Consider the following 72,089-nt stretch of genomic DNA (forward strand, 5'->3'; position numbering starts at 1 on the left):
GCAACATCACAGGGCGTGTGTTCAGGTCATTGGACCTGACTTAACCATGTCCTGAAGCACAAGAGTAGCCATGCTGGTAGTTTTCTCACCGTGTGTTTTACTGAAGGACCCCCCTGTCTCCCCATTAGCAGCTGGCCTCTGTGGCATGCTGCCCACCCATGGCCAAGAGTGCCCATGCCTGTGGCAGACAGCCATGTCAAGAATTGGTAAAGACTCCCCTCTTTTTTTTTTTTTTTTTTTTTTTTTTTTGGTTTTTTCGAGACAGGGTTTCTCTATGTAGCTTTGCGCCTTTTCCTGGAACTCACTCTGTAGCCCAGGCTGGCCTCGAACTCACAGAGATCCGCCTGCCTCTGCCTCCCAAGTGCTGGGATTAAAGGCGTGCGCCACCACCGCCCGGCCAAGACTCCCCTCTTAACATAGACATGTTTGAACAGTCCTAACATTGGGATTTCTGATCCTGTAACTGGGAGAAGAAAGATACAGAACAAAGATAACCAATGTTAGAAGATAGGTTTGTGATTTTTTTTTTTGATAATCCTTAAAAAAATACTTAACTCTCCCCCTGACAAGGATAAACTGCTCCGTTGCTCAAGATGGGAGCAATATAACCTGTGAAAAGGCTGTCCTAAGGTGAGTGTTCTACTTCCTTAGGTTACTGGAGGCTTGACCCCCGCCAGCGTATGAGCTAGCTTGTCATTGTATCTCTCCTTAATACTTGCCAGAGGAGTCAGAGTTAGTCAGGGGGAGGTAGCCCTTTTGGGCCCCATTTTCAATTATCAGAAGATTTAGCAGCCAGGGGTAGGGGCCTCTGCTCATCCTAGCTGCCCTACAACCCCCCGAGTTCATCCCTTTTATCTCTTTCTAGACATCCCCCCATCTCAGTATGCCACACTGCACGGGCTAAATAAACCCGTAAATCTAGCTTTTGTGTCTAGCTAATCCTTTTATTTCCTAAATCTTACTTAATCCAAACGGCTTCCTTTCATCTCTCCAACTGTCCACTGGGTCACTCTCATAAGCCATCACCCGTGCTTGCAAGCCCAGAGAGATCTGAAAAGATTCCCAGAGTCTCCTGGACTCTTACTAGACCCCAGGGTCCGGTAACACCTGCCAAGTAGCATATCTTGCAATGGCCAGTGCTGGGATCCTTGTCGTCAAGTCATGTACAGGGTCATGTGGGGAAGTCACCTCCTGTAGGAGGCGGCAGGATGGAGATGCCAACTAAATAGCCCATCCTTTCTGGCACACTCTGTGATTCAGGGAAGGAAAAAGGCTATAGCGCTGGTCTCCCAAACACAGCACTGCTATCCAAGGGCAAAGCCAAATTAGGTTCGAGGAAACATAAAAGAGACAATTTATATTACGTGAATTTGATTTTTGTCTGATGTAAGTGAATATGTGTTGTAGGTTTGGGGGTGCATGGAGAGTAACCAGGGATGCATTTTCCTATTTAATAGGTGCCAATAGGCAAGCCTTTGATACCCAGGATGACCATTTACATTTCTGCTTCTAGATGTTCACTTGTAAAAACAGATACGAGGTGATTAAGCTCCTGGTAACGCCATTTATAATTCTTAGCAAAATCCTTCTTCCACTGAGGCCTCATCCCTGTGCCTGCCTCTAGCCTCGGCTGCTCTCAGAGCTCCTGTTCCTTCCTGCTTAGAGACTGACATTCTGCCTGCTCACATTTTGTCTGGATTTATTAGTTCTGTTTCCACGAGAGTAGCTGAAATGTCCCCGAACATGGACTTGCGAGTGTTGCACCCACTTTTAACTCCTTCCCTAGCTAGTCTGATGTCAGCTGGTTTTTTTTTGTTGTTGTTGTTTGTTTTTGTTTTTATCAAATGCAAACTGAGAAAATAGTATCAACATTGATGAATGGGACAAAAATAGATGAGACAACAGAGTAAGTGACTAAGAGAGTAACACAGGATATGTCACAAAGCAAATGCAAACCCGGATGCTAGTGCCTGGTGCCTACAAAGCTTTCGTGAAAGCTTCGTGAATTCAAGATGTTCACAGTCTATAGTGTGAAAGGAGGGGCCGTGATTCCATGGGCATCATTCCTCCACTGGGATGCAATTATGAAGACGTTGTGAGTGTCCTTCCTGATCCTGTCTTCTAAGAACCTGGAAATCATCCTGTCAAAATACAAGGAAGGAAAAGAGTTATCTCCCAGTACAATGGGATTATCAGACAAATTCTGCTTTAATAAACGGATATGTGGACCAATCTGTGTTTCTCTTGCATAAGACAAGTCAGTGGGGTGGAGCATCAGAGTCAGGTAGCTCAGGTCATCCAACTCTCCAGGATGGAGATGCAGTGCAGGGCGGGGGGGTAGGGGGTGGGGGGGTGAGCTTTTGGACTGACAATACCCCTGTGTCAACCAGCTTTGCTGCCACTTGGCTCTCCAGCATTTGTCACTTAGAGGGTGTGACCTGTGTGGCGATCACAGAGAGTGTTCTTCCTTGTGGTGTGCTAATACTCAGCCAAGGGAATAATGTCACTCCTAGCATACAACTTGGAAGATTATGCACTTCCCACAAAGGATGTGGTCCAAGCTGCCCCTAGGGCTAACTTGCAAGAGAGGACAAGCAGAAAGGTAGGACAGTGGATCCTTGGAGTCTGTGGTGGATTTGCTTCAAGACCCTCCCACCGCCATCCTGAAGACCCCCTCAGGTTTCTTAGATAAGACGACAGAGCTTATAAGCTTTTTATAAGCTCTAAAATTACCCACATTTTATAAGCTACACACATCCTAGCACAATCTTCTAATCGTCTCTAAATGACTTTAAAAATTCCGTACAACCTAAGCACTAGGTAAATAGCTGTTATGGTGTATCATTTGGAGAACAACAAGATTAAAAAGGCTGTGTGTGTTCAATGTAGATTGATAGCTCTTTTAATAGGTATTTTTGATCCACAGTTGGTTGAAACCCTGGATGTGGAACCCACAGAGACAGAAGTCTGACTATACTAGCAAGTTATGGAGGCCTTGTCCCTACCCCAGTCCTAGAAAAACCGGAAGGGCAGATGGGTAACCCAGTCACCTGACTGTTTCTTGGGGACAGACGGCACACTCCACCTCTTGAACCATTCTTTTGATTGTCCAAATTTCCAGAGACTTTCATGTGTGTGTCTCTAAGACGGAAGCTTTCAGTGAATGTCTCCCTCTAAGAAATAGGTTGTTTGTATTTGTCTAATATGACATTAAGCCAGCACCTAACTCATGAAACACTTTGTTGAAGTCAAAAGGCAGGGGCCAGTCTTAAAAGAACTCAGAACTTGAAAAGAGAGAGAGAGGGGGAGAAGACAAACAAAATGTCTAAAAACACAAAGACAGAACCATGCACACCCACACAAACACCAGCTGGGCAGTGGGACCCGCAGCGGTGTGCTTTCCACAGGGATTTGAACAACTGAAAACCTTTCTCCAATCCTAGACAGAGCACAGTAGTCGAAGCAAAACAACCTTTTCACTCCGGCCAGACAGAAGCAGCTGTGGTGTAACAACCAATTCGGAGGGGCTCTTTGTCCTTCAGTGTCTCCTTCCTGGCTTCTAAGGAAAGGTCCTGTCCTCCCGGCCTGGGTGTTTGCACAGGGTTCTGTGCTTGTGGCTCACGTCTCCAGCTAAGCCTTTCTGGCCAGGCCCATAGGACACCAGATATGCAGCGCATGTGTGTACCTCGCTTGGTTGGAATGTGGGTGTGGGGGCTCTAGAGGTTCACACCCCAAGCTCCAGCAGCAATTTGTTAAGTGTCCTCAAAATATTTAACAAAAATAGCCCAGACTCTAAGAGTCAGGCTCTTACAGTTCCTGTTACCAATGCCATCCCCAGGACAGAGGTAGCCCGGGGCTTCTCAAATTTGAATAAGGCGGGGTGAACGGAAGGATACTGATTTGCATCCCTAGGACTGACTTAAACCTGCTGTCAATGCATCATAACTTAAATATATGCAAACACTAAATTATGTATAGAAACCTCATACACTTAGTTGCTAACACTTGGGGGTAACCACATTACGTTTTCTAGTATTAGGTAGAAAGGGCTCATGGCAAAGTCAAATCATAAAGACAGAGGGTTGTGTTTTTATATGTAAGTTACTACAATTTTGAAAAAGGTACCTGCCCTAGTGCATTAAATATGTAAACATCTTGGAAGATTTTGTGGGCTATGGGAATCTGGTCTTTCCATCAAAGATGTTTTTCTCCTTTGTAGATTAAAACAGTTTAATTTCCATCAAAACAGCATTCCCCAGCCAGTAGTCTAGATGTCACTATGGCTGGGCCAAGAAGTGGCAAGAGTCTCAACAGAATATTCCAATTCCACGAGCAGTTTTTATAGGCCAGTCTTCATTTCAAAGCTAATACTAAATTTACTTATATTAGAGAATTTTGCTGCAAATAATAAAGGAGAAAAAAACTGAAACCAGTCTTGAAAGAATTCACTGCTTTAAGTAGGGCGCAGGTAAACGGAATGTTTAAAAATGTAAGGACAGAATCATACACACCCACAGTAAACAACAGCCGGGCAGTGGGACACGCAGCAAAGCCCACTGGGCAGAGAGGATGACAGGGAGCCGCCAACACCTCACAGCAAATCTGGCTTGGAGAGTCTTGAGAGGAGACTCTGGGCTGGATGGCTCCCTCCCTGAGCCAGGGTTGGTTGCTGTCTAGTGAATCACATCAACCCCAACCCCACTCCTCATCCCCACCATTTTCATCACCCCTCCCCCAAGGTCTCTAGTCTTGGAAAGGAATCTCAGGAAAGACATAGTTGTCACCAAGCTCCCAGTCTCCACCCTTCTAGAGGAGAAATGTGGTGTTCTGTGTCATATTACATAGACTGACCTAAATGACACTCTTCTAGGGCTTAAAAAATACAACCTGATTCCTTTCAAACTCATTCATGCCCTCAGAGGTTTCATTTCCTTTTGCTTATTTGTTTGCTTGCTTGCTTGTTTTTTAACCACCTTAATTAAGCATTGCTCCATATCTATTTAGCTGGGTGTAGCTCAGTTGCAGAGTACATGCTTGGCCTATGTTAGGCCCTGGGAATAGAAGAAAGAAAGAAAAAGAAAGAAAGAAAGAAAGAAAGAAAGAAAGAAAGAAAGAAAGAAAGAAAGAAAGAAAGAAAGAAAGAAAGAAAGAAAGAAAGACAGAAAGACGGAGGGAGGGAGGGAGGGAGGGAGGGAGGGAGGGAGGGAGGGAAGGAAGGAAGGAAGGAAGGAAGGAAGGAAGGAAGGAAGCAAGCAAGGAAGCAAGGAAGGAAGGAAGGCAAGCAAAGAAGCTTCCTGGTGCTATTGAAGCAGGCCTACCATCTGAAAGAAAGCATTCCGTGCCCACAGTACCAGCTCCAGAGCACAGGAAGTGAGCTAGCTGCTCAGGCGGTAGATGTGCCAACCAATAAAGCGATAAATACCTCACATAAGCTAAATGGTGAGGATGCTGTGATGTGAGCCGGTGACTCTCAAGACAGACATCGTGATTAAAAGCTCCTGCAGACCAAGTGGAGGGTGAAGACCTCCCTCTCTAAGGAAGGAGTTCGGCGGCATGTATTGGAGGCTATATGGTCATCCCGAGTCAGATCTGAGGGGTTCCAAAAAGCATTTCCTCACTCTACAATATTTCCTGTACATTCAATGCCCCAAATCAGGTATGTTAGTCTTGTATAATATTAGAGGGACCAGCCTTAATATTATACATCCCAGGGGCTCAGGAGAGAGAACTACTAACGGCGAGGACTATTTTCTGTAAATTGAATCTCAGCACACCAAGTTCTATAGTCCACTTGCTTTAATTCCTCTGGCATAATATCCTTTATACACAGCTTCAGTTCTGTTCTTATGTCTAGCTCCTTTCTTGTCTGATTTCTCTCTATATTTATCTACTGTCCCCTCTAGGTTCTATCTTAATTCCTTCATCTAGTTCTGCCCCTTCTAGGTTCTCATCCATCTTGTTCCTTCCCATATCATCTCCTCTCCCGTCTCCTTCTCCCTCATCTGGCTCTTCCTCATCTTCCATCTCGTTCCTGTCGTACTATCCTGTAGCCCTTCAATCTACTTCTTCCCCATCTCAGTTCGTTCCTCTCCAGTTCTTACCCATCTCGTTCTTCCATTTTCTTCTCCCTTCCTCTCCTCCTGTCCTCTGCTTTACAGTTATATATCTCCCCAAAATCACAATCCTCCCCTCCACCCAGGACACTCAGCCTGAACTTCCTCAGGCAGTGATTGTCCGCTATCAGGATCAAATGGAGGGTTGATAAGAATTACAAAGAGGGGCACTAGTTGTTAATTACCATTTGTGACCCAAAGGGGAAGTGACTAATGAATTAACTAAAGGCTAAATATGGGTAACATCTAAGAAGAGGGATCTTACGTGCACAGCTATAACCTTAAATGTGTTTGGTAAAGGATGTTAAAAATCTATAAGTTGCTAGGTCAATGGGAGAAAATAAAACTGTCTTCTTTTTTCCTGTGGCTCCTATCTGTCCAAGCTGTCTGCCGTTTTTCTGCAGGGTGGGGGAAAGTGTGCTCAGTCTCTAGGCAACCTGTGTACAGCTAGATGCCCCTGGTGATAGTTAAAGGGAGATCTGGAACTGGAGGTAAGGTTTGGGAAAGGAGGAAGTTAAGCTTAATTAGCACATCCACCAGGCCTTCTCAAACAGGTAGCCTGGATGCTTAAGTCTGTTCTTAGAGAGTACAAAGGTATCTCTGATAAGGTACTTTCCTCCATCCAGTGATGGACCTGGCCGGATGCTACCAATAATGATAATTACAGGGAGGCTTGAACTGGGAGTTCTGACTGAGCATAGCTGTTAGCACAGAAGTTTATCTAAATATTCCTAGAAGTGGTTAGGTAAGTAGTTAGAGGTCTATAAAGTTAGTAAGGCTGTAAGAAAGGAGGGCCTAAGCTAAATTGTGTAAAACTATTACTTAGTGTCCACCTGGCCTAGGCGGCGTCCTCTTGTGAATTTACTGTAAGTCAGGAGACTTGTACGTGGGCTGCTATCACTTGTTAGTCCTTGGAAGTTGGGCGCCCCCCTGGGTGGTGTCTCCTTGTGGAATTTAAGTCAGGAGACTTTCAGGTGGGCTGTTATCATTGTTAGTCTTTGGCAGTTGGGCGTCCACCTGGGTGGTGTTTCCTGTAGTCCTTGAAAGTGGCTAAGGGAGATAACTGGTTCCAGAGAAAGCCTTTCCTGAGGCTGTTCTCCAAATACCTGGAATGTGTATGTCCAGAGAGTGATCAGTCTACACTGTTAGTCCTTCTTAGGGGAAAGTCAATTGGGAAAACTATGAAGGCACACATGATTTTCATAACAGAATACAGCTGATATATAACAAGCCAAGTAACACCAAAAACTCCTTGGGATTTGGCTTCCTCTGGAGGAATTCCCTGATCCCTCCAGGTAGTGACTTTGCCATAACCAGCTGAGTTCTTATGATATATTTCTGCGGCCCGCAAGAGTTAGTTTGACTCTTCACATGAGAGTTGAAAGGGCAACAAGGAACCCAAGGTCAAGATCTGAAGAGAGGTTCAGCTCTCAGCCTGGCCCTGTGGACCAGCCAGATAGAACCAACCCCCACACGGAGTCATATGTAGCAGTTGGGGAGATCAGGTGGAGACCCCAAGCCAGGTGGGTAGGGGAGGGCTTTGCAGAAGCCAGGTCAGCTCCTACGGGGGCGGACCAGAGAGGCAACAGTGTGAAAGCAGAGGGACAGGAGGCAGGGGCCCAACCAGCATGTCGATGACCCCTGTGACTCCTCTGTCATGTGTGCGGTCCTTGGAGGCTCAGGTTTTCCTGACATCTTCAGTGGAGAATCCTCTGGCTGTTGCCCACTGTTGAGAACTGGTCTCCAGCTTGCACAAAAATGGTGACAGAAAATTACAGATCTCCAGTCTACTGCTGTCATGGCGAAGGGCTGAGAGCTTTCTCCCATTCTTCCACAAGGTGATTTCACAACTAGAGGTGGGCATGAGGTGGGGCAAGAAAGCCTAGAACTCCAGACTGGCAAGCAGCTGGTCATAGGCTGCTTTCTATTTATTTATGGTTATTGCCCGAACAAGCACAGCGGCAACCTAGGAAATCACACACTTTCCCCCATCTGCGTTTACTTCTAGACTTCTTCTCCTTCCTGCTTTCAGCTTCCACATCTCTGGAGGGGATCAAATGTAGGAGGAAAATGGCCAACAGGCCCAACTAGGTCGTAGCTGTTCAAACTCGATTGAGTATGTGCTGTAGTAACTACCCCCCCACCTTGGTCCAACCTGGAGACTGCTGACATGGAGATGGCATGGTTGACAGAACCAATGGAGAAAGGACAACATATCTGTAGAGGCCTACAAGGCCAATGGGGCCTGGTCCCTCCTTTGTTTCCCCTCTCATGTGTTCAGGACCTTTACCAGGTAAAGGGTAGCCCACATAGAAGCTCTAGCCTACTGCAAGAGTCTTTCGGGAGGGCACCACCACATCCTGGGTATGCGAGATGGCCCCAGGGTTCATCTGGCTACGTAGGATGGCATATAATTTAAAACTTAAGAAGTATTTATTTCTGGAACTTTCCATTTAATCTTTTTGGACACAGTGGAGCTTGAGTGAGCTGAAACCGTAGAGAGTAAAATCAGGATTAGGTAGGGCTACTGTAATGGAATCATGGATCTGGCCATGTGATGAGTGGCCGAAAGGTAGACAGACCTCTTCTCCACTGCTTTCTCGGGTTGTGCAGGAGGCAGCGATGTTGCAGTGACTTGGCACAGAGGACACGATCCAGCCCATGTTTTAAATGAAGCCCAGCCCCATTCCCAGCCTTCTGGTGGGAACGTGATGCAGAAATAATAAAGAAAATGCCAAGAAAATCAGTTCTGTGTGTGCCAGGAGGCCCAGGGCCTTTACTCAGCCCACAGGCCACACTCGAGCAAAGCCAGGTGTTTAAGAAGACTCATCAGTGAGTCAGGCTGTAGTTCCCACAAGGTCCCAGAAGGCTAGCATGGCGGCCAGGGGCATCTCTCGACATGTCTTCTTCGCGCTGTGGCTTTCATGCCACCTCTGTCTGTATGGCTGCTGCACCAAAGCAGGACAACAGCTTTATATAACAGCAACTTACTGGGTGACAGTGACGTCAACCCAGGAAATCCTCAGGCTGCATGATACTGATGAGACCAAGGGCCCATCTATACATAGTTGGTGGCCCTGGAACTTTTCAACGTTTCTACACCCGACACCATGCTGATAAAGAGCTCTTACTCACAGTAAGCCACACCTCTGTTCATGATAAGGGAGCAGGGGAAAAGCCTGGCGGGTATCTGGCACAGCTATTCAAGGGCTTCCCCTGGATCTGAGGGACCTAGAACATCAGAGATCGATTGGGGGTCCTTAGAGAGTGCAGCCATCACCCAGTCCTCATTGGTCCAGCCTGTTGTTGCAGAATCCTCTCACTTCCTTTCCAAGGCTACATCCTTAGCAGCCTCCTCATGCACAATGTCACTTTCGCAGATCCCTGCCTACTCTATCCAGTGGATGCTCTTGTCTTCCTTTGTAAAAGCTCCCCTTCCTCACATGTGCCAGATTCATCTGCTGCCCCCTTGCTCCCTCTTCCTCTTAGCTACAGTCTGGCCCCAGGGCATTTGTAGGGCTCAACCATGCTCCATCAACTGCCCGTCTTCTTTTCTCCCCCTTGCCCTTTGACAGTGGATCTGCTGACTGTCTACACTCTGGTGGAAGCACATTGATTAGTGTCTCCTGTGGAAGTAGACATGGACAGGAAGCAGCTGACACTGAAGCATTGCGTTTGCACCGTGCACCGTGACAGGGTTACTTATTCTGGCAGGTCCTAGTCCAACTGCCGCTGTGGGTGACAGGGCCCATGCGCAAGGAGGGATGGGGGCATGTGTTTAGGTGGGCAACATTTTGCCTATGTAATAGAGGCACTGCACCATGTTTATTTCATTCCCACTAAAGCTTGTGGGCACTCTTGCTGTGGGATGTTCTGTATGGCAAATGTGTTGCTCTGATTGGTCAATAAATAAAACACTGATTGGCCAGTGGCTAGGCAGGAAGTATAGGCGGGACTAACAGAGAGGAGAAAAGAAAGAACAGGAAGGCAGATGGAGTCACTGCCAGCCACCACCATGACAAGCCTCATATGAAGATGCTGGTAAGCCATGAGCCGCGTGGCAGGGTATAGATTTGTGGAAATAGATTCATTTAAGCTATAAGAACAGTTAGCAAGAAGCCTGCCATGGCCATACAGTTTGTAAGCAATATAAGTCTCTGTGTTTACTTGGTTGGGTCTGAGCGGCTGTGGGACTGGCAGGTGACAAAGATTTGTCCTGATTGTGGGCAAGGCAGGAAAACTCTAGCAACACACCCTGCCTGCAGCTCACTCACCCTAAGATAACCACCTCCCACCACACCTCCCTACCAAGGACTGCAAAGCACCAAGGAGTCCAGACTCTCAAGGCTAAACATCTAGAAACAGTTTGGTGCTTCATTCTCTCTGATATGTAGCTGATGTTCAGGGTTTCCTGACATTCAAACATAGAGGAATGGAGCCATGCGTGGTGGTACATGCTACCTTAAACCCAGGATCGGCGGGGGGGGGGGGGGGGGGGGGGGGGGGGGGGGGGTAAGGGGGGGGATGGGAGGGGGCAAGAGAATCTTGAGTTCAAAGCCAGTCTGTGCTGTTATATAGGGAAGATTCTGTCTCACAACACCTTCCACCCCTCTTTAAAAAAAAAACAAAACTCAAAGATCAGATGAATGGAGAATGGAAGCAACTATTAAAGAAGATCAGAATGAATATTAGGGCAAACCTAGTAACCTAGACTAAATATTGATATTTAACTGGACTAGTGTAGCCAGTCCCCAGGTGACAGTGTGAAAATGGAGCCGTGGCAAGATGACAGGGCTCAGATGTAGAGTTCTCATTAGTGGGTTTAGTATCTCATAAATGAAACCACAGCAATCTCCCTGGCCCTCTTGTTGTGTGGAGATCTGTGAACTAAGAAGCAACCCATCTCTGGATGTCTAGGCTCTGCGCATCTTGACCTGGGCTTACCCAGCTGCCAGAATCCTGACAAACAGATCTCACGTGGTTGAAGGCCACCCAGTCTATGGTGGTCTGTTACAGTAGTCTGGATGGACTGAGACATCAGGGTTAATTGGATAATTATTTTTTACAGTTAGACATTTTGTGGAAGGATCAGGTGTATTTCAGGCTCTTGGCCTCTTATCCAAGGACCTGAAATAAAAGCTTACACAGAATGCAAATCTGTGAGGAAGCTCCGTTCACAACAAAGCTTCAGGGCAGGGCAGAAAGCACACTGCAGATGGCAGCGGACCATGGGTGGGAGAAAGAATGCACGGGTCCCAATTGTTGTTTGGTACCTCGTTTCATGGTGTTAGGAAAAGGAGGAGCTTGGTTCCTAAGAGGTGTGGTGAAGCTGGTTTTGTTTTGACTGATAGATTATGACGTATAATCTGTTTCTACTGCACATGTCCCCTCCTATAATGACTCTCATTTTAATCATATGCTTGCTCAGTTACACATGGACATATAAGATGGTAAATAGGAGATTCTCCCCCAAAAGTTTACTTGAGAGCACAGATTTGCTTTATTACACTTGTGCAGCAAACTGGTTCAGGCTGGATCAGCCTTTCCCTTCTTCATACCGGATACTCTGGATACATCTGGAATGTATTGAAATTGAAACTGCTTAGGGTCGATTGTTGTTAGGGGAGGAAAAACGTATTCCATCCATTTCAGGTGGGGGTCTTGAGAATGCTGACTACGTTATTAAAAGAGGGAGGTATGCATAGCATATGCAGGAAACAGAGCTGGGATGCTAAATGCATCATTAATAGAGGGAGGTATGCATAACCCAAACCAGGTAGAGTTCCAGTGACTGAACCATTCCCTACGCTTGCCTGCCTCAGTTTTGCATCTTTTTCACCCTGTAATTTTTTTTCACTTTTTTTTTTTTTTACATCTTTTTCACTACTGTATTTCTGAATGCTTCATTTCTGCCAGTCAAGCTTCTTGGCACAATCAGCAGGTGAGTGGAACCGTGAAACTCCCGCCCTTTTGGAACTTACCTGTGAGTAGGAAAAGACATAGGTATAAAATGCCGTGTCACGATAAATGCCACAGAGAGACATGAAACGTGGGGAGTTGAGAGATGAGGTAGCCTGACAGGTGACTTCTGTGTGGAGGGAGGGAGGTTCCTGGAAGGAAGGAGCCAACTCCATTCAGACACATGGCAGGTAGGAAAGCGGGATATACAAGGCCCTAGGTATTGCCAGGGCCTCCCCAGAAAGCAGTTTGGAAAAAGCATGTTGGCTGCACGTGCAAGCATTACATGCAGGAATGAGCCCATGGCTCTGGGGAAAGAATCTCTCTAGGACCAGGACTGTGGGGGGGGGGGGAGAAAACAGCTGATGTGTGTTCTGCATCCCTCTTTGCCCCTCCTTACATCTTACCTTGGGGTTTCCAGCTTCCTCCTGGCCACTCTGCATCTACAAGGCTGGGCCACCACATCGTTAGGGATCTTCTGGGCCTGGCCTCCCTGCCAAGGACTTGGGGCTGCAGCTTCCTTGGAAGTGCTGGCAGGAGCCCAGTGGGTAGGTCTCATGCTCAATCAGGCACTGTCCGCATGGCCAAGTTGCTTGCTCCCTCCAGGAGCGGCAAGGCCTTGGACAAGGGGCCTCAGAGAAGAAGTTGGCCACTAGCCTCACCATGGCAGAAAGCGTTTGAAAGAGGGCGATTCTTTCCCGTAAGAGAAAAAAAGTAGCCCACATGGTGGGTTCACTAAGGGAAACTGTGGTATTTTGAGGTGAAGGGCCTCATCCTTCAGAAGCCTTACCTTCTGCCCTTTGAACACATCCCCTTCAGGGTGACGACCATGTGGTCCACACATCTCAATGCCTTCAGATCAGTACTCAGGTCTGTCCTGAACTGAGGTCAAGGCAATGTGCGTGGTTAAAAATGACAGTGGTCACATGGGCCCACAGCAGAGGAACCCATGAGCAACAAGTCCTGTGAGCACTTTCCATTTCATCTAATAATATTCTTTTCCCAGACCTCACTCACCTTTCCAAGTCAGAGACACCAGGGCTTCAGGCCATAGCAGAACCCTTATGGAATGGGATGGATGACTGCCCAGGGCTGCTCTAGGCTACGTAAGGTTCCCTTAGCCAGCTGTGAGAGCCTGTGGTCAACAAGTCATACCTGATGTGAATGGTCTCAGCTGGGTTCTGGTGGTACTCTCTGGGCCCACATCCCACTCCATGTTCTTAGAACGTTAGTGACTGACAGGACGGTCACTACGCCCTCACAGATTAAGTGGAAGCACAGGAGGTCACTCTCACAGTGCTGATTCAGGAATCAGGTGTAAGTACAGTCATGCACCTCCCCCCACAACACCTCTATGCACATACAACCACAGGTACATGCCACATATGCCCCACAACCCACTCATGCTTGAGATCCATGACTACCTTCTGTCTCTCGATAAAGAATTGATGTTTTATTTTGTTTTCTAGAGATATACGCCTACAAAGCAGGATGGTGGCTACAAAATTATCAACCTGAGTCCAAGATATTTTCCTCATGAAGCACCATCTTATAAGAACTCTCGCATAGAAATATAAACGATGGTTCATGGAATGCCCATGCTCCCCTTTAAAAAAAATGTTAGCAAACAACTTATGTTTACCTCTTTTCCAACTTTCACCTGGGAATAAAATGTTCCTCTCAAAGATCAGATTTAAGACAAGTGCAGCCTTGATGCCCTGTGCCTGGCAAGCAAGCCCTCATGCGGGTGCAGAGGGGCCCAGAATGGTCTGTGTTAGACTCAAGCTGGCATACAGGAAGGCCAGGCTGGAAAAGTCAACCTTCTTAGGAAATGCTGCTGGTTTTGCACAGCCAGGCTTAGGAGACTACCAGAGCCAGTCTGTGACCCCTAGACATGGTCATCCTCACGTGACACTATTTGTCTGTCCTTGTAAACCCCCAGGCCTGGGCCCTCGAAAGCTATTGGGTTTGAGCTGCTGGTGGATTCGAGAGAAAGGTGAAACAGCGGGGATTCGATTCTGGCTGAGGGACAGGCAGGCTTTGTGGAAGGCCCAGGTCCCCATGCACCGCACTTGGTCAGCTCATGCTGCTCACAAGAGCGGCCTATGGAGCAGGGGAGGTCATCAAAGGTGGGACCCTCCCATAATCTCCCAGCTCCAACTTCACTGTCAATCAGAACTTTTGTGTACACAGAAGCACCTCCAGAGTAGGAACTTCTGATTCAGTAAGTCTCACACTTTGAATAAACACCCTATGCAGAGGCTGGAAAGATGGCTTCACAGTTAAGAGCACTTGCTCCTGTTTCAGAGGATCCAGGTTCAGTTCCGAGTGCCCACATGATGGTTCACAACCATATGTAACTTCAGTGTCAGGGGCTCTGTTCCCCTCTTCTGACCTCCACCAAACACACGCGTGCACATATGTACATGCCAGCAAAACATAGACACACAAAATAAAATAAATACATCTTTAATAAATACTATATCTGGTTCTAAGAGTATGTTTAGTTGTCTGATTCAAGGCATTTTGCTACATATACAGAACCCCAGGGAACAAGGAATGTAGGCATAAGAACCAACCATCTTTCTCCACTGAGGGAGCCAGAAGAAGCCATTGGGTTTAGTTGGCACTCTGTGGGTATCTGAGTGAGTCCCCTCCCCCTGCCTTGTCTCCTGTTAAGGACTCTGTATTAAACTGGTGAGTATCTTAGAACATTTGCCAATATATTTATATTGGGAGAGATTCCAGGAAGAATTTTAAAAACCTCTTATAAACTCCATCCTATCCAAGTAGAAATAAAATTTATAAGGGATTGGGAAACATATGGGCTGGAAGATAAGACTGGTAAACTTCAAAACAGATGCCTATCCTGAGCTAGAAAAATTTGTCAACACAGTCCCAGTTCAACACCCTTAAATGTGAGGATGGCATAAACTGTACAATCATTTCACACCATTGTCAATGTGACCTAAAAATACCATCCCCTTTTACAACTCAAAAACAGCTTTTGGTAGAGAACTAACACGTTCTCAGTGCAGAAAGAAAAAAAAACAAAGGCAAGTATAAATAGTTGATGATTACCCACTTTAACATTTACATGTGCTTACACACACACACACACACACACACACACACACACACACACACACACACACGGATATACACACATACACCCTGCAGAGACAGAATGGGAGGACTGCCATTGTTATGGTGCTATGATAGTTTTTCTCTTTTTACTTCCCTTTCTGCTTTATATGCAATATCCAGAGTGGGTAGGCATAGAAGACAGGTCCCAGGACTGGAGGATACAGAGGGGAAGCAAAGTCAGGTGAATAGAGACTGCTAGGAGGCAAGACATTTCTTTTAGGTGGATGAAGTGGTCTAAAGTGAGATTATTGTGATCATTAAACAACTCCTTAAATCGATACCCCACCCCCATTAGATTTTATACTTTACTGGTTGGACTATGTGATGTGGGACTTACTGATCAATAAAGCTCATGAAAAATAATTCAGATAGTTATGTAGCAAGACATCACAAAGTGCATTTTATATTTTCTTAGCAATTTTCTTTCATCAGCTTATGTTGAAATGAGAACCAGTCTGTGTTCATTCATGACATCAGTTGTGAATTTGTGATAGTAGTTGCTTTGCTCCCATTTAGGAACTGTACAAAGAATTCTAATAAAATGATACATTTGGAGGAGTAATAGACAAAGCCATTTTCTAAACCAATAGATAGACAAACTCATTCATTCATTCATTCATCCATCCATCCATTCACTCACTTGCTGGCAGTGGAATGCCTACCACCTACCAAATCCCATGCAGCCATCCTGATCCTTCAAATGAGAAGGAAAAAAAAAAAAAAGGCTTCTGCCTTCGTGGAGCCCAGTGGGGGTAGTGGGCTAGAGTCACAGAGTCAAAATGGGGACTTGTTTTGTTTTGTTTTCCTTCTACTTGGCTTCTACCAAACAATGAAGAAACTGTGTGTTAAGACATGACACACACATTTAAAAGGAAAAAATTTAGGCAGGCATAGAGTAATAGAATTTCAAAAATTGTAAGTGCATATTAAAGTGAGGATATGAACCATCCAAAGTATGGTCAAGGACAAGGATTTTATTGTAGATATGAGGGGGAGAACAGGCAGAGGCATCTGGAAGAGTCCAGAGCAGGGAGAGAAAGTAGTAGATTGAACCAGGCCATGAGAGCAGAAAGAGGGGAGGAGAGGAGAGGAGGGGAGGGGAGGGAAGGACATGGGAGGGGAGGAGAGAGGGAAAGAGAGAAGGGGAAGGAGGGAGGGAGGGGGAGAAGAGAAGAGAAAAGAGAGGAGAAGAGAAGAGAAGGAGGAGGAGGAAGAAGAGGAGGAGGAGGAAGAGGAGGAGAAGGAGGAGCAAAGCAAACCAAGAGAATACCAGGAGCCAAGAGAACCAAGAGGATGCTTAGCTGAAATGGCAGGGTTATATCAGAATGAGTAGCTAGGGGAAGGGAAGCCCATGAACTGGAGATGTTTAGGGGAGGGAAATGGTAAGAAGAGCTGAGAGGAGCCAGGATGCCAGCATGGAACTTGTAACGGTACTTGCTATGATGCTCAGGGAGACTGGAGGCCAGCATGCACCTTGGTATGCTAATAGGAACCACAATTAACCATTTGTCCCAGGTTTCTTTTGGACCTGACAGTAAGATCCATAGTAATTTGTTACAGACAAAGATATTGAACGGGGGTGGGTGGGGGTGGGTGGCATGCTCTGTCGGGGTGTATGCCACAAACTAGAACCCGCAATTACGTGCACCATGAGCAAGCAACTATCTTTCTCTCTTGAGACATATTTATGAGGCAGATTTCCTGTGAGACTCCCAATTATCAGTTCTTTGATTCTTTTCCAAAGGGCCAGTTAAAGTGCGCAAATCTATAGATCTATTTTTATTCCTTTGCTAAGGTTTATAAAACATAAATTCCTAAGTCAGAAATGATGTTTTCTTTCCAGCATTTTTGGTTCTTTCTGTCAGGCTGTATTTTTGGTTTCTGAAATACAGTCACTGTGGTCGCACACTTCTCAGAAGAGTGGAAGGTTGTGGCTTTTGAGACCCTGTCCCTTGCTGCTGCCAAAATCACGGAGATATAAACCTGGACTTCTACTTTTCCCCCAATCTTTAATTACCCCGCTCTTCTCAACCCTTCATTATTATGAGCAATTAAATCACAGCAGTCACGTCATCTTTTGACATCTGGAAGATATTACACAAGCCTTCCCCCCCCACACACACACACTTCCAACCAAACCCCATTCTAAGCCTGAAAAAAAGACCCCCAGGATTGAAGTCTGTGAGAGGAGGATGCCTGGACATGAGGGTCAATGTCAGCAAAGGGAGTGACCTTGCCCGGCTGAGCCCAGGCCACTGTGTGACTGGAGTCATTGTCTGGCCTCGGGGCATTTCAGTCCACCACTGGGAACGTGAGTTCTGCTCTGTAGTTCTCCCTCTATGATGCTTAAACTCAAGGACTCATAAGGACAGGAAGAAATATATCTCAAAGCCTTTCTATGACTAACAGTCTTCTCTGCTCTCCTCTGAAGACTTCGAAGAGAGGACAAAAAGCAAACAAACACCCATGGGGTCTCACTGTACCACAGAACAACTGTCAGAGGCCTCATAGGCCAGAGCAGCCTTTTTACAAACTGACGTCTTGGATCCCAAGGGGAACCTTCCCCACAGGCAAGTGCAATGTCCAGCCCCCCAACTCCCCAGGCTCACTCCTTGAAGCCCCCACGCATCTGGAAAAGTCCCAAAGGAGCCTTGGACACCTCCCGTGCTGTGTCTCCTGCTGCTGTGTGGGTGGGCTCTCCGCAAGGAGCCACCAGGAGTCCACGACTCGGGGGTAGGCCTGGAAGGTCTCAGAGGGTGTCTCCAGGGTAGGTGGACCTCTTCTCTCACCCCCCCTGCACCCTCACCTCTGCAACTCAAGCTTCATGGTGCAGACACAGCTGGAGGATGGATGCAGATGTATTTATCAGAACGGAGAGTAAACCCAACAACAGCGGCCATCAGCATCCTCAAAGACAAGCTACTGCCCATGTGAGGACCGGGGGGGGGGGGGGGGGGGCGGGGGGGTCCCTGAAGAGAGGGACAGGATCCCAAAGCAGAGAACTGAGGAAAGGTGGTGAGTGCAGTCCCAGCCTCCAGACTCATGACAGACTTTGGGGGAAGGGGGGAAAAAGCATCCCCTCAAGTGTAAGCAGCATCCCACAGCCCTGCCAGAGGAGACATCCAGGTAGGCTCTGTCTCGGCACCTGTGTGGGGCTGCAGACCCTGGGAATGTCTGAAGGTCAAGTTCCAGTCTCCCATTCTTTAGATGTTTATTTTGTTCTTTCATTTCATTTCATGCTCGGGCTTGTCTCACTTACCACTGAGCCTCAAGATGGTGATCGTATAACCATTCCACTGTCAGCGAATTTTTCAGAGAGCCTTTTCCCACATCGATGGAAAATGCTTTGTGAATATCTATTTTTAGGAACTGCGTCATATCCCATTAAATGCTTTTATTGTTTTGTTGTTGTTTGGTTGTTTTTTTTGTTTGTTTGGTTGGTTTTTTTGTTTGTTTGTTTGTTTTGAGACAGGGTTTCTCTGTGTAGCCCTAGCTGTCCTGGAGCTCACTCTGTAGACCAAGCTGGCCTCGAACTCACAGAGATCTGCCTGCTTCTTCCTCCTGAGTGCTGGGATTAAAGTCTTGCACCACCATGCCCAGTGGCCGTTTACTGGTAAAGATATTCACAGTCCCTTCTGCGGCCCTCTGCGATGAGACTCGGGCACTCTGCAATCAAGAGGGCATGCCTAACCTTGGATCTGTGCTGCCTCGTCACTGGTACTACACAGCAGAACATGGAGTAATGTATGCAGCTCTCAGGGCCAGTTCTCAAGAAGCCACCCTGCCTCACATGTAGAGGTCCCCAAAGGAGGAGAGGCCACGGGGAAGAGAGCCAAGTGCTTTAGCCTACAGTGAGCATGGTGGCGCATGTGTGAATGAGACCTCCTGAGACCTCTTTGCTTGTCCCCACCCTCCAGTTACACCCAGGAGTGGCCCTGGGTGGCATCAAGCTGTGAAGTCACCAAGCCAGGCCACAGAATTGGGAGAAACAGTAAATCTCTATCACTGTGAGTCACCACGTTAGGTGGCTCATTGAGCAGTCAGAGTGGAAACTGATGGGAAATTATGAATTTATTTGAACAGTTTTTATATCCCTGAGTTCCTGGAAGGGTTGAGCAGTGTCCTGGGCTGAGAAACTCTTCTCATGTTGATAGCAGAGGAAGAGACTTTTAAGAGGAGTATTAATACAGTAACAATACTACTGTCGTGTTCCAAAACGAGAAGACACAGGTCCTAGGAGAACGGGGGTTGGCACCAGATGGACATGAAATTGACTCTTATCTCTGCTGCCCTGGTTAGCTGTGTGACATCTTCATCTCTCAATTTGCCTCTCTGTGCAACAGCAACAATAATATCAAGCTATAGTGTTGCTATGAGGACGAAGGGAGGGGTAGCTCCTAGTGTATGGCACCCCACTCCCTGAATATCTTGACCAGTGATGGCTGCCATTGTCCCTTTTCCTGTCTGACTCCCAAGTTCATGCTCTGGCCATACATCCCCTTGAATTTCTACTGCTCAACTGGAAAGCAACAAGGAACAGACTTATTCCATGTGTCTGCTCATTCTCATTCACGCAATGTATTTCAGTGGCATGTCTATTAAGATCCAGGTACTCATCTCTAACCCAGAAATGTACTGAGGTGACATGCAATGTCCTTTTGGGGAAGGCGGATGCTAATAAAACAGACATATCTGTCGTTATAGGGCATTAGTTAGTGCTGGGAAACCAGGGCTAGGTTGGTTCTCAAGAGGCCAGAGGAAGGAAGCAGATTCAGAGTAGATGTGGCACTGGGGGCAGGTAAGCTGAGAGATGCTTCTCCAGTAGAGGACACGGGACCATAGATCTCCAAGATGAACAGAGTTAGCTAGGTGAAGATGGATAGAGGGACATACCAGAACTGTCATAGGTTTAAGGTAACAAAGTTGGAGCCCTAAACCCAGAAAGAATATCGGCCTTTGAAAGGATGTGATGATGCGGTTGGTGATGGACAGGAAGTAGAGACGGGTGGGTCAGATCCATCAGGGTATTTGAGGCCCCACTGAGATACTGGGTCTTCTCTTTAGGAGAAAACTGAGCCATTGAGCAGTTTTAAGGCAGGGGAATGGAGAGGTACCATAAGCAAATCCTGGACTGATAATCTGCATCTTGATTCTTCAGCAAACGGCAGGATGGTCCATGAATGATGTTGGCCATGGCCTAGGGTGACCTGAAAGTCCTAACAACTCATGCTGGGTCATCCTGCTATATCGAAGAGCAGATACCAAGCAAAGATGCATTGAGCAAATGAACAGATAAATCTGTGGCTCTTTGGTGGAAACTCTCAAGCTCAAGCACTGTGCTGGATTAGCAAGGGAAGAAGCTGTGTGGATGCTGATACTGCATCCACAAAGGGCAATTTACAGAGCACTTAGTTAGAAGAGAACCTGGTGTGCTGCAGGCAGAAGATGCAATGGGGCTCACTTATGGCTCAACTACTCAAATCTCTGCAGAGAAGCACACAGACTTTTCACTGACTTCTGCCTTCCTTTGATTTCTTTCTTTGTAAATTGGCAGTTAAGTCTCCTCTGAACATCTGGTTATTAGTGATTCTAAATGAAAGTCAGAATGATTCTCCTTATGGTGGTATTGTGCTCCCCAAAATACTGTGCACCCTAATAAACTTATCTGGGGTCAGAGAACAGAACAGCTGCTAGATACAGAGGCTAGAAAATGGTGGCACTTACACCTTTAATCCTAGCCTTCTGGAGGCATGGATCTCTGTGAGTTCAAGGCCACACTGGAAATAGCCAGGCATGGTGATTCATGCCTTTAATCCCAAGAAGTGAGCCTTTAATCCCAGAAAGTGAGAGCAGAAATGTATTTAAGGTGTGAAAACCAGAAACTAGAAGCTTTTAGCTGGTTAAGCTTTTAGGCTTTTGAGTAGCACAGTTCAGCTGAGATTCATTCTGGATGAGGACTCAGAAGCTTCCACCCTGAGGAAACAGGATCAGCTAAAAAATTGGCAAAGTGAGGTGGCTGTGGCTTGTTCTGTTTCTCTGATCTTCCAGTGTTCACCCCAATACCCAGCCTGGATTTGTTTTTATCAATATAAGACCTGTTAAGATTCTTGCTACATCTCCTCTTTGTCTAAATGTCCTGCCTTGATTTGGCTTCCAACTCTGACCCAATCTTCTCGAATGGGGACCACTGCCATTTGAAAAGAGCCATTTACTACGTTAAAAGGAAGAAACATTGAGCTACCATCATTTGGGTGCCAGCTTTCCTCCTCAATTCACTGCTGGAAAATGAAGGAAGGGAACATTTGGGAGCATCCTTGCAAGTTCTTCTTATAGAAAGCCCACTCTTCCTTGCATCCCACCTATGTTCAAATACGTAGGCGGAGAAACATTTGGGTAGACATTACAGGGAGAGAAGTGGGAGGAAACCCTCGCCAACATAAATGCAGCTCTTCTTCTATGTACTTCTGAAGATTCATCTGTGTCATGTAAGATCGGTCATTTAGAAGCAGTCTTGCTCGGTACCACATGACCTTAAAGCCCAGCTTTTGTGATGAATCACCCTCTGAGAGTATGTTGAACTGAATACTGTCAGAAGACATATTCCTCTCTGAAATACATTGTTTTTGAAATTAAAAGGGTGAAGAGAGGTTCTGGAATATTCTCTTAAAAGCAAAGAAGAGACTTAGAAAATGCATCAAGGAGTTCAAAGACCAGAGGACGATGAGATTAAGGATAAGAGGTCTATGAGATTGCCTCTTCTGGGATAACAGGGAGCTGAGCAATGCTCTCCTTTACTTGGTGACTTACATTAACAAGAAAAAGAAACAAGAACAGAGAAGGGGAAGGCTTCATTTCAGCATTAGGCATATGGTTGGCAGTCACCAAATGTTTATTAATAATAATGACTTTTGTATGCCAAACCCCCTTTAGAGAAAACTGTCCCCAATCCAAACCCCACAACAATCCAAAGCATTTCATTACCCTGGTAGGAAGCTGAGAGAACCTGGAACAATTCACAAATTCACAATTTAGCTCCTGCTTACACTATATTGCATGTTACCCCACCCACTGGGTCCACCCCTATCCATTCCATATTGAGTGGGTGACCCAATGGAGGTCCTCCACCAAATTTCTTTAATTAATAGAAGGTATCACCTTTTCTTACATAAGCTAGCCAATTGCATTTCCTTCTTCCCCCAAGAACATGAATAAAGTCTTAACGTGGAAATGTAGCACACCGGCTCCATGATAATGGGATGAGGACCACATTTCTGTGTCTTTCTCCTGCTAAGGTACTTTTTATTAATTATAACCTGTTCCTCACCTCAGGCATTAACAAGATGGACATGTTCTCCCAGCCCTGATTATCTTAGTCACATATAGCTCTTTGGGCTCTAGAGTCACTCAACATATTTTCCTAGATTTGGGGATGATCAAATCTAGGCTATAACCTTCTCTTTTTGAAGGCCTTTCCTTCAAAAATACTGTCATTTGAATAAGTGTCTCACAAAGGCCGATTGCTAAAGGCTTTATTAATCTCCTTTCCCATGACACTGTGGGGAGGTGGATTCTTTATATGAGATGGAGCCAAGTAGAGAACTATTAGGTCATTTGAGGGGCTCTCGTCCCTAGCTGCTATGAGGTAAGAAGCTTCCTTCACATGTATTCCCTTTTGTAACAGATCCAAGCAACAGAGACAACTGGTCATGGACTGAAACATCCAAAGCTGGGAGCCAAAATAAAAAGTTCCTCTTTTTTGTGTGATTTATCTCAATTATATGTTCATTAACAAAAAGCTGACAAACACAAGATAAGCATACCAGCACCCTGTTTTGGTTAGCCTGAGACATATTGACCATGTCCAAAATGTGGATTCAATCAGCAGACTGTAAATTTGAGCTAATCTTTGCTCCCTCCTTGATCTGTAATGACCATTTTCTCATCCAAAAGGAACAAAATAAGCTTTTCATTGTCACTTGGATTGCCAGACAGTAGTGGATTTTGCCAACTTCAATGCAATTTCTCCCCCCACCCCCAAAGTTGGCTTTACCCTCTCAAACACAGCGGTCCACACTTTCATTATCATAAACCACACCAATTACCAGCATTTGCCATAATAAGTGAGCCATAGGCACAACAGCAAAAGGCAGTTTGCTGTATTTTTGTAAGTGTTATTTGAATATACTTTCAATAATGGCGCTTGTACTGAGGTCTGTTGTTTGTTAATATACATGAAAGAAATGTGCAACACCCAAGGAGAGAGGAATTTTAGTTTTTACAAATAGGATTCAATATTTATAAAGTGAGTATGGCTGCATACATCCCTCAAAAATCATCAAGAAATTCACTCAAAAATCTTATGCCCCTAACATAAATCTAGTACTTACTTTGCTGTCATCTTAGAAACTTGGCAGAGAGCAGGAAAGATGCAGTTCATATTTGCATGGAGCTTATTATCTAGCAGAAATGATACAGAAAAACAGAAATAAAACATGATTTTGGCATTCAAATTCTTGATCTGGGTATAGGCTACACAGGTATGTTCTATTTGTGAAAATTGAAGAACCCTACAGTTAATTAAATACACAGAACTCCTGAACTTCAAATGGTATTACACCTCAGTAAACTCATTACACTGAAAATGCTATAAATATAAATGTGCTTACTATGTCCAAACTTCCAAACATCACAGCTTCACAACCTAGCACACTGTGGAATAGTGTTTCCCCATGGTGTGACTGACTGGGATCATCACCAGTGAGGGTAGTCCTGCAGATTGCCAGCCCAGGAAAAAAAAAATTTACCATGCCAAGAATGGCTTCCACTGAAGGTATCTGCTCTTGAACCAGCATAGGGCCAAAAACATAAGTCAAATCATTATAGAGTGGATCCACCTCAAGTGAAATTATTGAAGTCAGGAATTACTTATACTTGTGTGTTGATACATAAATGGCGTTTCTTGTGATTTAGATCAGAAGATAAGATATTGCTTGGTATCATAATGTATTACCTAGGTCTTATGGAGACTACCATATGGAAACTATTTTGTTCTTTCATCTAGAATGTCTTGGTATAAAATGGAATCCAACAATTTCTGCCACCTTCAATCAGTGGGAAGACATCATTGATAGGATGGTTGGAAATCCATCCTACTGTCTGTTCAATGTGACAGCTGCTACCTGTGACCAGCAATCACTCAGGCATAGTCCTCAGGCTCCACTTTCAATGATCATCGTTCAGTCAGACATCACTCTAAGGCTTCATCTTCCCAGGGTCATAGTGGACAAAACCCTGTTTCCACCTTCCCAGGGTCATCTTCAGAGGACAGAGCTCTTGGGTTCCCTGTTTCTCAGACCACCATTCAGCAGAGCAGAGCACTCAGATCCGTCTTCATTTTCCAACCTGCTGCTTTTATTCTAATGGCCAGGTGAGCATTGCAGTTATTGTCTTCATGTTGACTGTTTTTTGCTAATCTCAAAACCAGGAATTAAATTCTTACTATAAACTTTATAAAACTGAACTGCATTCCTGTGATATTATTGGTTATGGATTCCATGAAGATCATTTTGCTGTCTATTTATGAAGTTTTATTTGTTCAATTTTTTAAAGTTAACTATATTTTTATATTAGCTTACAAACTAGTGGATTTCCATAAGGCTTCTTCATTTAACCATAGTTTCAACTAGCCCACCCCCATCCTTTCTTCTCCCCAGTCCCCCATCTCTACTTAAACTTTTAACTCCTAGATTTCCCCCATCTTTTTTTCATGATCCCTGTGCTATAATATCCTCTCTAGTTAATTTTTCCTGAATTGGAATATCAGACTTCCCCATAGCATGTACATTTTCATTTTCCCATCTCTAACTTTGTTTCATGCTTGATTTATCCCGTGTGTTTTGAGTGCCTAACCTTCTGTGGAGCCTGCAGTATTTCTTTCCAGTTCCTAGGTAGAGCTGGCCTGGGAGTCATTAATTCCTTTAATCTGTTTACATTTCTCTTTCAATTGCCATGGATAGTTTTGCTAGGTATGATAGTCTGTGTGGGTAGTTATAATTTTTCAAACTGAGTACTTTCTAGGCATTTTGGCTTTGAAGATTTCTATATAGTAATAATCTATTATGCTAATGAATCTGCCCTTATGAGTGACTTGACCTTTCTTTCAGTACCCTTTCTTTATTCTCTGCTTTTAGTGCTTTACTATAACATATTGTGAGGAGTTACCTTTCTTTCTTTCTTTCTTTCTTTCTTTCTTTCTTTCTTTCTTTCTTTCTTTCTTTATTTATTTATTTATTTATTTATTTATTTATTTATTTTCTTCTTCCTCCTCCTCCTCTTCCTCCTCTTTCTCCTCCTCCTCCTCTTCTTCTTCTTTCTGAGACAGGATTTCTCAGAAGTTACTTTTCTAATCTTGTCTGTTTGGTGTCCTGTAGGCTTCTTGTACTTGGATTAGCATCTCTTTCTCTAGGGTTGGAAAGTTTTCTTCTGCTACTTTATTGAAAATATTCTCTATGCCTTAGGTATGATACTATTCTCCTCCTATGCTGTAATTACAAGGTTAGCTCTTTTCATGGTGTCTCAAAGTGCTCCCATATTCCATTCATAAGTTTTCAGTTCATCTCTGACCTTTACTGAGTGATCCCATTCTCTACTTTGTCTTCTAGCCTTGACACTCTGTTTTCCACATGATCTATTTTATTGGCAAGGCTTCCCACTGAAGTTTTTATTTGGATTATTTCATTTTTAATTTACAACACCACTTAAATTTGAGTTTTCTACAGCAATTATTTTTACTGAGTTTATTTTCAAACCTCAGGTTGACTTCTTCATTTCATCCAGTTGCTTTTGTTCTCTTGGAGTATATTTATATCCTCTTCCAGTTGTTTGAACACAGTCATAATCATTTTTAAATTCTTTATCTGGGAGTTCTAGGTCATTTTCATTGGGGATTAATACTATTTAGTTTTTAGTAATTGGGGGCATCTTGTGGCTTTTCATGTTATTTTGTTTCTGCACTGGTATTTACTCATCTGAAGAACTTTATGGTGGAATATTTCTCTCATTTTAAAGTTAAAACCACCTTTCTTCTTTCAGTGGAGGTATGTACAATATTGAGGAGAGAAGTACGTTTTAAAAGAGCTAAGATGCTTCCCTCTATGGAACTGATATTGAGAGCTGCAGGTTCTAGCCCTGGTCTTCTTTGAGAGTCCTCTCCTGTCTGTGCTGACAGCAATGACCCAAGTGTCACCAACCCCATGCTGTCCTCTCCTCTGCTATCTCTGTCAAGGCTCTCCAAGCCTGAGTCATCTCTGGTCAACACGAAGTTGGGATCCTGGGATAGCGTGGTGTGCAATCAGGATGTCCATGGGGTAAAGAAGAGAGAGTTCTTGGTGTCAGCACACAAGGCACAAGATCCCAGAGGAGCCATTTTTTCCCATTTTTAAACATTCACACATACCATCTTTTTGAAGTGTTCATCATTCTTTTCTTTTTTGCATTTGAAGTCTATTTTGCATTTCTGTTTTCATTACAATCTTGACTTAAACTCATTTTAAATTATATAAATGTTTACAAATATAGCTGGTTTAAAAAATATCTATATAACAGAAAATAAATAACATATTGAAATATTGGAAATTATTCTGAATGTGTTCAAGACATTATTTTCTAAAATATTCAAAATGACAAAATCCAAGATTTTCTAATTTATGAATGATATAGTTAATATAGTAACTATAATAGTAATATTATAATTATATATTATATTAAGTATAATAGTTTATGTCACATATAGTTGGATATTAAAGTAAATATTATAGTTAATAAATTAGCAATGTTGTAAATAAAAACACATCTGTATTTTTGAAATATAAATAAATTGTATTTTTATATTTCTAACATTTAATCCTAAGTAGTTGCTCATAGTTAGAGGTTGTTAATTCCTTGCATATCTGACAGACTTTGTAACACTAAGGTTGAATTTTATTTTTCTCTTTAAGGCTGGCTTTTTAGGCTTTTGCTTATCATTTGAACTAATTTAATTGTGTCTATGTCATCCTTTCTATTTTTCCCCAAGATAACTAATTTCTTCCACATTTTCAGATTTTCAAATACAATCTTTAAAAGTGTTTTATATCAAAGATGATTTCAGAGCTTGCCTGCCTTCCTCCCTCTCTTTCTCTCTTTCTTTCTTTCTTTCTTTCTTTCTTTCTTTCTTTCTTTCTTTCTTTCTTTCTTTCTTTCTTTCTCTCTTTCTCTCTTTCTCTCTTTCTCTCTTTCTTTCTTCCTTTCTTCTTTTTTGATAGGGTCTCACTCCTTGTGGGATGACTCATCCCTAACAGGCTTGAGGGCCAGCCTGCCCAAACAAGTAAAAAAGATACTTTCTGAGAGCCAACCTGGATCTGCCTAATGACCTTAGCAACAGCAGCTGAAACATGATATGGAGATGACCTGGACCAATGAGAGGCAGCCATGTCATACAAGCAGATGCATATTCATCAGACCTTCCCCCAGGGTGGGGTGGAGGGTATATAAGGCTTGATTCTTCCTAAATAAACCGAGCTTGTTGTTTCGACATTCTCCCGGAGTCTGTGTGGTTTGACTCTGCACCTACTTGGCCCCCTCCCCCAAAGGGAACAACAGCAACTGCTACAGGTCCTTAGTCCAGATTGGCAAGTAACCAACCTCCTTGCTCCAGGCCTCTGATTGCTGAGATTGTAGGCTTGAGTAAGTGTGCCTAATCTAATCAATCACATGAGCACTTAAAGAATGCCAATAATCTACCAGGCAAGGACTCACATGTGTAACAGCGGCATGATTGTCATAGTCATAACCAACCAGTCTTTTCTAGGATTTGAGGCCTGCTCCATAGAAGTGATCCCATGCCTGATGTCGTAAGCCTGGTCAAAAATCCTGGAGGTCATTGACTACATGAGGAAAATCACTACTGTTGGTTACCTAAATAGAAACAACGCCATATTGTCTTCTAAATATCTATGTTTATGCCCTTAAACAAAAACTACTCTCGACCTTAATCAGGGAAGTATGTATTTGCAGTGAATGGCAATTAAAATAGAGACTTCCATGACTTCTCCAGATGCCGAAAATAAATGACAGATGAGGACTTGGTTCTAAGGAAGTCATTTATACCAAGCCTCTAAAGCTCTTGGAATTTGTGAGAACTGGAGATGAAAAGGATGTAAGAGTTGGAAGATAGGGAAGAGAACAGTGAAGTACGATCCTCCAAACATGATACAGCAAATATAATCAGTACTCATAGCAACTGCAATTACTTGTACTGGGCCTGCACACGACAGGCCTTCTCAGTTGTCAATCATGAACAGAGGCGGGGTTTCTGCTCATAGGTTCCTGCCCATTATTACTAATTACAGGCCACTGATGGATTGTGGGTGATGGGGAGTCATAGTCTTCAGTTCTGTAATCACTGACATACCCACACCAGATTCCAATGGATAGTTCCAATCTCAAAGCCACACAGATGGTTCTGGTCAAAGCCAGAGAGACACAAGCAAACAAAAAAGCTGTTGGTATGTGGAGGTAAATGGTAAGGAAGAAGAGATGCGGGGGTGGGGGTGGGGGTGGGGGTGGGTGGAAGATAACAGAGGGCTGGCGTGAGAGCATCAGAACATGCTCTATACACATATGAAAATGTTAAAAAATAAGTTTAATTTTGAATAAAAGGTGTGAGGAAAGGCCCACCTAGTAACCTTGAAGGAACACCCTGATATTGTGTCTGTGGATCTGGAGTAAGGTGGCAGGTCTCGGGGCTGTCACTGATACAGTACTCTATAGTCACAGATATGAGTAATTGAGTACTGCCAATATTCAGTCAGGAGGAAAAGGTGTCCCCACCCCAGTCCTTGAAATGGTGCTAGGGCGCTGAATGTCACTCTCATTTCCCGTGGGAGATGCTGAATGCCAGCATGCCACCTTACTCCAGATCCACAGACACTATGAAATAAGGAATTCGCATCATTTTCAACCATTAAACGTTGTTATGTAGTAATAGAAAACTAACATTCTTACCCATTTCTGATCTCAGTCACAGGCTGATCCTGGGTTTCTGCCTGCTTTGAGAAACTCTCTGGTGGCTTTCAATCCCAGTTTTCTTGGGCATTGGGTATGCTAGGGGCTGAACCCAGAGCCTCTTCCATGTCTGCTTGATTTTTTTCCCCAACATCTTCTGCAGATTCTGGTCATATCTGTAAGCATATTCATCTGCAGAGCTGAGAGTTGGTGGCTCACTGTCACAGAGTTCCAATTTGTCTCAGCAACCTCCAATGCATATCTCAAAACAACAGCAAAAGCCTACAGACTGAAAGGAAATTTGTGCTAAATAGTGCTAGCTTTGCCAGGCGGTAGTGGTGCACGCCTTTAATCCCAGCACTCAGGAGGAAGAGGCAGGTGGATCTCTGTGAGTTCGAAGCCAGCCTGGTCTACAGAGTGAGAGCCAGGACAAGCACCAAAACTACACAGAGAAACCCTGTCTCAAAAAACCAAAAAAATAAATAAAAATAAAAAATAGTGTTAGCTTTATTGCCCTTGGTAGTGTGAGAGAATGTGAGGCCTGAGAGACAGCCCCCAAGAAGAAGAGCAGAATAATTAGAGGGTCTGGCCTCACTCCTAATTTCCACCAGTGCTGGCCCCAGAAATCTGCTTTGCTATAAGAGAATGAGCGGTTACTGAGTGCAAATAACTATCTTCTCAGCTCACTCTGTCCTCCATCACTAAGTTTGTTCTACCTCCCATAAGCCCTCGCTTGGCCATTAAAGAAGAGCCACAAACCAGAATGCACTCCTGCCCCATCGAAAGAAAAGGCTGTGGCATATTTAGTGAGTATTGGGAAATCTGGTTTCCCAATAACTTTTGGGGGGAATAAAAATTGAATGTAATTTTTATTTGTGATTCTCTGTTGTGTGGTTAGAGAAGAATTATAGTTTACCAAGGTTTTAGCTTGCTAAACTAATAGCATAATTTAGGATTAAAGGGTACACACACACACACACACACACACACACACACACACACACACACACACACTCCATATTTTGAAAACTGTGCCAGGAGTGGACCTGATGAAGAATGTGGAAGGTTCCAGAAGGATCATCAGTGGTTGGCTCTGTGTCATTGTTTGTGTGCAGTCATAAAGCTGCCTGGCATCTGCTGGCAAGCTTCTCCCTGACCTCTCCCAATCATGCATAACTTAATGAATTTTCAAAGGAAAATGACTTCCATTTCTGCATGTGGAGCAGTTTGTTTGTAACCAAGTTTGCAGAAAAGAATCTGGAATTATTTATTGCAATTTGCACATTACTAAATAACAGATGGTTTGCAAAAGAATATTTCTTCTGCAATCTAAAAAAAAATGGTTGGATTTCACATGTCTAATGGGGGGCGGGGGAGTTTCATGTTTTATAAAAAGTCCTTCAAGGAACATCAAAATGGCAAGGCCTTGCAAATACTTCCAAGATCAAAAGAGTTATTTAAAAACCAAGAGCCTTTCTCTCTCTGCGACACTTAGTGGCTCCCATTCTCCTCAGCTATTTTCCGTGAGTTTGCCTACACAGTCTCCTGGAGACAAAGACAAATAGTAAAACACAAGCAAAGTTCTCAGAGCTGTGGTCATCATCAAGTTTCTTCAAGAGAACGGAGTGATCGAAATAGCAAAAGCTTCATTTTAGTTCCATGGATGTGCACCATCTAATGTCTTAAAACATGGAGAGGGAAGGAATTCCCAGAGAGGAAGAGGAAGAAGAAGGGTGAGTAAGGAGGCATACTGTTTGGCTCATACCAGTAACCGTCTGCTTTCCTTGATACCTAGAAGTGTTTCCTGTGATGCCTCTCTCTGGGATAGCAGGACCCAAACAGGAAGCCCCAGTGCTGGCAGTCTGTTAGGAGCATTTTTCATGCTCTACTCAATCTGACAGCTCTGTGCTTCTAGACCTTAGAGGCTTTGTATGAATTTCCCAAGCCCATAGTTCCAGAACAGAGTAACAAGAAGGCGGTAGTCAGTGTCCGGAAGAGAAATTTTCAAGGCAAGTGATGTGTCCCTTGGTACCAAATGGCAATGGCTTCCAGGACCTCTAAAGACATAAAGTCTGGGGATGATCTGCCCCTTATCTAAGATGATGTCATCGGGAACCTATGTGCATCTACCTGTATGTCAATCATCTCGTGATGATTTCTAAACCTACTACAACGCAAGTACTGTGTAAATAGTTATTATACTACATTAACTATAGGTAATGACTACAGCAGACCCTGCACATGTCCATCAGAGGCGTCTTTATGCTTCACATATTTATCTTATCATTTAATTAAATGTGAGGGAGCAGGACCTGTGGCCACAGAGGCCCTTTGCATTGAGAGACATCGAGACATTGGAAAGTTCCTGGTGGCAAGTGGCGCTCTGTTGCTGCCCTTCTCCTATGGGCCTCTCTGAGGGTCACCAGTTAAAGGCTCTTGGATTTGTGGGCAGAGGTGGGGCTTACGGGGAGGAGGGTGGGGTAGTTAAAGGGTTCTCTGAGTTAGGATGGCACAGTGGGATAAGCCGTGCCTTTGAAGAAGCACACTGTAAGGGCTTAGTCACTCACTGCTAGGCCAAAGAAGTGCCTTGCAGAGGAATAACAGAATCAGTATGCACTTCAAAGCCTGAACTCACTCCCCACCACCACACCCTCCTCCCCCCACCCCCACAAGAAGCCCTCTGGAGCTGCTCTCACACTAAGCATCTCAGGCACCAAGCAGAGACCAGCCTGTTGAGCCTCCAAGCCTCTGCCCAGGCTTCCCTCTAGACCAAATGAGTTTGAGCGTTAGTTCGGTGGAGCCTGCCTATCCTAGTCTCCTAACTGTGTTGAGGAAGATTCTACTCCTTCATAAACACCTTGCCTACGGGTAGCTACGGCATGTCTGCCCTGCCTCCGCCTTCCTTGTACTTCTATCACTTGACCTTCTTTTGAAAGTTCCTTTTTTTCCTAGAGGGCATTCAAAAATCATTAACAAATGGAAATAGCTGAAATGCATTAGAATGTCGATGAGGAGAATGCTGGGAGCCTTTTTTTTTTTTTTTTCTATAGCCAGAAGGATTTTTTTTAAAAAGAGAAGAAAAAAAGGGAGGGGTGGAAGAAAAAAGAGGAGAGGGGAGAAGTTGAAAGAGGAGGAAGAGGAGAGGAGAGGAGAGGAGAGGAGAGGAGAGGAGAGGAGAGGAGAGGAGAGGAGAGGAGAGGAGAGGAGAGGAGAGGTAGGTAGGGAGGGCAGGGGAGGGGAGGGGAAGGGAGGGGAAAGTGAATGTCCCTCCCAAAAGCTCACTGTTTAAGGCTTGGTCCCTGGCAGGTGGCACTAACTAAGAAGTTGATTGACAACATGGATGAGCTTATTGATGAATTCATGTGAAATGGACGTTCAGAGCCAAGGACTGTTGGAAGAAACAGGTTACAGGATGTAAAGGAGATGTCTTGCTCCTGGACCCTCCTCTCTTGGCTCTCCTGTTCTCTCTGCTTCTCTGTTGTTGTGAGGTGAGGATGAATATTCTCTTCCCAGATTGGGTTCTCCCACAGTGATGCTTCAACCTACCTCAGGCACACAGCAGGGGAGCACCACCTACAGTCAGTGACTACAAAAAAGCCCTGAAGTCTGGTTGTCCTTTGCTTTACATCTGTCATATTGTATGTATAAGCATTGTATCCACTTATGAGTAAGTACATACCGTGAATCTGGGTTACCTCACTCAGGATGGTATTTTCTAGTTCCGTCCATTTGCCTGCAAATTTCATGATGTCACTGATTTTTACTGCTGAGTAGTACTCCATTGTGTATATGTACCACATTTTCTTTATCCATTCTTTGGTTGAGGGGCATCTAGGTTGTTTACAGGTTCTGGCTATTATGAATAATGCTGCTAAGAACATAGTTGAGCAAATGTCCTTGTGGTGTGATTGAGCATTTCTTGGGTATATGCCCAAGAGTGGTATAGCTGGGTCTTGAGGAAAACCGATTCTCAATTTTCTGAGGAACTGCCAAACTGATTTCCAAAGTGGCTGTACAAGTTTACACTCCCACCAGCAGTGAAGGAATGTTCCCCCTTGCTCCAAATCCTCTCCAACATAAGCTGTCATCAGTGTTTTTGATCTTAGCCATTCTGACAGGTATAAGATAGTATCTCAGTTATTTTGATTTGCATTTCCCTGATGACTAAGAATGCTGAGCAATTCTGGGGTGGTGGGGGTCAATAAAGGATAGGGAATGGGGGATAAGAACATAAGGGAATGGGATGGTCTAGCTGGAACAGGGATGGAGTGGGAGAGCAATGAAAGAGAGACCATGACAGAGGGAGACATCATGGGGATAGGGAGAAACTGGGTGCTAGAGAATTTCCCAGGAATCCACAAGGATGACCCCAGCAATAGTGGAGAGGATGCCTGATATGGCCTACCCCAGTAATCAGATCCATGAATACCCTGTCATCATAGAGCCTTCATCCAGGAACTGATGGAAGCAGATGCAGAGATCCCCAGCCAAGCACCAGGCCGAGCTCCAGGAGTCCAGTCAAAGAGAGCGAAGAGGGATTCTATGAGCAAGGGGCATCAAGATCATGATGGGGAAACCTACAGAGACAACCAACCAAACCAAACTAGTAGGAACTCATGAACTATGGACCAATAGCTGTGGAGACTCCATAGGACTGGACTAGGCCTTCTGCATAAGCAAGACAGTTGTGTAGCTTGATCTGCTTAAGGAACCCACTGGCAGTAGGAACAGGATTCATAGCTGGTGCATGAGCAGGCTTTTTGGAGCCCATTACCTATGGTGGGACACCTTGCACAGCCTTGATGCAGGGGGAGGGGCTTGGACCTGCCTCAATTGAATGTCCTGGGCTTTGCTGAATCCCCATGGGAGGCCTTACCTTATCTGAGGAGGGAATAGGGGGTGGGTGGGGAGGGAAGTCTGGAGGGAGGGAGGGAGGAGGGGAGAGGAGGGGGTTCTGTGGTTGTTATGTAAAATGAATAAAAAAGTTCTTAATAAAAAAAATGAGGGGGAAAAAAAGCCCTGAAGACCTGAGGCAAAATAAAACATCCTCATCTGGAATTGTTTCTTTCAAATATTTTATCACAGTTTATTTTAACAACAAAATATTTTAACAACGAAAATGGCTAAGAGAAGGAGGAAATAAGGAGAAAGGGAGAGGAGGGGGAATGGAAGGGAAGGTCTCTGGGTTCATTTAGGTGGAAAAGCTAAGATTCCATAGCTTACATCAGGCCTGCAAGCTGAAGTTTGAGTGGACAAGTTTGTTTCCCCTTTACTGATGAGGCAAAAGAGTCCAGATTCCTTAGTGACAACAGGAAGTGAGAACCCGGATCTTCACTCTGGGCAGATGTTTCTACTTCTGGGAAAGTGTCTCCAGGAAAAGTTCCGATGAGTCCTGAGTAAAAGTCATCCTCTCACTCGGGCTCCCCCAGGGAAGAGGGCCTCATCTCTGGCCCTGGGTGCCTGGCTGGCCACAGGAGGACAGCCACTGGGCATCTCACCGCTGCACTAAGTGCTGTGGATGTGGGTCACTGATGCTGAGTGATGGTACCTCCAGTTAGGGGCTGGCCTTGTGGATCCAAGTTCTATAATTTCAAACTAATATAGTGAATGTCAAGGAAGGGGTAAGGGGAAGGATGGGGATAGGTTGGGGGGAAGAGAGGAAAATGCAGAACACAGAGGGAGAAATAAAACAGAAAAGGTGGAAAGAAAAGAAAGGGAGGAGAGAGAGAGAGAGAGAGAGAGAGAGAGAGAGAGAGAGAGAGAGAGAGAGAGAGAGAGAGGCCCCTGCCTGGCTGCTCCCTTGTCTCTCTCCTGCTCCTCAGCCCTTTTCTCAGTGTACCCCTGTCTTTGGCCTCTCACTCATTCTGTGCCCAGTGGCTTATGGCCTATGTTCATCACAGACAACCCTACACTTCTCCAAGGCTGCCCACAGACCGACTTCCTCCAGCCTGTGCTGGAGTCTTCTAGCCCACCCCAAATTGATCAGCCTTCAGCACCTACCCCCTAGACCAGCACCCTGTTCTCCAGACTCAGGCTCTGCATGCCCTGCCCCCCAGCCTGCCAGTGAGAGACAGGGATGGGTGAGCCCTCTGCTGAGGGCTGGGCCTAGAGTGCCTGGTGTGAGAGCCCCTCATTGTCAGCTCTCACAGAAAGAAAGAAGCTTGGCCGAGAGGGAATTTAAACCTTCCCTTAGATGGAGGCCGCGGATTATCTGTGGGTTTCCTTTATTTGTTCTCTTCCCTCCTCCGCCACAGCTAATCCAAATTTGATGGAAAAGGAGGCAGAGCCGCTCCAAAGCCTCACGGAGTCCTTTGTGGTCGTGGGTCTCAGCTTGCTCACTTGTCTACTTTCTCTCTTTTTGCCTTCCAGTCATCAGCTTTGTCCTTAGTGTTTGCTCTGTGTTACCCGAGGCTGGAGGGTTGTGGACCCAAATCACTCTTACAGGGCCACGGCTTCTGGCAGCTCCCCAGGAGTGTCATATGAACTCTGCCTGGACTCGCAAGTCCTGGAGATAAGACTGGTTCGTTCCAGAAATCTCTGCTCCTAAGCACAGAGCCTCCCGTGAGCATCCAGGCCCTGCTGGGTCCCTCAGGAAGATAGAGTGAGCATCAGAGGAATCCATGCTGGTGATCGAAGGCACAATAGGGTGAATATGGTGAACATTCAGAAGCTAGAAGAAAGAACCACAAAGAGCTGGTAAAAGTTGAAGGTTGTAACTATGCTAATTAACTTACTTTAATCTGTAGACATTGTTTACTTGAAGCAAAACATCACATTGTACCCCAGAGATATGAACAGCTACTACCTGTCAATCAACTACTTAAAATGTTTACATTTTAATAAAGAAAATGTCATTCTAACGTTTACATCCTCTAGGAAGCCTGCAGTCTGGGACAGAGCTGGTGGCTGTGGGAAGGAAGGAAGGGAAGGCGACCCACTCCAGGGGGCTGTGGGTATGTCATTCAGACTGCCTCTTGCCCTCAGAATCTTTGCAACTCCAAATTAAGAGCACAACCTTATCTGAAAAAAATTGCCTGCATGGAGGCAAGAGAAAAAAAAAAAAAAACACTTCTGTCATTCTCTTGAACTTTTGAAATCCTGCAGTTTGGTCCCTTCGCTGAGCCTAGTTCTGACAAAGTCTGCCTGGTACTGCATACAGTCTGCGTGTCCCCAACTTCAAAGTTTTCTTTTTAAGGCTTTTATAGTCATTCGGGCTCTTAGGAACCACAATTATTTATGATGCTCAAACTTTTCAAGTCATAAGGAAGTCAAATGGCAAGTTCCAACATAAAAGGGAAGATATTTTGTTAGAAATTACCAAGTTAGATGTGTATCGTTCAAAGATAAAACGAATCCTCTAAGCACAGTGTGCTTGAGAGCTGATTTAATGGGCTCAGTCTAAGGAAGATAGAGATGTGAGGAGTTGGCCCCCTAACTTTGAAATGTACTGCGGATAAATCTTCCTACTAGTTAGTTAGACTAGTAGGAAGTTAGTTAGACTAGTAGGAATAGTAGACTAGTTCCTATTAGTTAGACTCCAGGGACCCTTAGCTCAGTTCATGGAGGTACAGTCACCCAAAGTAGGGACAGCATGTAACCCCAAGGTAGGAAACATCTAGACTCCTGGGAATGGAACCCCTAAAAGCTATTTTGGTTATTATAAATTCTAGGCCTAAATTCCAAGACTAAAAGTTAACAAAATTATTTTTGTCTCCATCTGTTCTATGAAAGTTACAGAAAGAAACGTAAGGAAAATCTTCAGATTTTGATTCTAGGTACAAATTGGGTCCTCTAACAATTGTGACCTAAGAAGCCACTTGTGAGTCTCAGTTAATCATGCAGTGTATGGAGGGGTGGCCTGTCGATGAGATGAACCCACGTCTCCAGGTGGGATCAGAAATAAATGAATGCTCTTTCAGCTAGCTCCAAGTGGACTGGGAATGATTTCCTTGCCCCGCTTCCCCAAGTACCAGCCCAAGTTTCTCTTGGGAACAACACAAAATAACGTTTTTAGGGATGTAATTTAGGCTTTAGTAAAGGCTCTAGTAGCCAGTGAAAATTGTGCAACAGAAAATTGAACCCGACCGATTCAACCTGTGGACTTCAAGTCTCCATGATATTTTAAGTGGCCGCTGATAGTCCTTCATCTGCTGGCTGAGTGCAGACCAGCACTTTAGCCAATTCTTTCCATTCTTCATGGGCTGTTTGAAGAGAAAGGACACAGGTCTAATTTTCTTTCTTAAAAAAAAAAAAAAAAATTTAGACAGGCGGTGATGGCCTATACCTTTAATCCCAGCACTTGGGAGGCAGAGGCAGGCAGATCTCTGTGAGTTCGAGGCCAGCTTAGTCTACAGAGTGAGATCCAGGACAGGCACCAAAACAACACAGAGAAACCCTGTCTCGAAAAATCCAAAAAACTTTAAATAAAATGTTTTCATTTATTTTATATGCCAACCACAGTTTGCCCTTCTTCCTCTCCTTCGGTCCCTGCCCCACCCTCCATCCTTGCTTCCATCCACTCCCTCCCCTTCCACTGAACTATGTTCACAGCAGTATTAGTCACAATAGTCAGAATCTGGAAACAACCTAGATGTCCCGCAATGAAGAGTAAATAAAGAAAATGTGGTACATTTGCACAATGGAGTATTACTCAACTAAAAAGAAAAAAAAACAAAACAAAAAAAACCAATGACCTCTTGAAATTTGCAGAAAAACAGATGGAACTAGAAAAATTCATTCTGAGTGAGGTAACCCAAACCTAGAAAGATAAACATGTTATGTACTCATTCATAAATAGACATTAGGAGTAGAGTATAGGATAACCAACCTACAATCCACAGCCCCAGAGCAGCTAGATAACAAGGAGGGCCTGAAGAGAGATGCATGGATTTCTCTGGGAAGGGGAAATAGAAGAGATCTCCTGGGTAAACTGGGGGTGGAGGATGGGGGGAATGGAGGGATGGGAACTTGAGGGAGTGGGTTGGGGGGGCTGGGTGTGGGAGGCAGATTGGGGGTAGGGCATGGACGGGGAGAGTCATGAAAGAGACACTTTGATAGGGGAGAGCATTTCAGGATTAGGGAGAAGCCTGGTGTCAGGGAAACTCTCAGGAATCCACAAGGATAACCCCAGCGAAGACTTCTAGCAATAGTGGAGACTGTGCCTGAACTGGTCATCTCCTGTAATCAGATTGGTGACTACCCTAATTGTCATCAGAGGTACTCTATCCAATAACTGACGGAAGCAGATGCAGAGATCCACAGCCAAGCACTGGGCTGAGCTCCAGTAGTCTTGCTGAAGAAAGGGAGGTGGAATTGTACTTGCCAGGGGGGGTAATAGGGGAACCCACAGAGACAGCTGATCTGAGTTCGTGAGAGCTCATGGACTCTGGACCAACAGTTAGGGAGTCTCCATGGGACTGACCTAGGCCCTCTGCAAGTGTGTGACAGTTGTATAGTTTGGTCTCTTTGTAAGGCTCCTAGCAGTGAGATCAGGACCTGTCCCTGGTGCTTAGCTGGCTTTTGGGAACCTGTTCTCCGTGCTGGCCCAGCCTTGACACAAGGAGAGGAAGTCAGTCAGTCCTGCCTCAACTTGATGTGCCATGCTTTGCTCAAGCCCATGGGAGGCCTGCCCCTTTCTGAATGGAGATAGGTTTCATTTTCACTTGTTAGTGTGGTTGGCATCTTAGATATATCCCAATAGCCCATCCATTAAAGGCTTGATCTCAAGCCTGTGACACTATCAGAAAGTGATAGAACCTCGAAGAGCTGGAGTCTAGTGGAAGGAAATTGAACCTTTAAGAGCATGCCTGTTAAAGACTATTGGGAGCTCAGCCTCTTCTTCTCTAATTATTTGCTTCCTGGGTATTTCCCTCTGCCACACGCTGCCGCTGCCATGATGTACTATGACCACATACAAAACCACCAAATCCATGAGCCAAAAAAAAACCCTTTCTCTTTAGATTGATTATCTCAGGCATTTTATCACAGCTCTGGGAAACTGTCTGGCATGCTCAGTAAACAAAACTCTTCACCATGACATATTAGCATTCAGTGGGCTTCCTTCAGACCATACAGAACAACCAGATGGTTGATATGGTTTGTCCACCTTGTAAAGCTAGTCTTCAGTGCGGTGGTGTCAACATGATGGAGCCCTTGAGATGGGAGGCCTGGTGGGACATCATGGGGCACTGTGGAAGAGATTGGGGTAGTTCTTGTGAGATTCCTGGTGCTTGCAACTGTGTTGTGGAGGAAGAACAAGTGTGGCCTCACCCAGCACTTTTGACTTCTGTCAGGCAAGGTGCTCTCTTCCTCCAACAGGCTCCCAGCATGGTGATGCCGTCAGTCACAAAACCTTCATCAAGATGACTGCTCCGTGCTCTTGAACCTTGCCAATTATGAGTTAAATGAACTCCTGCTCTGTACAAAGTCACACAACTTTTGATATTTTGTTATAATAAAATATAGGCAAATGCTGGTGTGTCCCAACCCCACTTGACACATGACCCAAAGGAAGGCCCTATCACCTTTTCCATGATGTATAGAAACACATGAAATAATCACTGCTTATTTTTTTTCTTTTCTCTTTTGGCTTTCCCATTCTCAAATTCCAGGCCTATGGCAGATTCTTGGTGATTTAGTCAAGCGGTAGGAACTGGGCTGGCCTGAGGGACCAGGCAATGGATTACAAAGTCAAGTTCATTGCTTTTCTCTCTGAACAGAAAATCGAGATTGACATGAAGATGTCAACAAACATTAGCAGTCCTTTAGAACCGAGTCTCCATCAGAGACATGACTGACATTTGTTTGACATGCACTATATCAGTTTTAACCCCCCTTTAACTTGGAAGCACACACATACAAAAATGGACTCTCTACAATATTGAATTGGCCTGTAAGTTGCCTAGAAAAAGGAAGGTATTATTTTTTAATACATTTGTTTCTCTGAAACAGATATAGAGAACTTTGCCTTCAACTCTTAAAAAGTCTTTCTAGACATTATTTGAAGTGCCCATGGAGTTATGTATCATTGATAAACAAATTTGGTCTCAGGGGCTTAGCATTCACGGGTGGTGATGTCTCCAGAATGTTCTAGAACTAATCTCCCTTACATAACAAAGGAATGGTGATATGGATACCAAGTTTTAGTTACATTCTGGGGAGCAAATTTCAACAAATTTTTCTCAGTCTTACTTTTTGATGCCTTGCCTCTGTGATGTGTGACTTTTCCGGGATGTCCCTACTCCTGAGAACTCTTCCACACACACTGAAGCTCATCAGGCTGGTTTTCGTCTTCTGTGCCTGCATACACACGTACTGAGATTTGTGCGGATTTCATCTGTGGCCGTGGCCCATGCAATCTTCCTGGGTGGGCTGTGGGTAGAACTCAGTGGTGGAGCACTTCCCTAGCATATGGCAGGCCGTGGATTGTATCCCCACCACTGTAATGTGGAGACAGAGAAGAGAGGGTAACATGAGGAGAGATAGGAGAGAGAGAAAGATATGCAACCTTCCTGAATGAGTCAATTCAATATCACTGCATCTGTACCCATGTTATAGCTGTCACTCCCTTCTGGGGTTGGCAGGCATTCCCTCAAAAGCTTTTTGGGCATCTTTCATTCGGATGTCTTCAAAGCACTTCAAACCTAACTTGTCAAAAACTAAGCCCACTACATCTTCACAAAGTGCTTCTCATTCATTTCCTCCTTTCCGCACATGTCTGCCATCCCCATCTCCATGGTGATGCAGAAATCTCAGCATTTTCTCTTAACATCTCATCTTGTTTCCCCCGCCCCCATAGCTGTTAACTCTGCTTCCTCCTTTTCTAATCTTACCAAGCCATCTTGGTTTAACAGCCACCCTCCCTCTGTTGGGTTGTTTGGGTGTCTTTTCATGGTCTTTCTCACTTTATCATTCCTCTCAAAACCATCATTCACATCCTTGCCTAAATTACTCTTCTGGGTCAAACAAGTCTATCTCAGTCTAGTGCATTGTACCCTCTGATGTCCCATGACCATCAGGATTACTTCCAGGGGAGCAGTCTGTCATGACCTGGATCTGTTCCCCATCTCATCTCAATACCCCATGGAATAGTTGGAAAATACCTTTTAGTTCCCTCAGTAGGCCAAAGATGCTTCATGGACCACGGAAACTGTAAAGTTTCTTAACGGATGTCTAGCACTGAGGTGCATGTGATCTGTACCACATAGGTGACTGACCTGAAGGGAGAAGAAGGCCTAAAGGGGAAGGAAAATGAAGATTTTAACTTCGGTGTTACTTCATTCCCTGAGGTAACTGTTTTGCGACTGGCAGGGCGCTCTGGAAAGACAACACCATGGATGCACCATCTTTCAGTATCGTGTCTGCACATTACACGTTAGATCCCTTGGCGTCTGTTCTCAGTAGCTTCAGAGGAGTCCAAGGTCTGCAGACTCTAGCTGCAAAGGCAGTGCTTGAAGTCTGCAGCTCCGTGTGTACAGTCACACTGAAGTCATTTGGAGACTGGAGAGGACACCAAGAGTCGGGACTGCTAAGGTGGCAGTAACTGGGACATTTCCTGGCTGCGAGTCTGCCTTTCCAGAGATCGCCTGATGTCACACACCTAAGAGGCTTTGTGACTTGACAGCAAAGCCATGTGACTCACCCCCTTGGCTGGTGATGACTGTTGCTCCAGTTTGAGCTACTGACCCTTTGCGGGTTTGTTATCATGTTTGCTTCCTCACGCAAGGGCCTTTGAGATTTTTCTCAATATTTTAACGGATAGAGTTATAACCATTCATTTTACAGAAATGGAGACAGAGACTCAGCTTATGGACCCATCTTGTCCTAACGCACAAGGCTGGCAAAAGGAACTGGAGACATAGAGGCCTGGATTCCCAATCTGACTGTCCAACATGTGTGCATACCCTGCTCTACATGAGACAGCCTGGCAGACAAGTGGTAAGATGTGTGGTCTCTGCTTTGGCAAAGGAAGCAGTGGTTGAGGAGACAGTCACGCGCAAGTTCTGGTCTTGGTGCACAGGACTGCACATGGTGGGATGCCCGAAGACGCGGCTTTTCCAATATGCAGAACTCTGTGGGCAATCCAAGTGGGAGGAACCAAAGCTCCCTTCCTACAGAAAAGACTGGGTCCATTATCCAGGGTCAGGGAAGGCACCTGGATGACATTCCAGCTCCGGGACATGACAACACGTGGAGCAATTGGATTGGATTAGTTTCTCTCATGGAAATCAAATTATTATGGAATGACATTAGACCCCACCAATCCCAGGACTTTATAAACACAGCACAAAGGCCACAGCAAAGCAGCCTTCTAATGTTTTATTTCCATCCATGATTGGAAACAGCCCATGCTGGTCCTTTTATCTTGTCATGACTATTTGTTTTCCTGTTTAGTTCTGCTGGACAGCCTGAGGCAGAGCACGATGCAGAAAGATTGGTGGCAGGCAAGGGCTTTGCTAGCCAACGGGGCCCAAGGGACTGTATTTCCCCATGAGGAAAGAGGATGGTCGTGGCTGTTGCTGCTCTGGGTCTGGAGCCAGATACACAAATCCCTGGATTTTGCCTTTCCTTATTGAGCAAGCACCTTATGCATTTGAAAGCCCAGTTTCCTTATCTGGATTATGAAGGCAATACTAGTACCTATTTGCTTTCCTGATACATCACCTTTTGTGATACATTGTGACTTCATGAAGCTTTACCTTCAACACAGACACACACACACACACACACACACACACAGACACACACACACACATGCACACACACACACACACACACACAAATGCACACACATACACAGGGGCACGCAGACATGCACGCACATGGTGGGGGGGGAGAACCATTCCAAGAAAAGTTGGACAGTTTCCTGATTTTTTAGTCTCACACAGTGATGCTGTATGACCGACTACTTCAAACCTTTGCGTACTTACAAGCCTGAGGTATTCAACTGATGTGGTGGGCTCATTCACGTTTCTGGATTTGGCTGGCTTCTGGCTGTGCCGGGATAGCCTCAGCCACAGTGGCTGGTGCTTTTTGCTTTGAATCTATGCCTTTCAGACTCTCTCCTCAGGGAGCAGTGGGATTTCATGAGCCCTTACTTTTCCATGCTGGGACTTTTAGCTTGTTTGATTTTGCACAGGTCTTATGCATTCAGTTACAGGGGCACTAGCTCACATGTGCAATAGCCCTGTGAGGCCCAGAACATGCAGTTTCACTGTGGGCGTCTAAGAGACTCTTGATATCTTCTGTAGGAGAGTATTGAGAGACAGTAACGAAGATTCCTCAAACCTCAGGAATACTCTTTGTTTAGTTTGGTTTACATCAAAGTTGACTGACTAGAATCTGAGAGTTGACATTGGCATCAGGTATTCTGGTCTCACACCCACCACTCATTTTTTTTTATAGCCTGTGAACTAAGAGTGTTTCTTCCTTGCTGTGGGATGTTCTGTATGTCCTGTGGGAGCCCTTCTTGGGTTCTTTCTGGCGTTACCCAGCAGGTCCGCATAGAGGATGATTAGGACCATGGGCTTGAGTACAGGTGTCTTAGATGGTCTGCACTTGGCTGTGCTGGGGGATGGTCTGTATGTCAAGTTGTTCTGATTGATCAATAAATAAAACCTGATCGGCTGTGGCTAGGCAGGAAGGATAGGCGGGACTAACAGAGAGGAGAAATAAAAAGACAGGAAGGCAGAAGGACTGGACTGCAGCCGCCGCCATGACCAGCAGCATGTGAAGATGCCGGTAAGCCACCAGCCACGTGGCAAGGTATAGATTTATGGAAATGGACTAATTTAAGCTATAAGCACAGTTAGCAAGAAGCCTGCCACGGCCATACAGTTTGTAAGCAATATAAGTCTCTGTGTTTACTTGGTTGGGTCTGAGCGGCTGTGGGACTGGCGGGTGACAAAGATTTGTCCCTGTGGGCAAGGCGGAAAACTCTAGCAACACTTCCTTTTACTTTTTTTTTTTTTTTTAATGGTTAGGAGAAAAGAGTATTTTGTGATTTGCAAAAATGATGTCCAGTTCCTTGTCAGTGCTCCCCTGTGGATTTCTGTTTTGTTGATGGCTACTTTTGCATCAGAGTTTTTGCTACAGAGTTTTGTTGTGTGGCTGCTGCCGGTCTTCCCAGCCTAGAACATTTCCCATCTACTGCTTAGTGGGAGATGTCTGCCAGACTAGGATTGGCCTGACTAAGTTCCTTAATTGATCTGGGTCTAATTTTCCCATCTGGAAAATTTAAAAAAAACAAACCCCAAAACATAGTTTTTCCTCATTGTGGCAAAATGCCTGAGAAAAAATCAATTTTAAAAAGGAAAGGTTCATTTTAGCTCACAGTTTTGGAAATTGAAGCCCATGGTCTGCTTTATCCACTGTTTTGGGGTCTGTGGTGAGGCACAACATCATGGGAGGGGTGCAGAGAGAAAAACGGCTTGCCTTGTGCTGGCCAGGAAGCATAGGGCAGGGAAAGGGTGAGTCCCAGTAGCCTCTTCCGGGGGCATACGCCCAATGGCCTAACTTCCTCCCAAAGATCCTGCCTCCTTCAGGTCCAGCAATCCCAATGATGCTACAACTCATGAGCTTTTGGGAGACATTTTATTTCCAAATGCTAGCAGTTCCTACATGCAGGACTCTCCATTGAGGATCACCTGAAAACACAAAGGTGACTTGTATACAGCAACCACGACATGAATTCTGTTCTCTCCCTGCCCTCTCCCACTTCCTTCAGAAGTGGACACATATAAAGACACACACGCCACATATCTCTGTTTGGGGAACGACAAATGTGTCTCCCCTCAGACATTGCTTTTCGTTATACTCTGCTACTTTTCAGGCAGCCTGAATTCCAAGAAAAACCTTTTCTTGATCGTTTTCAGCTCTCTCAACCCTCCTCCAGTGTGTTTTCTCACAACACGATGCTGTCTGACCAACTACTTCAAAACCTCCGTGTGCTTTTGTAGCTCAGAAGCCTGAGGTATTCAACTTGATTTTCACTCACATTTTCTGCATTGTGCTAGGCTAGCCCCGGCCAGAGTGGCTGGTGCTCTTTGCCGTGAATCCATGTCTTCCAGGCTCCTGCAGTGTGTACTGATGTTCTCATGGCAATTGCGAGGGTGAAAGAACCATCAAACCTGGGCACCTGGGCACCTCTAAAGGCTCTGCCTGCACGCTTTTCATCTCTCTCATTGTTCAAGGGACGTCATAAAGCCAAGGTCAAGACAGAGCAGCTGGCAAAAGTACAGCAATCCCTTCCTAGCCAAGGTTTTACTTTGTCAGGTTCAGCTATACCAGGTTCATCTTATTCTGGGACCAGTGAGATGGCCCGGATGGTAAAGGCATTAGCCACCAAGCTTGATAACCCGAGGTTTGATCCTCACCTGGAATCCACATCATGGAAAGAAAGAACTGACTCCGACAAGTTGTCTTATGACCTGTACACATAACACACACACACACACACACACACACACACACACACACACACACAACCACACAATATCAACCATTCCTTTATCCAGTGTATTCATGCTATAAGCTACTCTCCCGTTAGTCACCTAGTAGCTATTTTGGTTATTAGATTAACTGTCACGGTATGGTGTTGCTGTGTTCAAGTCACCCTTGTTCCATTCATTAAAAAGCCAAGGAGTAGTGAAGCTGGAAAGTTGAGTATTAAAAGCAGAAGCCAAGCAGTCCTTCCTTTAAGTAAAACAGTGGAAGTTCTTGTTTCATAAGGAAAGAAAAACATCCTCCCCTGAGGCTACTGAGATTGAATACAGTAACACATTTTGAAAGACCACCATAGTGTACTACTTAATTACAGTACGTTGTTACAGTTATCCTGTTTTGTTATTCGCTATTGCTGTTGATCTCTTCTTGTGCCTAATTAACAAACTAAACTTTCTCACAGGTGTGCATGCACAGGAGAAAATACGGGTGTAGGTTTCAAGTGTTATCTGAGGTTTAAGGCATCCGCTGAGGTCTTGGTGCATGCCCCCTGGTAAAGCAGAACCAGCGCGCCCCTCCCTCTTGATGTACATGCTGCAAAGTCACATGGGAAATGGATGGCTAGAAAGAGGGATGGAGATTGAGGCAGGAATGCAGGGAGGGAGAACCGTACACCGAGGCTACCTTTCCCTTCGCCCACTCAGAGGCTGGCTTTGAAACAGGTTCACAGGCAGACACTAACCAGAAAAGCGCAATGAAAGTTCGAAATACGATCCCACTTAGTAGTACTTAAAATTTTAACTGGGAACGGATTTTAAGAAGTGCAGTGACTTTTGCAACGGGGTTTCAGGCAGTGGAAAGACAGCAGTGGGGGAATCGTGGGAGAAGAGAACCTGCCTTCTCATTTCCTTTGGGGCTACAACTTAGGTGGTCCCCACTTGGCCAGCTGGCAGCAGGAATGGAAATGTAAGCCATTCACTCAGGGAACTCTGACTGCATGACTATAAAACCCCTTGGAAGCCCCGATGGCTCTCCACTCTACTACCATCAACACGGTACAAGCGCCCTGCCAGCCAGTCGGTCTGGCATGACTCTCGTTCCTCATCGATGCCCATGGTAGAATTTTGCCAGCAAATGTATTTGTACTCCAATCGTCGCAGCCTAACTGAACTTAAGGAAGTCTGCAAACAGTCTACTCCCCGGTTCTTTCCAAAATAATCGCTTGGAGTAACTGTGTTCTGCTTTGATAATCAATGCTCAAGTGAGAATGAATTTATTTGTCCATAACGACGACTCATTTTGTACCTACGTGACACATCTATTTTGGGTAACATTGCCACTCTGAGCACGTCCTATCCAGCAGAGGGAGCAGAAATAATCAATTTGGGGAATTCATCCCTGAGACTAGGAATCCTGGGCATGCTGTTAATTGATCTTTTTGCTGGTGTGACCCAAGTGTAAGGGACCCACCCACTCCTGAGTATTCTCCGTCCCATCCTAAGCATGCACTCATCCACAGTTTTAGTCATTGAAATTCAGCACACTTTTATAGTACTCTCATCAGGGTGATATGTTTGACACTGTTCATCTAGAGAAAAATATAATGTGGATTTGTTCCCAGGAAGTTTGGTTCACAGAGTGCCGCCAGCCAAATAGAACCTTTTAAGCAATTCTGACCTGTTTGGCCAATAGTTGTCTGTCTTTCTGGTCCTGAGACATTTGTTAACAGAAACTGCAAAATTCTCTGAGATTTTGTGGAAACTGACAAAGCCATCTAGTCCCCTGCCCTTCTCCCCAGAGAAGGAAAGGCTTTGATTTACAAGGTTCCCATTATAAGCCTCTCCTTACATGTCCAGCTCCAGCCAGTTCCCTTCCCTCCTCTGCTTTATTAAAAGGGAATACAAAAGAGAATGAAAATCCCATGGACATCAAAGCCCAACCAGATTCAGCCACAGAGCAGAGGTGAGTGCTGTCTGTGTTTGGTGCTGGGAGCTACAGAAACCAGAGCCCACCGGCAAGACCCCAGCGACCATACATAGATCTCAGCAGTATGCTTATAGCCCTGTAAGGACACAAATGAGGAAATAGCTAATGCTGATGGACAAATTAAGGACTTGGTGGAGTTCCACAAAGCCTTTGGACTCAAATTTGATTGTTTCCTTTTTGTTAAAGTCACTCAATCACGAAAACACTTACATAAACATCAGTGTTTTTCTCAGTGATTCTGTGGGATTTCTCAAATGTGCATCTATTTAGTCTAAGATGAAACACTGGTTACAGGATGAAAAAAATTAAACATGCATTCCTAGGCTCTCCAACATCAACCACTAACTGGAATCCCAAAGAGTCATTAAATCACAATGTGCTTAAAATAACAAATTAGAAATAAAAATGTTCCAAGACATTGGTCTTCAAAACGATCTCTGACTATAAGGCCTTCTGAACTTGAGTCTGGACATCATTTGGGCCCCTTGAAGACAACAGGGGAGAGATTGGCAGGGGTCTGGGAAGGAAACACAGACAAGCCTTGCTAAGTGGGAATGTAAACAGTCAGGGCACTTGGTGTCCCTATGGGATGTGGCATTCCCAACAAAGGGTTTTCATGTGGACATCAGAGTCCAGAGTGTACTTCGGTCTCATAGAGCTCTTCTTTTTCCCCATGAGGCACTGGGACATAGAAGGGCAGAGGGACATCAGTCCACATGAGCTTGTGGGGAGGAGTACTTCATTGCACTTGAAGGTGACCAGGTGTCTTTATTCTAACGGCAGAGTAGTCTTGAGAATGGAAATTCTAGAAAGGAGATGTGCCCATCAATGTCACCAGAAAACCTTTCTCTGACTCCTTCCCCTGTCTCCTAGAAAAGATGGAGGCTTCCTGGTCAGTTCTGGCTGTACTACAAGATGTTGACCGAGAACACATTTGCTCACTTCAGAAGTGACAGTGACTGAAGTCTAGAAAACCTCAGAACACATAAAGTTCAGCCCAGTAAGGTAGCCTACCATAACCAGATCAGATCTACTTTCACAACCATCTAACAGTGATATTACATTAAAAAAAAAAAAACAATGACTATTCTGGCTTCAATGAAGCCTGGGCACTTACAACCTATCAGGGGATTATCCAAAAGGGTATTGCAAAGTGAGGAAATGTCCTGTCCGTGTGCCAGACCAACACCAAGGCCAAGGCCAAGGCTGGGGGTTGGCGATAGAAGCAGAAGTCATATCCTACAAGGCACCTCAAGAATGAAGTGTTTACTGGATGCTAAAAGCAAAGGGTAGATGGCAGCTTCCTTACCATGTCGGAAGTACTATTGTGTGGAAGAGGGAAAAGCTTTTGTTTTCTTTGGCGCCAAAGGGTAGACTTAGAACAGATAGGAAGCAGTCATAAAGATCCAGATTCACATCAATAGGAAAAGAACATTCTAACAATCCAGAGAAGCAGTGGCAATCCTCTGAGGAGGGGTGGGACCCTGTCTTTGAATTTGTTCAGAAATTGTTGGAGCAGTCCCTGGCTGGGAGCCCACAAGATTCTTCTGACTTGGGTCAGTGAACCAGATGACCTCCAGTATTTCTTGTAAGTGGTGAATTTGCTGTTTAGAAAACTGGGCATCAAGCACCGGGGTGGGCTCCCCCTGAGAGCAGGCTGAGAGGGGACTGAGCCGATGGGGAGAAAAGGAGTGGGTTAGCCAGTTTGTCTGCGGGATGAGTTTTCTTTTGCATTGGTAAGTGGGGATGCTGTAAACAGTCTCTTCCTCTGGTCCATATTTGTCCAAACAAATGTGTTTTTGCTGAAAATAATGTAAATATGTGATTACTGATGGATGCATTCACCCCAAGCATTGGCTCACTAGCAGGGCTCTCTCTCTTCTTCAACCCAGAGTCTAAACCCAGTTGTTTCAAACACGAATCAAGGAAAAACAAACACATCAGAGCCTACATTTGCATCACTTCTTAACTACAGAAATTGCTCTTAACAAAGCCAAAGTCAGGGTGCCTTCTTGGTAAGCTGGCAGGTAGGCGAAGTCATTAAAAGAGATCTGCCTTAGAAGAGCGAAGTATGACAGCCTCAGGTAGTGAAAAGTCCCCAAGGAGCATCATCCCAAGGCATGAGCATGGATGGACATTCACTTACCCCTCTAAGAATCTCAGTATCATCAGAGGGTAAAGTCACAGCCAAGCCAATTGGCACACCAGTCATGGGGAGTGAGGGGTGGCTTAGTAGCCTAGTGTCCAAAAGAAAATGTATTGGGAAACCATGGTCCCATCAGTCTAAACACCAGACATAACCCTACGCCAGAATTACTCCATGGAGTCTAAACAATAATATTGACATTTGCCCCACAGTTGATAAGGAAAGCATAACACATTGTTTGTGACCTCTGGAGAAGGCATTGTTCTTGGGTTGCAAACAGCCTGTTCCTGTCATTTACCAGTGTGTGTCCTGTAGGTCGTGGGGGACAAATGACACCATTCTCCTGTCCACCCAAATATAGTTATCTTCCACCCTCAAAATACAGTCAAGGGTTTGTTAGGGGCACAGAATAGCTGGAGAACCACTGTTTAACACAATGTGGAATCACTTAGAGCCAGGCACAGCCTAATCCCAACAATAGATGCTTGAAATGGAACATGGTAGCCACAGCAAACAAATGTTCTTGGCAGGTCTCTTCATTTCCAGGAAGGCATGGTGTTCCCCCAGATCCTGTGATAAGCGAGATCACACCAAGTGTTCCGTCCACCGCTCTTTACAAAGATTTCACCACCGGTGAGTTCTCCAAGCAACATCTGCCATGGCTACACAATGTTTCAGGAAACCGAACCAGGTTGGAAATCACGACTTTGAGAGTAGAAGTCTACCACAGAGCCTTGCTTACGGTCTGGGCCTGACACAGAGTACATAGTTTAGGAAGAAAGTTTGGCTAGAAGGAAGTAAACATTGGTCTGAAACCAAGTTCTCTGATTTACCGGGTGAGAAGAATCACTTCCTCACGCCATGTTCTCATCTGTTTAGCGAGAGAACAACAGCTAGCCTTCTTGACACCTGCAGGGCTGTGTACATCAGCACACAGCACAGAAGACCAACCAGTAAGCAGAGAACATTGGATGTGGAATCATGGTGGGGCAGATTACTGACTCTCACTAACTCACATCTCACACTGGAAAGCTTTTAATGTCCCCAAGTGCATGAAGTGAAAACTCCCTAAGTTTTTGAGGCAGTTGAAGCATTAAACAAGACAATTTTCAAATCCTCTTAGCAGTGACTTGAATCTCTGAGCAATGGGGCCTCTGAGCACTGACATTTAGATTCTCGGCACCATGCCACAAAAGTATGAGTAAGAGGTAGAATTAAGCCCACATCACATATAGGAAATTAAAATGATTATGAAACTCACACAATAGCACACTGCTTCCTCCCCCTTTAAAGAAACACACAAGAAACTAGTTCTTCATCCTAAGGAGCATGACTGTGCTAGGAGCCTGTAGATCTGTTCCCTTGGGGAAATAGGAGCAATGTGAGGAAGTACAAAAGAGGACTTCTTCTTGACGGCCACTTACTTCTCAGTCCAAAACATTGCTGCTTGGGTTGTTGACCTGCCTTTGTCACTAGACATAGCTCAAGATTATTTTATTCAAATTACAAACCTAGCCACCAATCAGAGACCATCCCCAAGTTTGCAACAAGTGCCCTGGGCTCCTGTCATCTCAGCCTCAGTAGCGCCCAGTGAATGTCATTTCAAGAATGGCTGTCCTAAGTAGAAGACGGAAAGACATCTCATGTGGTTGATTCTTATTGCCATGATGGTCAGTGAGGTTGAGCACCTTGTCCTGTATATATAACCAAGTCCAATCAGTGCTGCTCTGAAATGTGCATGATGCATCATCTGTCAGAGCATGGCAACCTACCAGTGGCCACACTACCCCCTCCCTCAGCAGCTAACAATTGCCAGTAACTCCTCAACTAGGGATGAGGCCTCTGGAGGCCCGCCCCTTCCCGCGCTCAAATGTTGATCATGTATAGGTCTAGTACAGATAACCAAAACTGTCCTATTCCTATGGTGTGTTCTTGATTGCCTTGTTAAAAGTTGGTGACTATATGAGGTGATTTATTTCCAGTCTGCTGTTCAGTTCGTTAGTCCGTGTGCCTATTTTTATTCTTGTGCCTTACAGTTTGGGTCAGTATAGCTTTGCAATATAACTTCTAATTAGGAAGTGTGATGGCTTCAACTCCCCCCCCCCTTAGATGTTTTTGGCCACTCAGACTAGTTTCATAAAAAGTTTAGACCTACTCTTGCTAGTTCTACAAACAATGCTGTTGGCGTTTTGACAGAAAAGTTGAGTTTATATTTTGTACCAGGTAGCATAGGCATCTGAACAGTATGGACTCTTTTAATCCATGAACATAGGATACCTGCATCTGCTTCAGTCTCCTTCACTTGGGTCCTATCGTTTTCAGCACACAGATATTTCACATCCCATGTGAAATGCATTCTGGATATTCCTGTCTTGTAAAACTGTGGTATGAGTATCCTTGTATGGACTGTTCTTTTTCTTCTGCGAGCCACAGACTTAGCTTTCATCATTAATGTACATTGCTTTCAGGGGATCCAAGGGTATCTGTTCTCATGTTCAATATTTGTTCTACATACAGACTTTGCCCCCTTAGACTGCTGTGTGTTAAGCAAGACCCCACATGCAAGGCAATCAGAACAGCATCTGACACAATGCAGTGCCTGTGGAGGGCTGGCAGTTCCTTTATCAGCTGTCACCGAATGAGAGCAATGCTGCTTGTTATGGTCTCCACGGCTGAAGGGACTAACAGGACCTAGGGTCTTCTCACAGTGCCTTTGCATGAACCTGCTTCCAGACTACCTTTTCTGTTTGATTGATTCATGGCCTCTTCCTTACAGTGTTCCAGAACTCTGGGTGCAAAGAAAATGAACTCACTAAAGAAGAAGAGGAGAGAACAACTGATTCTAACCCATCCTCCTGGTGTTAAAAGTAGGCAGCAACTGTGCTGCAGCAGTACTCATAGTAAGTTCACAGGGCCCACTGGCCACCCACCTCCCCACACTCACGATCTTGCCATTGTCATGATGTGTCCCCTCTCCCCTTGCCTAAGGCATCTGGCCACCACAGAAACCATTCCAGTTTGCTCCATCCTTACTGGAGCAGGCTACAGATTAATTGCCTTCCACTGCTACATGTGTAATTGCAGATCACAATTTAAAGTGTGTGTGTGTGTGTGTGTGTGTGTGTGTGTGTGTGTGTGTGTGTGTGTTGTTTTCAAGAAATAGGCTGGCAAGGTGGCTCAGTGGGCAAAGCTGCCAACCTAATGACCTGAGTTCAATCTTCGGAGTGGATAAGGTAAGAAGGAGAGAACTGACTCCCACAGGTTGTCCTCTGATTCCACATGCGCACCAGGACACACATGCGTGAGCACACACATATTGGGATTTTTTTTATCATTTATGGAAAAGTAAAACTTGGGGATAGATATTAAAAAATAAACCTGAGAAATTGACAGAGGGAAAGAGACACAATCCTCCCTCTCTGCTTCCTAGACCAAGACAGCAGGTAATCTGGCTCCACCTCTTCCTGCCCCATGTGCCTTTCTTTCTCCTCTTAGTCCACCAGAGAACTTGATGGTCCACTCAGATCAGTTGAATGCGGACTTTGCCCTCTGGATGGAGGTCGGCTCCATTGCTGGTCTCAGAGCAATCAACATGAGCAAATCTCCCCCAACATTTCCCCCCTTTTTGTCTAAATAAAAAGGAAAGGTTTTAACTCTAACATAATAAAACCATAAACAATAAAAACAATTATCAGGTAAGAATTATGTTCATAATGTCTAGTCCATTTGTATTTGGCATATATAGAAAAAACATCCATTATTTAGTCTATCTTGATGAGTCCAAAGCTCTGTACGTAATTTACCTTCTATCATAACTAAAGAAAACTGCAACTATAACTATCTCATCTTTAACTCCACCAAAGACCTGAGAAGGATATAATATTACCTGAGTAAACAGAAAGTATCTGGCTGCATGGACAGTCATCCAAGGTTCCTCTGCAATGCTGGGGCACCCATCTTTGGCCTACGGGCCTAGAATATCTGACAGACTTTTTTGAGAAGTAGGAATTTTGAAGGACTATCCCACCTTGTCTTGGCAAAGTTCAATAGCTTTATTTCTCTGTATTCTGTTTGTTCGGCTTGTACAGTATACTGTCAGCAGTTGAAGCAATGGCAGTTTCTTACCCAAATGGCTAGCTTTGCCACAATGAAAATAAACTCCATATGGAGATCCTTCAATGCCCATCATCCCTTTATGAAGTAGATTGGTGCTGCCAGGAGCAGACATGTCTCATTGTCACAAAAAGCCTTAGGTTATTAAGACACCTTAAGCGCCTTATTCTGTAGGTCTTCCAAGTGTTTGAAGACCATCTATCTATCTAAAATATGTCTCTTTAACTTTGAAAACATACCTAATAGGACTACAAATTCGATTATTATAGATGAGTAACTACTAACCTGTATTTCTTAATTATACGTTACATTTTTAAATGAGTTGTATAAGCACAATACCCCAAACAACAGTAGAAACATACATTCAGTATAACAAAAATAAATTTGTATCAATATACCAAAATCCATACCAATGTAAAATATTTGAATCTAGTAGTTGTTCAAAACTAGACTTAACAATCTACCCTCTTAGCTTATCATTTCTATATTATATTCCCCCTTTTTCCTTTAGAAAGAGATCCTTGAATCTAATCTCCTTTGTTTAGCTTTTTCCCTGACCATTATCAGTAATAAACTGTAATCAACCCCCCTAAACAATAACAAACATCCATAATCTACCAAATGACCAAAAAACATCCACCCCACCTCGTGGGAATGTGGGTGTCTTGATCTCTAGACTGCTTTCTGTTGTCTGGGGAGCGGTCAACAACATCTTTAGAAGACCCTGAGAAAAGTAAGATAATGGTCAAGTCCTGGGGGAGAGCTAGCTGTTATCTAGTCTCACGGTGATGGGAAAATGTAGGGCTTATCTGAAGTCTGGCTAGAGTATTTTGTGAGGCTGGCCCATCTCAGCCAGCAGCCTTGAAGCTGTTCTGAATGTAGAACTCTGAGGAAACTGCAACAGAGGCACTCTGAGAGGCTGGATCACTGTGCCATGCACTGTCAGTGGTGTCTGGTCCCCTTGCTCTGAAAACACATAAATTTTCAAAGGTAACATACATATCTGCATTAACACAGGTATGAACTGTGTGTTGTACACAAGACAGCTAAAGATGATTTTTGTTGTTGTTTTATGTTTGAGCAGGTAAAATATCCATCACCACAGCTTTTCTAGGTTTATTTTTTTATTGTCTCTAGCCGGGATTTTCAAGAGGATCTTTCTCAATTAAACATGATCTTCTTTAACCTTGAGAAAATCCACAATCTTTCATTTTCTGTGGAAACAAAAGTATAGCCTCTTCCCCAAAACAATACATTTTCTGACTTCCATTTTAAAGTTAAGGCATTCCTAAAGTATCTAGGCTGGTTTAATTCAGCAGTCCTTTCCACAATCCATTGTCTCTCAGCAGCTGTTGTTCTCTATTCATTAGCGTTTAAAAAATTCAAAATTAATAAAGCACCATATAAGGTCCAAACTCCCTGTGTGATTTTCCACCCTTACATGGCTTTTTAAAAAATATTATTTTACTCTCTCTTTAAAGACTTGAGTTTTTTTTAACTATTTTTTTCTATGACTGTCTGTACCCATTTTTTTCTTTCTGTAGCCTACACACACTTTTAAAGCACACTGTAACCTGTTTAGAGGATTTTCCCATCTGATCGGTCTTTACTGAGCATCTGCAGCATTTGATTGCATGAGACAAATTTTAAATTGCTATGTTAGCCACCATACGGCTCAGCTTAACCCACCAGGCAGGCAGCAGCTGAGCAACAGCCTACCTGAGAGACTGCAGGCCTAGGAAGCTACATCAGGCTCCTTGTCCAGAACTTCTCTTAGCTTTCTCAGGGCCTATGTTTGGATATTTGAGCCCCCACATTGGACACCATATGTAGTTGGACTTTTCTTTGAGTTGCCAGCTCACAAAAAAATGACACAAAGATTTATTATTAATTATGAAAGCTTGGTCTATTGCTTAGGCTTGTTCCTCTAGCTCCTATTACTTAAATTAATTCATTTTTATTCATCTACATGTTGCCATGTGAACTTGTAGCTTTTACTCTTTCTCCTACATGTCTTTCTCTCCTGGCATCTGGTTCATGACTCATCCTTCCTTCTTCCCAGAGCTCTCTGTCCCCAGAAGTCCCACCTAACCTCTTCCTGCCTAGCTAATGGCCATTCAACTCTTTATTAAACCAATCATAGCGACACATCTTCACACAGTGTAAAGGAATATTCCACAGCGCGCGCACACACACACACACACACACACACACACACACAAATACATAATTATAATGATTTTTAATGCATCTAATGAGTCAGCATTATTTAAATAAGAATGCTAGTCATGCTCATTTTGTTCAGCATGTTTTATTAATGGTAATTAATAAAGTAACTGATTTATTAATGGTAATTTAAGTTCTTGGGAGGTGGTTGCACCTTTTTTCTCTCACTTAGTGTGTTTTGAAATTTTGCATCAACTGCATCCCCAAAGGTAGATTGCTCTTCAGGCCCTATGAAGAATTTCTACATATTTTCACAATGTGGAAAGTAACCCTGGATTACTGAACTCTCTGCACACTATGTTTTGGTCTGTATGTTTATACCTTATGGCAACATTTAATTGGAAAGCTAAGCACAGTAAGAGACTAACAATGATAATTCATAGTATATGGTTGGGGAGGTGGTTCAGAAGATAAAGGATTTGTCATACAAGTGTGAGGGTTGGAGTTCAGATCCCTAGAACTCACATAAATGCTGAGTGGGTGTGATGGCATCTTAGTAATCCAGTGCTTGGAAGGTGAGGACAGGGGTCCCCAAAGCAAGTTGGCTAGCTATCCCAACTAGTGGGCTTTGGGTTCAGCTGAGAGCACCTCCTCAAAGAATAATTTGGAGAATAATCAAGGAAGGTACCTCACAACCTTGGCTTCCCACATGAAAGCACACACATGAACATGCACATGTACATACATGTGCACAAACTTGTGAACATATATATACATATACCCTCCCACACATATGCATGAAAAATAAAAACTAATACAATAGAGCAAGTGCAGAAATATAATGCAACAAAAGTATTTAAAGCATAAATTATTTCTAGAATTATCTGCGTAATTAAAGGGCAGAAACTAAAATCACAAATGTAAGGGGGCTGTTGTTCACCCTCCCTGTCTTGATACAGGCCTTTCTCCATTCCACTTGCTGGAATCCAACAGTGTGTGTGCGCCCACCCCTTCACTGACCCAGGTCTCTCAGAGATACCGCACAGCATAACATGCCATTCATAGAGTAGGGTCTAAACCTTGCATCCAGGCATCCAACTCAGAAACAGGTGACAGCTGGTCTTTCCAGTGCTAGCTAGCTCACACAAGATCCCAGTTCCCCTGTCTTACAGAGACCTGAAGTCCTCACTGAGGAGAGAGGTCTCTTTCCTGTGTTCTCAAAAGAACAGAGATGCACAAAATATATTCTTTAGCTCTAAAATGCTTTCCAAACCCAAGGGTCTGCAAAACAAGTCAGCTCACTGTGGGGAGTCAAGTACACACAGGATGGTTTGGAAAAGTCCTGACCCCAGGATGGCTTTTCAAATGTGTGTGAGAGTGGGTTTGAGGTGGGAGGTGGACAAGCCATAGAAAACAGCTGTCAGAGGTGTCAATGTGACTGGACCGTATACATGTCTTCCCAGACTCACTGTCTTCAGAAAGCAGTGCTGGTACCAAAAACACAGGCCACCCTCTTGGCTCACACCCCTTGTTCTTTGGCATTGGGTTACATGTTTCCCTCTTCTCTCACTGGGGGATTTTCCATGTCATATATCCCATGCTGGATGGTTGCAATGGCCACTTTCTGGAAGTGCCCAGACCCTTAGGCCTCTCTGTGTCTTTTGTCTTCTTCCTCACATTGATCTCTCTCTGCTGCCTGAAGTGCAGTCGTCTGGTGCCCAGTGTCTAATCCTCTCTGGCACCTGTTTCACTCCTGGGTTTTCCCCCAAGCCCTGAGGTCACTATTGTTTCCCAAGGCACACCTAGGCATTGCCCTTGGCATCTTCAAGTAACAAGCTTTCCGAAAGCCCAATACCATCTCCCCTAACCACCAACAGCAAACCATTTAGAGGTGCAGGGGCATTTCTTATTCTCTAACTCAAGTGGTTCTCAGCCTTCCTAATGCTGCGACCCTTTAATATAGTTCCTCACAGTGTGGTGACTGACCCTCGACCACAAAATTATTTTCATTGCTACTTCATAACTGTAATTTTGCTACTGTTATGAATAGTAATGTAATAACCGATATGCAGGATATCTGATATGTGACCCCCCCTGGGTGGGGGGGGGGGTCATGACCCACTGTTCTAACTGTTGAATCACTGAATGAACAGCCCTCCAAACAACTTCCACTATCCTCTGCTCAGATAATCCCTCTGGAGGATCTGGCTGAACATCTTAAAACTTTTCCCTGATGATCAGTCTTCAGGGTTTTGTGTATTTCTTTCTTTCTTCTAACACAGTTAAAAATATTTAGAACCCAATACAGCTATCGTTGGGTGGACATGTCATTTTAGCATTTATCTAGCCAACTCTTTTGCACAACAGATCATTCACCCTTCATAGCCTAAAACCTTGGGCCTCAGACTTGCTAATGCCCTCCCCATCCTCCTCGCTTTACATTTTCCATTCTTCTCTGTCCTCTAGTCATTTCTTCAAGTTGCCTCTCTTCTGCCCCTTCTGCTGGACCAGTTTCCTATACTGGGATTCTATGGAATGAATGATTTTTGTCTAGTTTTAAGGATGGCAAACTAGTTTGGTGAACTACTCAAAAACACACCAAGTAGGAAATGGAGTCTACATAAAATTATCCAGGCTTTTGAGTTCCATTGGAATATTCTTTTTGTGATCCAACCCTTCAAAATCCAGCACTTCACAGTCTCGGGGATGCTGTAGCATAGAGTGGTTCATGTTGTGATTGCCACTGATAGCTTCACTTGATTCTTACTACCCTAAGGATGAAGAAGATGACCTGGGGTGGGGATGGGGTGGGGACAGGGTGGGGATGGGGTGGGCAGCCTTGCGGTTTTGAAACAAAACCCCAATTATGGACTCTTAGGCAATTGGAGCCTGAAGTCATTTTGCAGAGTTCAGCTTTTTGGCTGCTTAGGGACATTTTCCAGAAAGCCAAATCAAAGGTAAGGTTAAAACACTCAGCCATCCCCCTCAATGAGAAGGTGTAAATAAAGCCAGAGTGGGTGGAAGGAAGCAGGAAGGAGACAGGGATGCTGTAGAAAGGTAACTGTCCTGACAGCCATCAAGATATTCTGGAGAGACTCCGTGTCCCTCCCTTTTGCTATCACACTGTTGAAACAATGGTGTCTCAGACACTGGAACTTCTCCAGGAATCTCATGCTGGGTGGAGAAGTTTGAAGCCCCGGTGCAGCCAGGAGAGGAACTTGTCTCCATGAAAAGATGTCATACACTCTGACAACTTCACAGACCACTATACAGGAGGAGACTGAATTGAGATAATGAGCCTAGCAATTCAAACCTCTGGCCCTCTATTTAAATGTAAACCTCATGCTGGGATCCCCAAAGATAGACTTGAGGAGTCAACTGAATGAATCTCATTTTTCTGCATTTGATCATTAAAGTAATAGGCCTGGGCTCTGACCCTAAGGGCCAGTGATAGAAGCCTTGCAGAATGTCAACTGGCTGTTTCCTCAAGGCAAGCCACAGAGAAGTAGGCAGGCACATGTGTCTCCATATTTCCCCTGAAACACTACAGAAATGAAAGACCACAGGGGTGGGTGCTTCTTAAAAGGGGGAAGGACAGGGAAGTTTCAGCCCAGTTATCTGTTTCCATTCTTGTGGGTCAAGGCTCACCCATGGGAGGATCTGCCCCTCACCCTCAACAAGAATCTGCACGTCTCCTGTGGTATCATAGTCCATGGAGTTGGGAGAACAGAAATCTACCCACATGTGTGAATGATGGTGAATGTGAGAATCTGGCTTTATTCTTCTCCATGAAACAAGCCCCACTTTGATTGCCAGAGCAACTATAAAATACAAAGACACTTTCAGCCCAGTTGTTAAGTTGTTGGTAGTCTGGAAACCTGGCCAGTGCTTACTGCCTTACGGTGAAAGGCAGCAAGGGCTTTCTGCTTTGGAGATCTTGTTTACCAGTATCCCGCTCACATGGAACTACATAGACATCACTTCTCCACTGGTCTCCACTGCCGCCTTTATCCTAGATCTCCTTTCTATACCTATAAGGACAAGGTCCTTATAGAAACACATAACATTTCATCAAGTGTCATATTTTTATTGTCCATTCTTTAAAGCTTATTTTAATAGGCTACAAAGCACACTCCTGCCCTGCGTTTCTTTTTCATGGTTGACTTAGCTTTTTATAAACCATTAAATATTGGATTATTTTGCTGTATGCATCTTAGAAGTTTGCCACTTGTCCTAAAACTATGTTTATCTGAGATAGAGGATGTTTTGAAATCATAGAATAAGATTCAAAAAATTAATATCCTAAAAACATTGGTTACCATGTTCAGGAATGTGACTAATTCCGTTTTTTGTTTGTTTTTTGTTTTTAAAATTAAGTTGTTATGTTTTTTCTGAACAGCTTTGGCAAGAGAAATTTTACCCTAGATGGAGAGGGCTAGGCAATGCCTATCCCCTCTTTTAAGATCCCAATGACAAGCCGGGCAGTGGTGGCGCACACCTTTAATCCCAGCAATCCCAGCAGTCAGGAGGCAGAGGCAGGTGGATCTCTGTTAGTTCGGGGCCAGCCTGGGCTAGAGAGTGAGTTCCAGGAAAGGTGCAAAGCTACACAGAGGAACCCTGTCTCAAAAAACCAAAAAAAAAAAAAAAAAAAAAAAAAAAAAAAAAGATCCCAATGACAAACAAAAATTCACCCCAGGGAAGCAGTGAATTTGTTGAGATTACGTGCAGAGCAATGGGTGAGGACTTGTGGGCAGAAGCAGGAGCGGCCTTAAAGCAGTCACCCTGGAAAGTCTGCATCCTAAATGAATGACGGCTTCCTATTGGCTACACAGATGCTGCCCCTTTCTCCTAGTCCTCAACAGCTGTGATGTTTGTATAGGAATGGCCCCCATAGACTCCTGTGTTGGAATGCTTGGTCCAGAGGGAGTGGCACTGTTGGAGGAAGTGTGTCACTATGAAGGTAGGCTTTGGGGTCTCATATATGCTCAAGCTATGTCCAGTGTGGCACACAGAGTCTTTACTTCTGCTGCCTGTGGATCAAGATGTAGAACTCTCAGCTCCTCCTCCAGCACCAGGTCTGCCTGCAGGCCACTATGTTTCCTGCCATGAGGACAACAGACTAAACCTCTGAAACTGTAATCCAGCCCCAGTTATTTTTCTTTATAAGAGTTGCTGTGGCCATGATGCCTCTTCACAGAAACCCCAAGACACCAGTCTATAATCAAGACCTTCTCCAATATCTCACAAGGCCATGAGACCATATACAATTAGGGCAAAATTTCACACAACTGGTTGGGAGGGGTGGCTGGATGCTTGGTTTAGGAGGTACGATCCCCCCGTCCCTCCTTTAAGGGCAGGCAAACAGTCAACAAACATAGCTATGATGATATTTTGCTAGTAGCCATAGAAGACCTCATGAAGATGGTCTCAGTTTGACTCAGATGAAGCCCTGTACAATACACTTTACTCACTGCTTGTGAATTCTTGATGCTCCATAAATATTGCTATAGTTGTGAATGATTTCTTTTTGTTATGTTTTCTTGTCAATTGTTATTGGCTTGAAACTGTTGAAATTTGACACGGCTGGAGTATCTTATGCTCCTTTGGGGGTTTATTGAATTTTCTTTGACTATATCATCCTTAATAAATTTACTTTTTCCTTTTTGAACTTCTTTCTCTTTATCTAACCATGACTAAGAGCAACTGATAGGGTTTTACTCAGAAATGACCCAAGTGTAGGAACTATAAGGGAGATGTCAAGCATAAAAATATTTTATATAAATAACACCTAATTAAGTATTTAAACACAAACATTAAATATGTCAATAAGACATTAAATATGTATAACAGGTGTGACAGGGGAACATAGTGCAGAGGTTCCTCCATCTTATATTCTTGCTGAGACAATTTTGAACTTAACTAGAATTTTATTTCCTTGATGGATAACCCCATAGAAAAATACCCAACTCTATTCTAGGATCCCAAGGTCAATATACCCAGCTAACTCAGCTTCTGTTAAACTATGTGCATGTGCAAATCTCCTCCTCCAGCTAACTGCTTATCTTAGCTTCTGTTAAACTGTTTGCTTGGACAAAACCTTCCCCTGCAGCTACCAAGTAAGATACCAGGATGTGGTATTTGTCTTTAAAAACCCCTTACTCTAAACACTCAGTACTACACTTGAGTCCTAACACCTGAGGTATAGTTCCAGCTGGAATAAAGACTTTCAATTGTCTATAAACTGTGTCTGAGTGGTCATCTCTGATAGACTCCATATAATATAGGTGAACAACAAACATGAATAGATGAAAATTTCAATAGAGTTATCAACTCTAAAAATCAGGGGAATCTGTGGTTGGTATGTAAAATGAATAGAAAAATCTAATAATAATAATAATAATAATAATAAAATGAAAACCATAAGAATAAAAACAGGACCAGAGGTGAAGAGCTCTCTCAATAGGCTAATGAGCAAACTGGATACACAAGCAGACTTGTAAACGAGGCTAAAGGTGGATAAGTACACAAAGTGAAATACAAAATAACAAAGAGAAAAAGCAATAAAGCAAATCCATAGGATGGCATAATATGGAATAACAGCTGGGAAGTTTTCAATCAAGGAGAGTCAACAATCTGCAGATCCAAGAAGCTCAGAAAACCCAAACCAGAATATGTGAATGAAAAAACATTCTTAGATACATGATGCTCAAACTATAGAATGTGAAAAATGTAAGGGATGGGAAGGTAGGGAGGAGGAAGGAGTGGGAGTTTTTGAAAGACCATGGATGTTAGAAAAATTCATATGGAAACATACTTTTATATGCTTCACACACATGCATATACACACATGCATGCACACACATATGCGCGCGCACGCATACACACACACACAAGCACTCATAAAAAGTGTTCAATTGGGGCTGGCTAGATAGCTCAGTGGTTAAGAGCACTGGCTGCTCTTCCAGAGGTCCTGAGTTCAATTCCCAGCAACCACATGTTGGCTCACAACCATCTGTAATGAGATCTCATGCCCTCTTCTGGCCTGCAGGAAATACATGCAGGCAGAATACTATACATATTAAATAAATACATTTTTTTTAAAGTGTTCAGTTGTAGTTAACATACACAGGGGATAATATCCCTCCACCTGGAAGCCATGGGTTGTCAAGTAAAAACTTCAATGCTAGGTTTGGGATAACTCCTCTCAAGTGGTTGGTCAGGGGTGTCATAGAAACTCCTGAAACAATAAAGGCTATTACCATGGCTGTTGGTTGCCCAATGGAAACGAATGATAGGACCCAATTGCTGAAGACATCACACACTTTGGTCACAGGGGATGGAGAAATCAAGTTAGTAGTGACCAGGAAGCTAGCTCCCTGCTGGTTAGCTTCCATAGTACCAGAAGGTGCCGCTGGGGGGAAGTAGTCTGTGAACTGTGTGAACTGCAATAAGGATGAATGTGGCAAGACAAGCCCATGGGTGAAATAATGGCTTGAATGAATGCTATGGGGGATAACCAGCTTCTTTCTGATTGGATTTAAGGCTCAGACCACCGGAGGAAATCCACACCTGCTGCTGTAAATCTGATGATGAACCTATGCTTCAAGCGCTCACACACCCCAGAGATGAACCTTCTGCTGCTATTATGCTCAGTGGGCTGACTTCCTGTAGTGGGTAGCCATTCCCGCTTTGATCTGGAAGTTCCAACCCCCACTGGGGCTTTGGTAACTGTCCCACTTACAATGCGGGGCCGAGAGAGGACCCTGAAGACCCAAGATCTGGATGCGCGGGCTCTCTTGGTTCCTGGACCCTGGACGCTGGAGGAAGACAAAGCAGAGTTCTCCAGAGAACACCGCTGGACTGCGCTACACCTTTCCCAGACTCTGTAAACTATCCCTTCACTTGTAAGTTACCCCACAAAATAAACCTCCCTTTTAACTACGTGGAGTGGCCATAATAATTTCACCAATAACTTCCCTCTAAATTCATATCTCTATACCCATAGGTAAGCACAGCTCTCAGACCACATCAGAGAAGTTTCTTTGCTTAGTAGACAGTATTTAATGCAGAAACTCACAACTGCTTGAAGTTGAGAGAATAAGTGTCTGTGAGGTTCTGAGTCACAAATGGGGCATCTATATCATACCAGCCTCCCTCCAAGGCTCAGGGATCGTTGTGTATGGGATGTATGTGTGAATGTTTGCAAGAGCAAGAAGCCAGAGAAGACTGGAGAAAAACCGTGTCTTCTGACATGACAGACCTATGGCACTCATGAACTCACAGCAGCTGTGGTCACCTCTACTTGATTTGCACAAGATAAAGACAGGAAACATTCCGGCATGGAAGAAAGAGGGGCTCACAAGCCCCTACCCCTAGCTTAGGCTTACCATGGGCTTCTGGGGTAAGGAAAGTCGGTTTTCTTTATACCTGTAGCCCCTAGTGGGTTGACCATGTTTCAGTGGATGGCCCCCTACCGATTATGTATGTGGACACAAATTAAACTAAGTAGCTTTTGAATTTTAAAAGACATGACATTTGGAAGGGGTGGGAGGTATATCTGATGGGGGGAAGATGGGGCATGAATATAAAAACAAACTGAAGAAAAAATTCCTGAAGAAAATAAATAACATTTACATGCAAAGGAGAAAGGAAGGTAAGAATTTTAGCCACCTTCTCATCAAAAATTAACCAAGCTTAAAGAAAATGGAGAAATAGTTTCAATGTATTAAAAAAAATCAGCCAAACCAAAATTCTACTTCCAGTGAAAATAGATGGGAGAAGAACAGAGAATTTGTCTGCCTGTTCTCTGTCTCCCGACTCTTGTACAGAGAAAGGCACAATAAATAATTTTTAGGCAAACAAAAAAAAAAAAAAAGAGGAAAGAATTTTTTGTCAGCAATATTGAAGAAATTATTTTAAGAAAAAAAAGAGTAAATTACAAGATGCAAATTGAGCATGAACAAGGAAAAACAGAAACATGGCTGAACTAATAAAAAGAAAGTTAAATATAGTGGATATCATCTTAAAATCCATAACTTTAAAGGATAACCAAATAGCTAAAGCAAAAAAATCTTACACTGCTGTGGGACTTATAAGTAGAAACAGAACTGATGATAACAGTAACTGAATAAATGACATAATGCTTGAATATAGTGTGTATACACACACAAGTTCAATACACACACCCACACACACACACTTGCTTCAAGAGAAGATTTATGCAAGACTGAGAATCTTATAATGTCTTAAATGTCAAGGATGTGGTTGAAAATCACTCATCTTGACTTGAACCAAGAAAAATCTCAACTAAATGAAAAAAAGAAAATTAACATATGCCAGCGTTGACACAACACAGATGTTGAAACGGTACAACGCGGGGTTTGCCCAGGCATCATAAACTACTTCAACAGGCAATTAGAAAACTACAAAGTCTCTGCAAAGAAATAGAAGAAAAACAAAGGAAGAAAGAAGAAGAAACAAAAGGAAACTCTAGAACTAAAATATATAACTGGAATTACAAACTATGCATTGGTCCAGTAAGAAAGTGGGGAGGACAGAAGAAGGGATCGTAAAAATTAATGACAGATCAGCTGCCCGATTCTAATAGCAGAGAGAAAGCTTTGGCTTAAAAACAACAACAACAACAACAGAGCCTTAGGGATTTGTGGCATTGCCAATACGCCAACAAACGACCTAGAATTTCTGTCATGATTATTCCAGAAGAAGAGAAATAAAAAAAGATGGTAGGGATGAAAAAGGATTCAAGCAAGTAAAAACTAATAATTTCCCAGATTAGGCAAAGATAGAAACCTAAAAATTCAAAATCCTTGGTGAACACAAAACAACAGAATCCCCAACAAACTGGTATCAACAGGCTGCATAGTGGACTCTGTAGAAGCTGGAAAAGACAAGTAAAATCACCTGTAAAAGAAACAGTTCCCCCAGAACACATCTCCCATCAGAAACCAGGGGCGAGAAGCGCTTAAAAACAAACAAAAATAAATAAATAAATAAATAAAGTCAATCCCGAGTCATATAGCCAAACTAACTTTCAAAAATGCAGAGGAACTCAACACCTTTTCAAACAAAGAAGACAAAAGGAGAATGGTTAATGGGAGTTCTTGAAATTGAAAGGGAATCATGAAAGGGTTCTTTAGGGTGTTTGGAGGGATGCTGAGAAGGACAAAAGAATGCAGAAGAAGCAAAAATACATGTAAATGGCTTTCTTCCTTTTCTGACTGACAGTTTGATTTGGAAACAGAATTCAGCATTTTCTGATGTGTTCAGTGTAGGGGAAAGACATAGTTAAGTCAATCCTACTCTAAGTGAAGGACCTCAAAGAGCTTAGCAGAAAGGACAGTTTTTACACATCATTCATGCTGGTGAAATGTCAACATTGATATGGTCTGTTTATCTATAATACTGACATGCTGGAGAGTTCTCTGCTTGTATAGCATGCCTAGAAGAATCACCAAACTCTCTACAAGGAAGTACCCTTTAAAAACCATTGATAAGTGAAAGTAGAATTCTAAAACTTCCAAATAAACCGCAGGTAGGCAATTATAAAAAATAGGAGACAGAAAACAAGAAATAAAGTGGCAGACTGGATGTAAGCCTTACCATATCCACAGTTATAATAAAGGTAGGCATTCCAATTGATTGACAGAGACTAGGTGAATAATCAATACATTAACTGTCACTTGTCTCTTATCCCTTGCATTTGACAAAGAGGTTGGAAAGCAGGTGTATTTTTACTTATACAGCACCAGATATAACTATGAAAACTTTCTCTCTGTATAGGAAAGGTTTGTTGCTCTGTTTCTCTTTGGGTTAATCAGAGCCAAATGAACAACAGTTTGGTTCTTCCAGCATGTCTGACCATAAAGAAAGATGAAAAAAACTGTGATCTGCTTTTTACTTGGTGATTAGTTCAGACATCTAGTAAGTGGTCAGCTCCTCGGTGTCCTATCTGTTCCATACCTTGCAGGGATAAGATGAGTGTGACGGGTTCAAGAGGCCCCTCTTCACAGTGACAAAGTGAGCACTGATGGAGGGTGAGGAATCGTTCCTGTAACAGTGTTGGCTTCCATCTGGGGATCAGACGTTCAGGATATTCTTTCTCACACAGTCAGAGAGTTTCAGCATGATATTTCTTTCTAGTTCTCACTGCAAGAGAGAAGTCTCTTCAAAGATGATAGTCAAATCACACCATTAATACCCTTGGGTAGATTTTGCAATTGATTCAAAATGTGATATTTTTCCCCTAGAGCCTAATGCTACCTAAAATATAATGGGTTTTGAATAAATGACAGACTTGCCATGGCTAGTTCAATTATTAAAGGCAGATTGTTTGTGGAATAAACCGTTGGCCTGACAGAACGATGAGACGAGGGTACAGCAGAGCGGAGAGGCTTTCTCAGGATAACACAGGAGCTCCTGCCTCTGGATGGTGACAAGCAGGTGCCTAGAGCTAATTGCTTCAAGAATGGAATGAAGATCAGCATTAGATACATTAGTAATAACTTCATATACCTGTAATGCATTAGAATACATCAGTATAACTTCATATGTCTCTAACAAGTGAAAAAGTAACAAGACATCAGGATTAATCAGCTCAGACTCACTGTAAGAAAAATCCCTCAGATAAATATGCAAAGAAGAAAAACTAAATTGAGCTTAAAAGTTTCAGAGGCTTCCATCCATGATCAATTGGTCCTGTTGGATTTTGGATCTTTGAGAGGCCGAACATCTTAGTGGGGACATCTCATGATGGAGTAACCTGCTCACTGAGGTTGGCTGAGCAGCAGTAGAGAGAGAGAGAAGAGGCTACAGTCACAGTGTGCTGTGGATATCGCTCTATATAAATAAAACACTGGCCAGTAACCAGGCAGGAAGTATAGGCGGGACAAGAAGAGAGGAGAATTGAGGGAACAGGAAGAAGGAGTGGGAGACACTGCAAGCCACCACCAGGACAAGCAGCATGTAAAGACGCCAGTAAGCCACCAGCCATGTGGCAAAGTATAGATTTATAGAAATGGGTTAATTTAAGGTATAAGAACAGTTAGCAAGAAGCCTGCCACTGCCATACAGTTTATAAGTAATATAAGTGTCTAAGTGATTATTTTATACGTGGATTGTGGGACTGCGGGGCTTGGTGGAACCTGGAAAGAAGCCCCCCAGCAACAACAGTGTGCTCTTCAAGGACACACCCCAGTGGGTCAATTTCCTTCCATGGGGGCCTATTTCTGAAAGGTCCCACCACTTCCACCAAGGCTCCGGGACCTCTAGCAAATGAGACTTTAGTCTTCCAGATCCAAACAACAGCAGTGTCTCAAAGCAAAGTGCAACAAATTGCAAATACATAAGCAATTATAGAAATAACTGTTAATAAATCCAGAAGTCACACTGACTGTATGCTAATTTGACTCACGTTAAAAAGGCAAAAATTGAATTAAAATTCAGCGGCATGCTAGTGATATCAATAACAGTAGATTTTGAAGATATCATGCTAAGTTTTAAAAATGGTATTTTTCTAGCACGGCAGATAAATCATGGCTGTGTGTTATTTGTGGACACATGCAATCAGAATACAAACACAGACACACTAGATGGGTACCCACCTAACTCAGGACAGTTGTTTCTGTGGACATAAGGACGTTTGCAACAAGCTGTCAAGAAAGGATGCTACTTCTTAAACATCTACGTATTTCATCTGTCAGGGAGAAACAACTCTTAACTTTTTAAAATTTTTGTCGTCTATAACGAGCTCATGAGTGTTTGCATATGTTTTTGCTTAACAAAATAACGAAAGAAAGAAAATCGAGCTTTGGATATAAGCAGGGAGCCATAGAGACACTACTGGGGTCCACCAGTACAAGGACCGATGGGAACAATAACCCCAGTGTCAGTTCTCACTGTGTCAAGAGCCTTTTGGGGAATTGCCTAAAATGCTCATCATTTTGCCCTTTTATTGCTCTGGAGTCTGATGAGAGAACACTGAACTACCTAAGGATAAACGAATGCAAAAAAAAAAATTAAACTTCACAGAAGGTCTGAGTCCTGACTGGTTTAAACTCCAGTGCCAATATGTGACACCACAGTGATGTTTGTGTGTTTTATATGAAAGAACTACCACGATGGAGCCTTGGGAAACTCAACGACTGTTCCAAGGTGGCCCTGAGATCTGAAACACAGCATTACGAATTGTTTGTAGGGTAACACACAGCTCAGGTGTCATGTGTGATACACTTCCTCTGCATTCCCTAAGCTAATATACGACCGATTCCCACTATGACCGTGACTTTTGAATGTCCAGGGGTGTGCTGAGACAGAATAGGTCGGCTTTGATGTAACTGACTTCTTTTTTCATTCAAAAACTCGAGATTTATGGCTTGGAAGAAAACCAGGCAGAGAGGGAGGGACTGGGATTTGTTTGGCTGAAACAGAACACCTAATATTAATGAGGAATAGTTTCTCATGAAATTATTTTAAGTCCAGTACTGGGCAAGCCACTGCCTTTCTTTGTTTCTAAAAAAAAGTGCAGGTGGAAAAGCATATGTAAATGAGGCCCGTCTGCAAACCCTCTCTTGCACTTCAGCCAACTTTTCCTGCCTGAGTGGCTTTTTAGAATCACATTAAAGCCTATTCATTATTCTAATATTGAAGGCCAACTTCTCCCAGACTCATCTTCTCAGGACGTCCTCACCACCAGCTGTGAAAGCCAGGAAGCCTCAAAGGCTCTGAGAATTGCTGAGAAGCGACCTAATGGCGTCTGGCAAGACACGGGAGTGTGCAATCCATCTGTCTCCCGAGGATGGGAGACTCAGAAAGAGGGCTCAGTGTAGATGAACTCTGGGATGTGGGGACACTCAGCAGCTACACATACTTGTGCATGTGCATGCATGCACATACCACACACACACAGACACACACACAGACACACACACACACACACACACACACACACACACACACACACACACGCACGCACTTGCTTACATGCACCAGATGTTCCAACATCAGACAGAAGTACATGCTTCTGCTCTGTCCTTCTTTCTCCATAAATGTAGATGAATAAAATCAACTTGTGTAAATTCTTTGTAAATGAAACCTGTTCATGTTCCCTTGTGGCCTTGGATGTCACAATGCTGGTATTTTACATGACATAATCAAACTCGTGCAGTATTTTCAGACGCTTGAAAGAAGGCGAGGACTCCCTGCTGTTGTCAGAAGCAAGGCGATGAATACACGCCTCTCCCACTTTGTTCACAGTGATAATTCAATGTCCACTTGTGACTGAAGCCACTCAAGCTGCAGAAAAGCTTATAATGTGAACTAATTCAGTGCAACAGCCAACGCTGAGCAATTCAGCCTTAGGGTTGAAACACATGAAAAGATAGACACAGCATTAGCAACATGCATGGATTACCTACAGAAATAGGAAAGAGCAATGAATTTTGGACTTGATCTACATAAGAAGAATGGGTAGGAAACAAGTAATTTAACAACTATTTTATGATCTAGAATGTCTCATTTTTTTTTTTTCTTTCCAGGCTTTGCTTGGCCTGATTTCTTCTGCTGCTTCTCGTTCCTGTGTCTACAGGCCCCTTCTTTCCGGAAAGGAACTGGCCCTGGAATCAGCCTTTCTCACCCTAGCTAGGCTATCACCATCTGCAGTGACAGTGGAGTCAAAGCATTTCTGCTTCTGTGCCCTCAGTCCCGCAAAGGCCACACAAAGGAGTGGAGGCAGGATCGGTGACCTATGACTAAGCAGCGCCCAGGAGGAAGGCCCAAATGCCATTCCCTACCATACGTCATGCCGCCGTCAGTCTGTGACTCCCCGGAGTCCTTAAAACACATGCTATTTTTAGTGACTGATATTTAATACGTGTCCCTTGTCAGTATGAATTCATATGTCATGCCCAGGACACAGAGCGCTGCACATGGCACTAGCAGCTGGGGGCAGTGGAGACATGAATTTCTACTAAGTAACTGGCCTGTGGTGTCGCCAACCCACAGAACAAGGCTAAATGCCTCACCCTGGCATTCTTGGCACCCCATTATCTGAACCCACCCCAATTATCCAGTCCCATCTTCCACCTTCTGCGACACCATCCAGAAGGTTCCTTACCTTAAAGCTCTGCCTCTTTCCTGGGCTGTTGGTGAACTTGAGAAAATCATTTTCTCTCTTTTCCATCCTTCCTGGCACTCCACACCTAAGTGTTAAGATCTGGGGTACCTATCTTCCGGATGTCAATTTCAGACTCTGCTGAGTGTGAGAAGAGGAGGGAGGGGAGGAAGGGACTCCAGACAGACTGCTCCTTCTCATAGCAGGCATTAATCATCCATTAATGAGGTAAGACCTGAGGATGATGCAGATGAAGAAAAATACACAGACATTGTGATGCACTGATATAAGGCAAATGCAAAAAGAATAAAGGTCGCTGCCACCGATGGGAAGGACTGCAGGGTACTTGGATGTGTCCTTCAGGCACAGACAGACCATCTGAATCCATACTCCCTGTGGGCAGCTTGGTGGAAACCCAGGAGGACACTCAGTTACAGTTGCTTGTTAACTGTGTTCTAATTGTGGATGAGGAAACTGAGTAGGGGGCTAATGTTTTAGGAGCCTGATGATAATTGTTTTCCATTTCCTGACTCATAAACCTTACTGAGGTGTTAATTACTTTTTTTTTGAAATATTCAAGTGGAATTATCATTTTTAGGAGTAACTCCTATCATTTCAAGTTGATGAATTCTGTCTGGATCTGACGGTGCAGGCCTGTAATCACTGAAACTCCAGAGGCTGAAGCAGGATTCCAAGTTCAAAGGCTATTTCAGCTAAGAGTGAATTCAAATCTAGCCTGACATGGAAGAACCCTGTCTCAAAAGAAAAAGCAGGAAGAGAGCTAGGCATGAAGTACAATGGTAGAACACTTGCTCAGCTTATACAAGGCTCTGTGTTCAGTCCCCCCCCC

At 44.0% G+C, this 72,089-nt stretch overlaps 1 long non-coding RNA gene across 2 annotated transcripts; it reads right to left on the reverse strand.

The window, feature by feature from the left end:
• Positions 1 to 35,468: 35,468 nt before the first annotated feature.
• LOC121824046 (uncharacterized) lies at positions 35,469 to 41,845 on the reverse strand. Of its 2 annotated transcripts, XR_013046145.1 has the most exons (4): positions 41,363 to 41,845; positions 40,452 to 40,699; positions 36,129 to 36,295; positions 35,469 to 35,931 (listed from the first exon to the last, which is right to left on the reverse strand). It is a non-coding gene; the product is annotated as an uncharacterized LOC121824046 (long non-coding RNA). The 2 variants fall into 2 exon arrangements; XR_006065789.2 differs by lacking the exon at positions 36,129 to 36,295 and having other exon boundaries at positions 41,363 to 41,840.
• Positions 41,846 to 72,089: the final 30,244 nt, after the last annotated feature.

Source organism: Peromyscus maniculatus, chromosome 19 (assembly GCF_049852395.1).
Source record: "Peromyscus maniculatus bairdii isolate BWxNUB_F1_BW_parent chromosome 19, HU_Pman_BW_mat_3.1, whole genome shotgun sequence".
NCBI lineage: Eukaryota > Metazoa > Chordata > Mammalia > Rodentia > Cricetidae > Peromyscus > Peromyscus maniculatus.